Source organism: Podarcis cretensis, assembly GCF_951804945.1.
Source record: "Podarcis cretensis genome assembly, chromosome: 3".
Lineage (NCBI taxonomy): Eukaryota > Metazoa > Chordata > Lepidosauria > Squamata > Lacertidae > Podarcis > Podarcis cretensis.
Window position 1 is genome coordinate 105915058 of NC_137172.1, and position 72089 is coordinate 105987146.

Below are 72089 nucleotides of genomic sequence, written 5' to 3' on the forward strand. Positions count from 1 at the left end.
ATATGCTTGCACATATGGAAGGTTTGCAATACAGTCATACCTCTGCTTACAGATGCTTTGGGTTGGGTGATTTCAGGTTGCGCACTGCGCCGAACCCGGAAGTACCAGAACAGGTTACTTCTGGGTTTCGGTGCATGCCCAGAAGCACTAAATCAAGCTATGCACATGCACAGACACGGCACTGCGGGTTGTGAACGTGCCTCCCGCATGGATCATGTTCACAACCCAAGCGTCCACTGTAGTGTGACGGTGATTTTTACCCAGATTAGTTCATCCCAGAATAAAGTTGTTGGTTTTTTTAACATGGAGGGGAAAAACCTGTTTTTAAAATGGCCTCTCAGAGTTAACCTAACACATGCACAAGGATCTGGAATTCAATATTATTGCTTTTGTCTATATGCAAGACACACTTTCCAGAGAATATGAAACCATTTTACTTGGGTCAAACCCCATACTTTATATTTTGTTAAATGTATCCAGTCTTTTCAATCAATCAGACAAACAGATTTCTGCATTGGATGCAGAATGCCCTGAGACTTTTAACATTCATAATGAATTCTCCCTCTGTTATTTTATGCGGAAATGTTTAGGTTGGAAAGACCTTACTATGCATTTCAGCAAAGCAAACATACTCTGAGTCTAGTTCTCTGGAGAAGTAGATGCAGAGGTCAACCTGTTTCATGGCTGCACCTGAGGGCTCACATGATTTAAAGTCCCTGCATATAGAAAGCAAAATGCCCAGGAGAAAAGTTCTAGCTTACCCTCCTTGCTGACAGGCTAGTTTTCTAGGTGCAGGAATACTATTATTATTTTACATCAAGCTTTCACCTGCAGCATTTGGGGACATAGTCATATAAACAGATTTATTTCCTAATAGAATCATAGACTTACAGAGTTGGAAGGGACTGTGAGGGTTCTCTAGTCCAACCCCGCACAATGCAGGAATCTTTTGCCCAATGTGGGGCTCAAACCCACAACCCTCAGATTAAGAGTCACATGCTCTATCAGGAACCAGGTATATGTTGTAAACTAAAGGAACTGCATAACATAGCAATTTAATAAAAGCAATGATTCTACATTAGTACAAATGATGGACCATGTAGTAAGGTAGGGTGTGTGTGTGTGTGTGTGTGTGTGTAAAACATGTACTACCTTACTACATGGTCCATCATTTGTACTAGTGTAGAATAATTGCTTTTATTATTATTATTTATAGAGATATATAGATTATATATTATTGATAGAGATATATAGATATACATATATTATGTGGGACACGGGTGGCACTGTGGGTTAAACCACAGAGCCTAGGACTTGCCGATCAGAAGGCCGGCGGTTCGAATCCCCGTGATGGGGTGAGCTCCCGTTGCTCGGTCCCTGCTCCTGCCAACCTAGCAGTTCGAAAGCATGTCAAAGTTCAAGTAGATAAACAGGTACCGCTCCGGCAGGTTCACCAGAAGCGGCTTAGTCATGCTGGCCACATGACCTGGAAGCTGTATGCTGGCTCCCTCGGCCAATATAGTGAGATGAGTGCCACAACCCCAGAGTCGGTCACGACTGGACCTAATGGTCAGGGGTCCCTTTACCTTTACTATATATATTATATATATATATATACATACACACACACACACATACACACCGCTGTATCATAAAAAATATCACAGCGATTTAAAGCAATATAAAAACACAAAACCAAACAATAACGTCATAAAAAATTAAAAACAAGTTGAAAGCAAGAAGAAATGTTTAAAACACACACACACATAGACCATTGTGGGGGATGTACACTTAATTGCTTGCATAGGCCTGGCAAGCATTGGCAGAGAAGGTGCCTGCCAGCAGTTATCACATGATAACTGAGTGTCTATATTCATAGCACAATTCTTTACATGTCTGCTCAGAAGGAAGCCCGGTTGAGTTCAATGACATCTACCTCCGGATAAATGTGTGTAGCAGAGATGCAGAACCTTCAGTCCACAGCCCAGTTTTGGTCCAGCAACAAGTCCCAATTTGGCCAGTGACACCGTTTCCGACAAATCATGCCCAGTTTCCGTCATACATGGCAGGTAGAGATGCACTACAAAGAATGGTATCCTCAGTCTCTCCAGGTAAACACCATATTTCAAAGATGAAATATATAAATTAAATATAGTGGTACCTCAGGTTACATACGCTTCAGGTTACAGACTCCGCTAAACCAGAAATAGTGCTTCAGGTTAAGAACTTTGCTTCAGGATAAGAACAGAAATCAGGCTCCAGCGGTGTGGCAGCAGTAGGAGGCCCCATTAGCTAAAATGGTGCTTCAGGTTAAGAACAGTTTCAGGTTAAGAACAGTTTCAGGTTAAGAACGGACCTCTGGAACGAATTAAGTACTTAACCTGAGGTACCACTGTATACAGATCCAACAGGTTTGTTCCTGATTACAAATTGGTTATCGGAATCAGCTACATAATACAGTCATACAGTTACAGCTTCAGGTTGCGTTTTTTCAGGTTACGGACCCACCAAAACTCGGAAGTACTGGAACAGGTTACTTCCGGGTTTTGGAGGTCGCGCATGCGCAGAAGCGCTAAATTGTGCTTTGCACATGCGGAGAAGCACTGAATCGCAACCAGCACGTGTGCAGATGCGCCACTGCAGGTTGCGAACGCTGCGGGTTGTGAACGTGCGTCCCGCATGATCACATTCGCAACTTGAGCATCCACTGTGCATTAAAAGCTGGAGATATTCCTGGTGTTTGGTGGGATTCCTAGCTAAAACAGGTACAATGGTACCTCGGGTTCCATACGCTTCAGGTTCCATACGCTTCAGGTTACAGACTCTGCTAACCCAGAAATATTACCTCGAGTTAAGAATTTTGCTTCAGGATGAGAACATAAATTGTGCAGCGGTGGTGCAGCAGCAGCAGGAGGCCCCATTAGCTAAAGTGGTGCTTCAGATTAAGAACAGTTTCAGGTTAAGAACGGACCTCCAGAACGAATTAAGTCCTTAACCCGAGGTACCACTGTATTAGGCTTGAGACAGCATGGGGAGATGACCTATCCTTCCCTAAAAAAATAAAAATAAATTAAAATACATTCATGTATAAGTTACCTGAAATTCAGTGGTTGAGTACATGGTTTGCAGGCAAAAGGTTCCAGTTCAGTTCTTGTTAAGAGATTTCAGATAGTGGGTTATGGAACTATGTTGGAGAGCTGGAGAAAAGTAGACAATTCTGGGCCTAATGGACCAATGGCCTAGTTAAATCAAAACACCTTCACATTATTCATGTGTTTGTTTGTTAGCTGCAATAGTTCATTATCTGGGGGGAGGGGATGTGATAAGAGAACACAAAGTACATTCATTTTTACTTATTGAGAAACTCCCTTGCATTAGTCAAGTGAAAATATGCAGAATGACTCGGGGGGGGGGGTATTCTTTGGGCACAGCACCAGAGTCAATAAACAGTGAAGGCCTCTGTTCTGGTGTACGTTTCTGTGAGCATGTACAAAATGAAATACAAGATGCTTAGGGCATCTACACAGGCAAAGGCAGAATAATCACTATACTCTTTTCAGCACCTGCTAAAAACATTTTTGCTTTGGACAGCCTACCCAGACATGTAAATGTTGATGTATATTTTAATCTGTCTTTCATTAATTGCTGGCTTTTTCTTCTGAATGTTTTAAAGAATTGTCTTTACTTTTTTCTACTGATAATTTTGTTTTATTCTCTTTGTGATCTTTTTTTTACATCCAAGAGGGATATAAATCTTAAGAAATAATAATAATCAATAATATTGTTTATTGTTTGCCTGTGCTTTGAAGGAGGTACATAAACTTCTCTAGGCTCCAATCTAGAGTTGAGCCCAAGTATTCTGCCCAGCAATTTTCATAGGTTTTGGGGCAGAGTCACTGGAATGAGGAGGGGGGGAAAATGCTATTTAAATTTGATTTTGGCAAACCTTTGTGATCTTGAACAAGTTCATTTGGCTGAAGAGTTCTGCTCTGAAACATCTGACAGGCGTCAAGTAGGGGAAGGGTGACTTAAGGAAAAGCCTTTCAAAACAAAAATGGAAGATTATAATAAGAAGTGAATCAAGCATCCTGTATATATAATATTTTTATTAAATTTTCAACAAAAAACACAATAACAAATACAATAACAACCACAAACAAAGAAAACTGTACACAAAAACAATGTCAAATCCATAAAACAGGATTCTCCGAACCTCGTGACTTCCCTCCCCCTGGTTTCTTAAGTTTTCTTTTCAGCTGCATATCATTTCTACTCCAAATAATTATTATTATTATTTTACCTCAGATTTCCTGTACTATTTCTAAAAAGTGTTTTTAAAACCCTGCCAATGTATTCACCTGTTTACAATACTTTTGCAAAAACATAATAAACATTTCCCATTCTTTTCAAAATTTCTCATCATCTTGATTTCTGAGCTTTCCAGTTAGTTTCGCCATTTCAGCATAGTCCATTAACTTGGTTTGCCAATCTTCTTTGATCGGGACTTCTTCTTTCCACCTTTGGGCTACCAGTATCCGGGCGAACGTTGTAGCATACATAAACCATTTTTTTCTGGTCTTTTGGTATCTCCGCTCCTACAATACCTAATGAAAGGCTTCTGTTTTTTTTTTAACAAAGGTTACTCTAAACATTTTTTAAAAAATTCATTATAAATCATTTCTCAGTTTTTTTTAACCTCCCTACATTCCCACCATGTATGATAGAACGTACCCTCTGTTTCTTTACATTTCCAACACTCACTAGATCTTGCTCCACTGAATTGAAATTTCAGCCTTCACGACCTAGGAAAGGGGCCAAGTAAACAACTATTTTTGTGGAGGAGGATCAAGATATTAAATGATATGCATGAAATTTCATATATAGCTATATAATCTCAAGTGTAGTAAGATAAGACCCTTGGAGCAGGCATTAAAAAAAAAGTTTTTTTATGAACCGACCTAGTAGGGCAATAATTGTTCCTTGATAATTTGTCACTCCCCCTCCATGACTCCCCCGCTCCCCCTTTCCTACGCCCCTGAATGTGAGCCCTGAAAGATAATCTACCAAAGCTATTCCAGACAGGCTTTGCTTGAGGAAGGTATTCTGTTTACCTCCACTAAACTTGTTTCCAAAAGAACAGGGGGTGGAATGAACTGCTAGAAGATTTCCTCCTGTTACTAAATAACATCTGTTTCCTTCACTTCCTTGACACCTGCTGTTATCAGCAGATAATCTCTAACCCAAACTTGCAATCTGGGGATTATCTAAATAATAAAAGAGAGTTGGGACTAACAAAGAAAAACAATTGTGACAAGTCTCTCTGTGTGGACACAAACCAAGAGGCTAACTGCATCTTTGCTCCACTGCCACCACCAGGAATGAAGGCATGAGACATTGATAGTTTCCAGATGACTTGATCACTGAGCGTTCATCCTGCTAAACCAACCTAATTTATGCAATTTGAATGTGTTTGAATCCCACCTGAATGCAGCAACAGTCTGGAAGTGGGTGGGATAGTAGGCAATACTGTAGCTTTATTACCTTCAACAAGTAGAAAGTCAGTGCATTAGTCCTAAGAATCATTCAGTTCAAGCCCCTGAACTTCAGTTGTATCCAATATTTACAAATTACAGTCATGCCTTGGTTATCGAACGGCTTAGTTGCTGAACAAATCGGCTCCCAAATGCCACAAACCCAGAAGTAAGTGTTCCGGTTTGCAAACTTTTTCGGAAGCTGAACTTCCAACACGGCTTCTGCTTGAGTGCAAGAAGCTCTGCAATTGGAAACTGCACCTTGGTTTTGGAACTTTTCAGGAGTCAAATGGACTCCCAGAACAGATTAAGTTCGATAACCAAGGTACGACCATACTAATAAGCAATTAATAATTACCCAGAGAGGATAGATATTAATTTTGGATGGTATTCTAAATTGATGTTTTTTATTAAAAAAAAAAAGAAGTCACTTGAAGCCAAATCATACAAATACTGCTTAGTAATACTAAATTAAAGTAATTAAAGGTAAAAGACCCCTGGACCGTTAAGTCCAGTCAAAGGCGACTATAGGGTTGTGGCGCTCATCTTGCCTTCAGGCCGAGGGAGCCGGCGTTTGTCCACAGACACTTTTCTGGGTCATATGGCCAGCATGACTAAACCGCTTCCAGCACAACGAAACACCGTGACGGAAACCAGAGCGCATGGAAACGCCGTTTACCTTCCTGCTGCAGCGGTGCCTATTTCCCTACTTGCACTGGCGTGCTTTCGAACTGCTAGGTTGGCAGGAGCTGGGACTGAGCAACGGGAGCTCACGCCGTCATGATGATTTGAACTACTGACCTTCTGATTGGCAAGCCCAAGAAGCTCAGTGGTTTAGACCACAGTGCCACCCGCACCCCAAATCAAAGTATTACCTAGAAGTCAAACTTTATGAGTTCAGTGATACACACACACACTAGTACAGGGGTCGGCAAACTACAACCACAGGCTGGATACAGTCTGAAGGGGTCGTTAAACCACCCCCCAGCCCTTGCCACCCGCTCGGTCAGTCCCCACACAGAGCTAAACTGGTGGGGGAAGAGCAGCTTTTGGAACCATGGGGGGGGAGGTGTCTGCGGCTTCCTATTGGCTGCAGGAAGCTCCTGCAGCCAATAGGAAGCCGCAGACGCCTCCTCTCCCCCTCCCGCCATGGCTCCGAAAACCAGCAGGGAAAGAGCGGTGGGCAGGTGCGCATGCGCACGGGTGCGCACGCTCCCACAAACGTGCAGGTGATCTGGCCCGCCGGCGGAAAAGTTTGCCTGCCCCTGCACTAGTAGGTGTGTTTAGGGTTGCAGATTTGGGATATGTGCAAAGTTCATTTCCTCCCATCTATTGCATTTCAAGCCACATTTGCACAGTACACATCACAGAGGAGGCGGAGATGTCTTTGCATGGCCTTTGTGGTTTCTTTGCCCCTGCAGCCACCAATACCCCACACCTTTTCATGAAGCTGCCATCTGTGTATGCGCAACCATCTGCACGTGCGTGACAGCTGTCTCAAATGTACACACCATTCTTCAGTACAACATGAACACAGCTTAAGTTTGCTAGTCAGATTGAAGCTGCTTTGAGAAACAATGGATCAATCAGCAGGGTTTGCCAAGACACTGTAGGATCAATACGGATTGTGGCTAACGTCGTATGAATGTGGCTTCAAAAAGCAGAAGTGAAACTGCACTGGATGTGGAGTAAGTGGTAACATGAACAAACACTTAGAGAAGGAAGGGTAAACTGGAGTGGAACAAAGGATTAAAGACACACACACATGCTATCTGCTTGTCTAAAATGAAACCCAGCTCTGAGCTCTAATGTGTGCATTTGCAAGTAGCATGTACAGTCATACCTCAGGTTGAATGTACTTCGGGATGAGTGCGTTCGAGTTGTGCTCCGTGGCAACCCGGAAGTTACGTAGCGTGTTACTTCCGGGTTTCGCCGCTTGTGCATGTGCAGACGTTCAAAATGATGTCACGCGCATGCGTAGAAGCAGCTAAGAGCGACGCGCATGTGCGCAGATGTGCCGTCGCTGGTTACGTTTGCTTCTAGATGCGAACAGGGCTCCGGAATGGATCCCGTTTGCATCTTGAGGTACCACTGTCATTAGCTGCTGAAATTTCTCCCTTTTCTTTGAAAATACAACCACTTGCAAATTAGGTTAGCTGAACACAAAGTTGCCTTTATAAGTCAAGCATTACGATCAAATTTTAAAATAAACAAAGCTTACTGCTCCACAATTGTGGATAGGTTTTTATTAAGACTTCAGGAATGAGTTTGAAAATCTGGTATTGTATTTTAAATGTTCTAAGTATGTGCTGAATTCTTTTAAAAACTGAAACTGTACCAAACAGTACATCAATCTCTCTTCCACACACACATTTTATATTTTGCTTTTTTCATGTTCTCAATGTATAATGGAGCATTCATATAGAGAGGAGAGAGCAGGAAAAAGATTAATAATATGCTCACAAGCTGCTTTTCTTCAAAAATAAGGCTCTGAGCTATCTACAATAAACCAAAGCAAAAATGAAATCACAACAAAGGCCCAACACTGTAGTATATGGTAAACATACAATAAAGCAGAATAAATGTAACTAAAATGACATGAAAACATTCTCATGTAGCAGCATTAAGGTTTTCCCTGTTTTCCAGGGACATCTTTGATTTAAAGAAACTGTCCCAGTTTCTAATTTGTTCCCAGAATGTCCTGCTTTTCCGTAGGCTGTCCCTACTTTCACTGGAGAATTGTTGGAGGGTATGGAGTTATCCGACCCCCGAGCCATCTGAAGGCAATTCTGTATAGGGAATGTTTACAGAAAATGTTTAACATTTTTGTTATGTTTTTATATATGTTGGAAGCTGCTGGGGCAACCCAATAAGATGTGTGGGATCTAAATAGTAAATTTATCATTATGGAATGTGACGTCCCTATTTTCGTTGGAGAAATGTTGGAGGGTATGAACTTCCTTGAATTCTGTTGAGCACTGATTATCTCAATTGCAATTCTAAAGCCTTGGCCCAAACAATCTACACTGGCCTAAGGATACCTACAGCTGTGACTGTTTGTAGACCAGTTAGGGATAGACATGCTTAGCCCTCTAATATTAATCCCAGCCAGTTCAGAGTTTTAGTAGGTGAGGATAATAATAATTTAATAATTATTATATTATTTATATGCCCCCCAGACACTCTGGGTGGCTCCCAACCAAATGTTAAAAACACATTAAAACATCAAACATTAAAAAACGTCCCTATACAGGGCTGCCTTCAGATGTTTCCTAAAAGTCAAGGATCCTAATTCCTCAAATGTAGTTCTCCACTCAGTTGAGTGGGAAAGGCATAGCTGTCAACCTTCCCTTTTTTTGCAGGAAATTCCCTTATTCCAGCGCCGTTTCCCGCTGCTATCCCGGATTGTTAGATATCCCGTAGACTGTCCCTGGGACAGGTGAGGCTGCTGATCCCTTATTTTCAAATCTGAAAGTTGACAGCTATGGGGGAAAGTCCTTTGGGATGCCTAATGCTATCATACTGTCTGGAAAATATACCCAACATTGTATGCAAAAGATACCCAGGTAAACGGGTGCATTTGTAAGATGGCATATGAATGAACCAGGAAGCTCAGGGGACTGTTTTGCCCTTTCATGCCTTTTGCACACTTCTGCTGCCTGAACCAGCCCAGATGAGCCTCCCACAGCTCTTGCGGAGAGGATCCAGGACTCTAACCTTTGGACCTTTTGTAATTTGCTCTGAACTTCTAAACCGTTTGGCTCAGCTGCTTTCCCACGGACTATTTAAAGGCAGGTCCAAGTGGGGACGCTCAGACTCCCTTTTGACGCTGGACTGGGAGAAGAAGGAGAGGAGAGGGCAGAGCAGCCACAGGGTCAACATGGGACCCCCACAGCTCTGGCTGCTTCTGCTGCTCAGCAGTGCTGCCTTGGCACGTAAGTAGCTTCTGCCATTTAGCGTGGAGGTGGAGCGGAAAGGTCTTCCCTTTTGAAGACAGTCCCTAGATATTGCATTTAATAGAGAAGTGGTGAATAGACTGCAATGGCCCGTTGTTCCCATAAGGGATGGTTATCTATTGATGAGACTGTGGATCTATGAAAATCTGATCTAGACATGCTCACTCTGCTGGTACATGCCTGGTTCATTCCACATACCAGGCACTCTGTGTTTTCTGCTTACTTAGCTTTTTACCCCTTTAAGGAGGAGTTTGAGGTTTTGTCAGCTGCGGTGTGACAAGTTAGATGGCATTTGGTGACAGAAATACATGTCTGTTGAAAGGCTCCTTCGTGTCTTCATTAGAGTGCATTCTGCTGTTGTTGTTTTTAAACCAGAGTCTCCAATGTGACTTATGACATTGATCAAAAAAAGTAAATGGAAAGGAATATGTGTTGGACCATAATAAAAAGCCCATAATTAATTGGAAAATACCTTTATTTGAAACAACCAAAATGTCACCAAATAGTGAATGAGCTTTCCAAGTTCTGCAGTTTAAGAATTAAACCCGCAGTGTAACTCACTGTGTAGAGCATTTGATGAAATATGAAGCTACAATCTTGTCCCAAGAACACGCACTGAGGCAACAGTCCTATGCATGCTTTCTGAGAAGAGAATGCCCCCTTTGGACTTTTCAGGACCTGTTCTAGAATTAAGCATGCATGGGACTGAGCCATCAGGCTGTTGCAATCCTAAACGCATTTACCAAGGTGCAAGACCCATTAGGATCAGAATAAACCCAGAAAGACTTGGGCATCAGTCCTAGCAAAGGTATTGCCCAACCATTGCTTTTGGAGAGCTTTCCCCTTGACTGAAACTAACATTGCTACCTTTGCTTTTTAAAGTCCCATTTAAGTCAGTGGCTTCAAACAAATGGAACTGGGTTCAGGATCGCAGGCTGGCATCCTGATCCCTAACACATTTTTTCCAGATGAAACCTCTGTGGATTTCAGTTGACCTCAAAGTAAGGCTACGGTCCTATGACCAATCACCTGGGAATTTTGAACACACATACAATGTACTCAGTGGGGCTTACTTCTGAGTAGGATTGTTCTGTCAGCATGCTTCAGACTGGGATGTAAAGTTGCTTCAGTAGTCCCATTGTTTGGAGAGAAACAGTGATATTATTGCCTCTGATCAGTTTCCCTTTCTGCTTGGTGGACCTGCATTCTTCAGAAAGTGGGACTGCATCTAATACCTTTGCATTCTTCTTCACTCACTAAAGAAAATAGCACTTTAGCAGGATCAGGTTCTCCACTGGGTTTCGATGCTCAGTGTAACTCATTGCTTTCTCTGGATCGACAATGTGGATTCATCAGCTATTTGATATACATGTTACGCTACACAAATGGATCTTTTCAACATTTCAGACAGAGAAGCATATGGCAAATCACATACTCATTCTCATAGCAAAACAGCCTTTGGAAAGGAAGCATATTTTAGCAGCACTTACCCTTTCAAAGCTGACAGTTGTCTAAGCAGCCTGAGGCAGAATGTATATTTTGATGGAGAACAGTTATTGACGAGGACTATTTGCAATAAATTCATTTACCAGCCATGCCGCTCTTGAAGGTCTGTATTTTTCAGACTGAAGCATTATCCCTCACCAACACAATAAATTGTCTACTTGTTAGCAAAGACAAAAATCAGAGTCAACGCAGCTTTATCATTCAATCCACAAACTGCTTGAGCGAACATTTCTGCTCAAGTGGGTCAACAGCAATAAACGGCTTGTTTACAAGGGGACTGTACTGTATTTTGTTCCTCTGGTATATAATTGGAACTGAAGTTGTCCTTTGTTTTAATTTATTTTGCAGAAGATGGGCCTGAAAATTCAAATCCAGGCTGTTCAAGTAAGCAATTTTTATCTGGTCTTTTATGCTCTTCTTCTCTTCCTGGTTTTTCAAAACTTCTGCTCAATGAATTCTGGGGTTTGGGTTTCATATGCTGCAAACAAATATATGTAGCAGAGTTCTGAGTGGCAAGCCAAGAAGACATCATCACGCACTGCTAACTGGCTAGAACTGGCTAGAAAGGGATGATTGCAGGGGCTGCTAACCATTCACCTCCCCGAAGCAGTATATCTAGTTTTAATTGATATTGGGGTTTTGGGGTCAGGAAGTGGGGAGGATGACAAATATAGACAAAATGCATAAATGTGTGTGATGGGCTTCCAAAATTGTAAAGATCGACAGCCTATCCGAAACATGAAATGGGGGTCAATAGAAACGATCGAATCAGGTGATTTTTGGGTGGTGGTTGTTTTTATTTTGATTATGTATTTTGTGGTCTTATAATCTGATTGTATTCTGTGAACCACCCTGAGAGTAGTGGGTATATAAATTCAATAAAATCAATCAGTATTTTTTCTTTGCTGGCTCTTATACCTGCCAAATATGTTGTGAAGCGGGTTTGTGTGCATGGAGGGGGGTTACATGCATGCCTATATGCCTTCCTGATCCCTTCCTCTAAAACAGTGATCACCAGCATGGTGCCTGCAGGCACACATATGATCTCAGAGGCTTTCTGTGACTCTTCAATGCCTCCTTCCGCTGCTGAAGTTAGCTTGAAAGAAGCACTTTTCTGTAGCCTACAGAACAGGTTGTTCTGTATTCTTGGTTGTGGCGAGTGTGTGATATACCTACAACAGTTTCTCTGCTTTGCAAGTGGGCCCATGGGACCCCAAAATGATACCATTATATTATGGGATCCTTACTTGTGCAAAACTCTTTTGCACTTAGAAACTGTAAAGGAGAAGCATAGCTTCCAACATGGTTGTGAAAGGCAGCAGTTTTGGTTCTGACTTTTAATCATGGGTTCCCTTTGTCTTGCCTTGCTTCTTGTCAGCCGACTTTTCATTTCTTTATGGTGTAGTGGGGCTTACAGGCGTGGATCTGAGAAATTATGTCTATATTATCCAATATATACAAATGACTGAACTCTTTGTCTACTTCTTAGCTAGTGTTACCCCAAATATCAGAATGTACCAAAGTGTCTTGGCGAATGTCTGAAATGTGATGTGTTTTTGACATTCATATGCAAATTCCATTAATTTCAGACAACATTTCTGAATGCCTGAAAACTCAGTGAATGTTGGCCGTCAGTAGCCTTCCTCTGACTGTCACTATTGCCTTGCAAATGTCCCAAATCACAGACACTCCTTAAAATGTATATAGTGTTTGCCGGAAAATAAAACATTGGAGTGGGTAGCCTGAAAATGACAGGGTCAAGGGATCAGGAAGTGTTTATGAGCAACCTTTGTAAAGTACTTTGTTTGTCCTGAACTCCTTGGCTAGATACTTGATGTTCATTTTGAGGGTCAAAGTATCTGCTGAGTTGGTGTTTTTCTCTCTGTCCCTTGATAAGCTCTGCTTTCCTAATATGGTGTTTTAGCGCCGTCTGCAGAGACTCATGACTTAGGCTGCAATCATAACCCCACTTACCTGGAAATAGGCCCCATGGAATCCAGTAGGCCCTACCGGGGTGAACTTTGGTAATCTTTCATAATATGGAGTCCTATTCTAGGCCAAAAATTGGGGTCCTCTGGGCTTAGTGCCCTGTGCGGGAGAGCTGTCCGCACTCCCTAAATCTGGTGCCGGGACAAACTTCTGGATAGACCTAGTTAGGATTGCTGCCAAACTTACTTTTTCCAACCCAGCTTAGAGAACTGTTACGCATTTTTCAGCATTTCTCAGTTTTATCTTGTTTTGTATATATACCTTCATAAAAACAAAGTTTTTACAGATGTTGTATCTAAATTTAATAGTACATAGGAATTAGTAAAGTAAATACTAATTCTCTCCTGGATAGCTCAGTGATATAGTGAGCATAGGAAAAAGTTGTCTTGGGTGGCGATCAACTATGTTTTACTCAGAGAAAGCCCACTGACATTAATGGACATGACTAAGTTAGGTCCATTGATTTTAATAGGTTTACTCAGAGTAAAATTTAGCTCAGCTTGTGTAAAAGGTAGGGCTCATTTAGATTTTGTTTTGTGCTGTGCTACCCAGTGTTTTTGAGCTGGTGGGTTTTTTTGTGATCTTGGTTCTTTCCCCCGGGAAAGCTTGCATATTACCACTGAATTGGGGCAAACTCCAGTCTGCAGAAACCTAATTGCCATTTGCTCCAATTCAGTGGTAATATGCAGGTTTTGATGGGTCTGGATGAGCCAGTTGAGCAAGACCTATTGTCATCCTATAGGAGTAAGTGGACTTCTACGGGACTTGGTAAAGGTAAAGGTAAAGGTACCCCTGCCCGTACGGGCCAGTCTTGACAGACTCTGGGGTTGTGCGCCCATCTCACTTAAGAGGCCAGGGGCCAGCGCTGTCCGGAGACACTTCCGGGTCACGTGGCCAGCGTGACATCGCTGCTCTGGCGAGCCAGAGCCGCACACGGAAACGCCGTTTACCTTCCCTCTGGTAAGCGGTCCCTATTTATCTACTTGCACCCGGAGGTGCTTTCGAACTGCTAGGTTGGCAGGCGCTGGGACCGAGCAGCGGGAGCGCACCCCGCCGCAGGGATTTGAACCGCCGACCTTTCGATCGGCAAGTCCTAGGCGCTGAGGCTTTAACCCACAGCGCCACCTGCGTCCCTGCGTCTACGGGACTACGGGACTACGGGACTAGATATGGTTAAATGTCAGTTTGGTGGCTGAAACACTAATAGTTGATTGGTTTCACTTAGTCATCCATATGTACCAAGTGGTTTGTTGGCAGAGGCCTGGAACCAGAGATCCTCTTACTTAACTGCAGTGGGCTGCAAAGTAATTGCAATGAGCAAAAATCTGTGCAGATGAACAAATGGTTGGAGCTGGTAGCACCAATTGCTTGTTGCAGAGAAAGGGACTGTCTGGAATGAGTTTCCCCCAAGAATGCAGCTGCACTTGGACAACTCAGTGTGCTGGCCATCTTTTCAATATTGTGTTCATGCAGCAAAAGTCCAGTGCTCACAAGTCTGGGTGCAGTAGGTATCCTATTTTTGACCCATCCCTCGGGATCCAGACCTCAGGACCCCTGTTCATGTGAGAGCACATTCAGGATCCCAGTTAACATGCAGGCGTTTGTGTCTCTCTTGCTTGAAAATACTGGTTCTGTTTTGTATTACGCTAGCATGTTGGCGCTGTGGGTTAAAGCCTCAGCGCCTAGGACTTGCCGATCGAAAGGTTGGCGGTTTGAATCCCTGCGGCGGGGTGCGCTCCCGCTGCTCGGTCCCAGCGCCTGCCAACCTAGCAGTTCGAAAGCACCTCCAGGTGCAAGTAGATAAATAGGGACCGCTTACCAGCGGGAAGGTAAACGGCGTTTCCGTGTGCGGCTCTGGCTCGCCAGAGCAGCGATGTCACACTGGCCACGTGACCCGGAAGTGTCTCCGGACAGCGCTGGCCCCTGGCCTCTTAAGTGAGATGGGCGCACAACCCCAGAGTCTGTCAAGACTTGCCCGTACGGGCAGGGGTACCTTTACCTTTACCTAGCATGTTAACGAATTTAAAAAACACACACTAGCAAACTCCAAATTCACTCTGAAGGGATACCTTCACTTTGCTGTCTTTATCTCTTTATAATCATAGTGAAATGATGTTGAATTTTGTCAGGTTTCCATTTCTCGACTGACAGGGAAAGAAAGGTGCCCTGAAAGTTGTGAAGAGCACACAACAGTGGTTTGAAATCTATTTGTAGATGATGTGGTATATGCTGTCTGTGGTGTTGAGGGCGGACGGATGAGACAGTCCAAAACCAGTCCACACCTTACACAAAGGTTGTTCTGTGCCACCTACTACAGTGGTACCTTGGTTCTCAAATTTAGTCTGTTCCAGAAGTCTGTGCCAAAACCAGGGCATGCTTTCCCAGAGAAAGTAATGCAAAACAGATTAATCTGTTCCAGACTTTAAAAACAACAACCCCTGCAACAGCAATTTAACATGAGTTTTAGTAACTAACAAGGCCATTGATCCATAAAATGAAAGCAATATTCAATGTACTGTACTATAAAGTAAATAAGACAGTATTGTAGATGATAAAAATTTAAATTATTATTTTTTTCTTACCTTCACTGATGACAGCCATTGGGGGGCTTTTATCCATTTTCGCAGTCACACAATCAATCAATCAGTAGCTGAACTGGGTTCCACACAGGCACAAAAACAAATTAACCAAAAAAAGCCTCAAAAACAAAAACGCAAATTAAATAGCAAAAACAAAAGCACCAAACTTAATTCGTTCTGGAAGTTCGTTTGACTTCCAAAATGTTCAAAAACCAAGGCGCAGCTTCTGATTAGTGCAGGTGCCCCAGAAACATCAGCCAATAGCCTCATCAGACGTTCGGCTTCCCAAAAACATTCGAAAACTAGAACACTTACTTCCGGGTTTTCAGCGTTTTGAGAACCAAGGCGTTTGAGAACCAAGATGTTTGAGAACCAAGGTACCACTGTATCTATATAATGCAGTTGTTCAAAAAAATTTTTAAAAAAAATTGGGGATGTGCAACAGATTTCAATCACAGAACATGAATTGGTTGCAGCATTCCAAAGTGTGATTCACTTTATAAACTGGCACAAGCAGCAAAAAGGACTGCATTTATGAAGCTTACTTGTTATCGCTTGCAGTTTCTCTAAGGAGATTGGAGACAATATACATAGATCTTCTTCCATTTTATCACAACAGTCCTGTGAGGTAGTTTAGGTAAAGGGGTGTTCACCGGTCCAAAGTTAGCCAGTGAGTTTCACAGCTGCGTAGCATTTGAACCAGTGTCTCTCCAGTACTAATCCGACATAGCAATCACAACACTACACTTGACTATCTTTTAGTCTAATCCACCTCAGAAGGTTGTTGTGAGATTAAAGGAGACAAGAAAGGTTAAGTAGGTCACACAGTGACAGTTCTATGGAAATTCTTATAATACTAATACTGTTGACACCTTGCTTGTTAAATTTGTCATTTCTCTGCCATATACTCCAGTTTCTGGACAATCCATCAATTAATTAAAACACTTTCACATGACTCCTAAAAGTTGATTGCGTTTTACCATACCGCCCAGAGCCATTTAACTAATTCATAAGAAATACCGAAGTGTGTTACAAATAGATAGATAGTTTCCTGTATCCAGCACTGACAGTTTATTGCCATTTACTCATTCAAGTTTCTGACTGCAGTCAAAGGAACTTTGAGTGTGAAAGAGAATACCGCAGTGTTTTTACACCTACGTAGATGTATGCAAAAATTAATAAAAATCTACTTCCTCATGTATGCCTTGTAGGAGACACAACCAGATTTAAACACTTGAGGCAATATGTCTATAACTATGAAGCGGACACAGCAAGCGGCGTAACAGGAACGGCAGATTCACACACTGGCTCCAAAATTCAGTGTAAGGTAAGAAGGAAGAAGGAACAATGCCAATTAAAAATATTTAAGAAAGACACATGAACAATGACAAGGGTCTCTGTGGCAAAGTACATACAAATAGTACTGTGGTGGGTGGAGAGTTAGTATTTGGAGGTGAAGCCAATTGCTCCCCAAAATCTGCTTGGGAAGATGGCTGGCTGCAGTTATTGACTCTAGGCCTCGACTGCGTTTTTAGAGAAAAACAAGCAGGTTATGTTCTTTGGTAACAAGCTTTATCTATTGGTAGAAGCCTGAGAATAGTTCTGAATCTCTATTACATCAATCTCAATTGTTTATTTTCTTGACCCCAGGCCCTTGAATATATAGCCCCTAACACCAGTGTCTCTCATTTCTACCATCTGGGAACCACAAGGTTGCCCATTTGATTTGGATTCTAATCCATTCCTGCTTATTTGCTAGTTTATTTGCCCCAAGCCACCGGCATCATTTCTGCTGACACTGCATAGCCATCCACCCAAAACTAAGAGAACATTATCACTGGTTAATAAGAATCCCTCAACCTGCAGTTAATTTAATTGGTTGCAGAAAATCTCGTGTCGGCTTATATCACATTCTTTCTGTTTCAGGTTGAGCTGGAAGTCCCACAACTATGCAATTTCATCCTCAGGACAAGCCACTGCTCCCTCCGGGAGGTGTCTGGAATTGACCCTGAGGGAAGGCCTATACTGAAGAAGTCAAGGAACTTGGATAAGTTTGCTGCTGACATGTCCCAGTAAGAACAGCTGTCTTAAATGATATTTAATGAGCCCTAAGATGCGGGTGGCGCTGTGGGTTAAACCACAGAGCCTAGGACTTGCTGATCAGAAAGCTGGCAGTTCGAATCCCCATGATGGGGTGAGCTCCCATTGCTCGGTCCCAGCTCCTACCAACCTAGCAGTTCGAAAGCACGTCAAAGTGCAAGTAGATAAATAGGTACCGCTCTGGAGGGAAGGTAAACGGCATTTCTGTGCGCTGCTCTGGTTTGCCAAAAGCGGCTTAGTCATGCTGGCCACATGACCTGGAAGCTGTATGCTGGCTCCCTCGTCCAATAAAATGAGATGAGCGCCGCAACCCCAGAGTCGGCCATGACTGGACCTAATGGTCAGGGGTCCCTTTACCTTTAAGAACACATAAGTAGAGTCCTGGTGATAATGGCCAAAGGCCTATCTTCTCCAACTTCCTGTTTTCATGGTGGCCAACAAGATGCCTGGAGGATGAAAATAAATATTGCGAATGAAAATAAATTCCCCGTCCGGAATATTGGGTCCAGCAAGCTTCCCAGTTCAGCTCCGTATCCCTGGAAGCTCTGAGCTGGCCTAGCAGAATAATGCAGCAGTCCTGAGTCCATGTGAGAAAGGGATAAATCAAGTCCAAAAGACAGATCGGTTCTTATCTCTAGAAGCGTTTATTTACAAGCCATAAATCAGTCTCTCCATCGGAGTTTTCCTGCATTCTCCGTGCTTCCAAAAGCACACAGACACAGCCTGTCTGTTTAGCTGTGTCTCTCAGCGTCTCTCGGTAGAACTGAAAGTAACTCTCACAGACAAAGCCTGTGACGTAAAGCCCTGCTTCCGGCCCCTCCCAGATGCAGGGCACCACGGAGTTTTAACCCTGTCTGTTCCAAACTCCACAAGCTAGACATGAGCATGACAGCTCTCTATCTACTTGTTAGCCTAACAAGTATTATTCAGAGGCCATAGTTCTTGTAATTTCTGCCATCTGTCGAGAATGATAGCAGCTACACAGAGCAGTGGTGTCTCCAAGATGCAACTAGAGAGTGAATTGTTAATTTTAAAACACAAGATACTGGAGCAAATCTAAATGCTCACCTCATAGTTGTCTCTTTAGGATTTTTGAAATCATATTTTGGACACAAACACAGAGCTGTCAGAAAGGGAGAGGAAATGGAATAGAGTAGAATAGAGTGTCCTAAAGTGCCACCACAATTGAAAAGAATATTGACAAGCTGGAACATCTGCATTTCTTCCCCTAAAAGTTGTTTTTATTTGTTTTGCACAGGTATGCACTGAAATTCAGTGTTCAAGATGGGAAGAATTTCCAGCTGTACCCTGAGGACAATGAGCCTATGCACATACTCAACATCAAGAGAGGAATAATCTCGGCTCTCATGGTGCCCATGGAGACAGACGCCAATTCCCAAACACTCTCTATGGTAAGTTGCATAGTCATCCATCACTTTATTTTCCTTTCATCTATGTAGTGAAACCTAGCTGAATGGCCAAGATGAAAGGACCTTCTCCCAATGGAAAAGCCAACCTTGGATCATCAGGGAAGTCTCTCAGTTAGGCTTCAAATGATGTTGGAGACGCAAACAATATGTATATTTTCCTCTCCTTAGGATACTGTATATGGAAAATGCGATAGCGACATTGAAATAAGAAGCAGGAAAGGCAGCAACGCGGCAGACATTGCAGTCAGAAGAAACCTGAAATCCTGTGAAAACTTCAGCCCCATCAGAAATTATGTCAGCCCACTTGCCCTAGTTAAAGGCTTGGTAAGGAGCATGAAATGAGTATTAGACTAGCTTGTATTTCTGATACTACCAGCTTCCGGATATTATTATCATCACAGGCAAAGCTTGACTTCCAGCTTATCAATATACGGGAAACCAGTCTTTCCTAACCCTAGAGTGATAAAACAATTTTATTATATGACCAAGATTCACAATGCAAGAAGCATGTTTGTAAGTTACCCATAACTCTCCCTCAGGATGGATATTAAATTAAAAAGAAAAGAAGGAAAGTATTTTTATGAGGTTAAATCCACTCTGTAGGTTGCTTCATTCTTAGGTGGGAGAAATGGCCCTCACCCAAATAATGAGGTGAGCCTAAGGCTTATGCAGAAAAACACAGGTTAAACTGAGGCATGATGAGTTGGGGGCAAGGAGGAGAAAAAATAGAGGCCCTCCAAAAGAAAATCCAACCATTAGATGATTCTGCCTCTGGAATAAGATTGTGTATGTGTTCTTGAAACCTGGACATTTGTAAAGTGTTAACTTATTACATTGTACATTTAACTGCTTGGTTAGCATGATCCTGCCATGCAATGGGGAGCATTTTTACCTGATCAGTGACGCACCTGATCAGAAATACAGGGAAGTAGATAAGTGGCCAGCCTCCCTTGCCACACTTAGCAGGCCAATATAGGTGACAGTACAGCTGGTGGAGGGGAATGGCTACAGTGCAATTTGTTTTGTTAGGGCAAACAGTAAGTTAACTCTGCCACCCTTGTGTTTTGCAGAATACGCCAATGTCCACCCTGATAAGCAGCAAACAGCACTGTGAGTACACCATCGATGCAGCGAAGAAGCACGTAGCTGAGGCAACCTGCACGGAAGAGCACTTGTTCCTACCTTCATCATATAAGTAGGTTCCATGTCATGTCTCTCTTAACCCCTTCCCTATTAGGGTTATAGGCTGTGGTTGAAATATGTGTATTGTATACAACTTTGCATTTAAAAATGTTTCTTTTCCCCCTTATTGCCCACTAGACAACAGTATGGCATGATGTCCAAAGTCAAACAGTTTCTGAAACTTGAAAACACCGTACAAACCAACAACAGAGACATAGATGGTAAGGCTTTAAGAAATTGCTCTCAGACTGATCTGTTTCCTATGGGTCGTATGTAATGCAAGGGATTTTAAGTGTTCAAACTCACAAATGTAGAGAAAGGCTAAGCACTGGCTACATGCAATTTCCCAATATATAAAGAAAAAAGGAGAAACCTATGCTATGTTTGTGGTGTGTACAGCTGGATGTGACGAAGACATGTTCCTGGATCCACCTGTGTTTAAAATCCCAACCTATCAGGCAAAGGGGTTTCACATACCAGTGATAATATGAACAAACTGAGACCGTACCCATCAGATGAGCACCACACAATGTAGGGCTTCTGAAAAGACAATCAGGGAACTTCATGCTAACTCAAAGTTTCCATGTAAGGTTGTTTTGAAGGGCTCAGAAGGCCATAAATTATTTGACATTTTGTCACAATGAGGCTATTTTTTACTGGGGAGCATGAAGGTTTTGCTGTTTCACAACCTGATAATTTGAACTCTTTGAAAATCGTAGTTATATCGACTGATCGACTTCCATTTATCTCGATTTCGGAAATTATTATCTTGTTTATCTATCTGCTGTGTCTATTCCTTAATAAAACTTTTTACGTAGTAAGCGTTATCTCATGCCTACTGTGATTTCTATAAGTACATATGTGTTTCTGATCAACAATTTAATTTAATTTAGTCGATCAATGTCATCAAAGTTGTATGTATTTCATGTTTTGTTTGTTTGTTTTTTTCTCTTTTTCTGTTTTTTCTTTTTCATTTTGTCTTTTGTATGTTTGTGAAATATATTTATGTCAAAATTTAATAAAAAATTAATAATAATAAAAAAAGAAAATCGTAGTTATATAAAAAATAACCCCCATGACCAATACGAGTTGGTTTTATCACAGAAACACTGAGAATACATGGATGAGTTTTTTATGCAAAAATAAACATAGAATCACAGAACTGTAGAGTTGGAAAGGGATCATGAGGGTCATCTAGTCCAGCCCCCAGCAATGCAGGAATCTTTTGCCCAACATGGGGCTTGAACCCACAGTCCTGAGATTAACAGTCTCATGTTCTATTGACTGAGCTATCCCAGGGGTGTATGTAAGATCAAGATGAAAGGTTGTATCCAATGGTGACTTTTCTCCAGTAGAAAGCAATGCCACTGGCACAAGACAAAGCACACAATTTTTGCCAATGGTCTCTACCCTCCATGCCATTACCTATAGTGATTGAGAGGGTCCCTCAACTCTGAAAAGCAGAGCCCAGGGATCTCTGAAGAGCCCAAGGATCTGCAGTAGGTATGGTAGGTCAACAAAAACAGATTATCCCATGCCAGTGTTTTCCATTGACACTAAGTCACTGTGGGATACAGCCTAGAGCAGCATGTTTATATTTTGCAAGGCATTATTTGGGGGGGGGTGTAGAGGGTGTCCCAGCAATGCAAACATACAGCATCCTTCTGATAATATGCATTTCTTGGGATATGATTTACAATGAATTGAAAAAACTGTTCAAATATACTTTCCCAAAAAACCAGAAGCTTTTTTGCTGGGGTTGATAGGAGATGAAATAAGAAAAGCAGATCAGAGATTATTCATGTACGCTACAACTGCTGCCAGAATCTTAGTAGCCCCAAAATGGGAAACTCAGGAAATACCAACATTAATGGAGTGGCAGACAAAAAATGGTTGAATATGTGGAATTAACAAAACTGACCCACAGAATCCGTAACCAAGAGGAAACACAGTTCAGAAGTGAATGGAGTAAATTTGTGGAATATATACGTAATAATTGCAGAAGTTTAAAGACTGTAGTAGGATTAAAATAAATCTTATGACATGGACAGGAGGATGTTAAGAATTTGTGAAAAAAGGGAAGATTAATATGAAAACCTCTGAAGGGAGGGAGGGAAGTCCGTGCTCGATAGAGAGTTGAAAAAAAAGTGTACATAAGATTGTAGAACATTAGTGTATTTATTTTGTTTTGTTTGTGTTAAAGAAAACTCAATAAAAAGCATTTTTTTAAAAAGATAACATGCATTTCTTTACAGTCAATGGCTTGGTAAAGAGGGGCTTGTCCTCAGAGAGTGTGGAGGCCAAATCCCACAGGCATGGTGATGCTGTTCTGAGAGTCCTTCAAGAACTGCAGAAACTGTCCGTCTCCCAGCAGAACCAGAAAAGAGCCAGTCTCTTCTACAGATTTGTGACCGGACTGAGAGGCTTACACAATGCTACTCTGGGTCCTCTGGTGCCAAAGATGATGGAAACTTCCAGGTAGTTTATCAACAGGAACTGAGTAAATATGGAAGCAGTCACAGTGAAAGCAGCTCACTGGTTGTTTGGTCAAAAGCTTTGTTGCAATAGTCCACTGTTCAGGTGTTGCAATGGGAAGACAGAAGTCGAGAGTATGCACCGTGCAAAAGTGTGGGAGAAAGAATATTGGCCAACATGGGGTTTTATTTGCAGAGGTCCCAAGGACAACAATTAAACATTTACCTTCCATCAGATAGTCTAATACACCCATGATCCAGAACGAAACCTTTCTTCTCGGTATCAAAATTCAAGAGGCCACTGAGTTCATGACAGAGGTGAAAATAAAATTAGGGACTTCCTGATTTGGGTCAGATACCACTTATAAAGCATCTTTAATATATTCTCCTAAATCAAACAGCAAGCCAAAAAAAATTACCATTCTATTCCACATTCCAAATTCCCAAGCCAAGAATTTAATATTATGTCCAATATCTGATGCCCAGTGTATAATAGCAGCCTTAGCCAGCTCATCTTTAGTTTCCCATTCTAACAAGATTTTATATAATTTAGATATTATTTTTTTGTTATTCCCCAATATGGTCTTTCCCCTCCAAATTCTGATCCGCCCCCCCCCCCTTGATACATCCTCTCTCTTTGTCCTTCCCAAAAATCTCATTCACTTGAAAACACTGAAACTGATCTGTAACTATTCTTCCTCTTTTAAAAGTCTTATAATTAAATTAAAAGTCTTCGAATTCAAGGAGATCTTTGGGTGTTCCCCATTTCCCCCCCCCCCATGTTTAATTTTTTTAACTGCCTCCATTGGGGATAGCCAACATGGCGGTCTTCCTTTTTCAAAGTTCTTTATATCTTGTCCAAACATTATAGAGGCTCTTCCTGATCACATGATTAAAGACTCCCTTGTGCACTTTAGTCTTATCATAGTACAGGTAGCTATGCCATCCAAAAGCTCGGCTGTATCTTTCTAAGTACAAAATTCCTGCATCTTTCAATTCTACCCACTCCTTCATCCATCCCAAACACGCTGCCTCCACCAAACCCCATTTCCATTAGGCTGGGGAGGGTTGGTTGGAGGCAAAGTGTCACACAACACTGGCGCAGCATTCCCCATTCCACCCACCAAATGTATTGGCGGGCATCTGCTGTGTTATGATAATTTAGTGTGTGTACACACATGGTCATTGTTTTTCATTTATTAGCACATTTCTATAGAATGGTGGGTACGTATAAAAGTTAACAGGAGCAGAAGTACCAGAAATAACAATAAATGGCTGTGTATGGATGACATAATGATGGTGCCATGATGGTGTCAAATCCTTTATGTCAGGTTTGAAATTTGTTGGTTTGTTTCCTTTCAGTTCGATCACAATACAGGCTCTGACTCAGTGCGGTACCCCAGAGTGCTTTGGTGCGATCCTCCAAGTCCTGAGGACAGGCAACGTTGATTCACTTGTACTGGATGCCGTCACATACAGCCTGGCGCTGCTGCCTTCACCCTGCACGAAAAGGATACGGGAAATCCTCAACGCGGCCCAGTATCGCCCAAGCCGAGCTTCTTTTTATGCTTTGAGTCACACCGTTAACAGGTATGTGGCAACTGGGTGTGTTTTTGACCTGAAATTGATTTTTTAAGGAATATAATGTGGTTACAGTATTGTCTAAAAGACCTTTAGCCAACTAGCTGGTTGACAGCAGTGCTATTGTCAGGGACTGTGCTGAGGAAGGCTGCACTGAGGAGGAATGGTGGGAGCCTCCCCCTCCCCCTGCTCCTGATCCAGATCCTGAATCTTCCCAGGAGCATGAGGACAGTATAGATTCGGATCAGTGGTTTGCAGAGGGGCATAGTTCAGAAGGCAGAAGCTGGGAAATACTGGATGGGAAACAGCTAGGAGAAGAAGCACTGGGAGAGAGAGGGTTAACAGATTCACTGTCTCTGGAAAGCATTCATCTGCTCTCTCCAAAATCAAAAAGAGCTGAGAAAGTGGCAGAACAGAAAGCACAGAGGGTACAAACTCAGGTTACAAGATGTAGGAGTGACGTGGGTGACTAGGGACGTAAGGGGGTGTGATCCTTAATTGGGAGCACCGCCATTCCTAGGAAATGGCTTCTTTGTTCTCTCGCTGTGATCATTAAAGTTTCTAACTGGTAAGAAGACTCATTTTCCTTTGTTCTGCTTATCTACTGCCAAGGTGGGGGGCGGGGGGCAGGAGGAAGCTGATTCCCTGAAGCCTGACAACTATGGTTGCCCTGAGGAAATTCCATGGCAGAGTTACCACCCTTTCTAAGCCCTACCAGCTTGGTGCAATGGCTTTCCCTTGCTATCTCTTTTTTTTGGGGGGGGGGTATTTATCCCTCTCCCCTTGCAGTCAGTGGAATGGAATACACCAGCACCACATTTACGCACCGAGTAAACATAAAGAATATGTGCTTTCCCCATGAAAGCTATTGTTCATATGCAAGTTTCAGTGTATAGGTTGGATTGATTAATTTTACTGAACTACTGATAAGCTGTCAGCCATATAAATACTGTTTGTATTTAAGAAATATTTAACCAGATACGGCAGAAGAAAAATAATCGTGATCTACAAAATCAGGGAGAAATCTGAGGCTTCCTCAGTGTTATGTCTCCAGAAGTTGTTAGATACACCTCCTGTCATTCCTGGTCACAATGGAGTCAAATGGCATCAACAGGCTCTTTGTTTAAGTAGGCAAAATGCAAGTCTATTATAGAAAAAGATATCTAAATATGGGAAGTTTCTTTTTTCTTCTAGGAGAAAAATGCATTTTGTTAAGGCTTGCAATTAACATCTTAGCACCTAAGTTTTCCATGCAGCTTTAAAAATCTTTGATACGATTTCCCTTTCTTCCAGATTCTATGATAGCAACAGGATAGTGACAGAAGAAATAAATGATGTTGCTAATTTTATGGTGTCACAGATCAGCAACGAATGCTCTGGAGATGAGGAACTCACCTACCTGACCCTGAGGGTATGTTTTTGTATTTTAGTTTAAAAATGCATTTGCCCTTGTTTGCATGCTAATATTCCCTGGCTGGGAGAGGGAAGCCCCTATATTCACCTTTTTTTTAATGTGATCCACAGGCCATTGGCAATATGGGAAAAGTGATAGAAGATGCCAATCCCAATGTGAAACAGTCTCTGAAAATGTGTATTAGAAGTAATGTAGCATCACCTGCAGTCCAGAAAGCAGCCATTCAGGCACTGAGAAAAATGAGCATCACTGCTGAGGTAAACAGAATGTATTGCATGTTCCCCTCCCTTCCATAAAATTATGCTTTAAGCAAACAAACAAATCACATTTTGTTTCTTCGTAACTGTGCAGACCTTGTGTAAATTAGAACTAGTGGAATCTAATTATATATTAAATGTAGCAATGTCAGAGAATATTGTTGTTTTGTTGTTGTTATTATTGTTGTTATTATTACAGTGGCACCTCTGGTTACGAACTTAATTTGTTCCGGAGGTCCGTTCTTAACCTGAAACTGTTCTTAACCTGAGACCGTTCTTAACCTGAGGTACCACTTTAGCTAATGGGGCCTCATGCTGCTGCCGTGTGATTTCTGTTCTCATCCTGAGGTAAAGTTCTTAACCCGAGGTACATTCCTACTTAAAAGCAAGAGGCTCATTGAATCACACTGGTGATTGCAGATAACCTTTACAGCTATGATCGACCTCAAACAGCATCACTCATTATTAAAATAAATGTTGTGTGTGGAAACGAGGAGAACTGAAAATTCAATTGTTTCCTAAACCAGAAGTCAAGCCATTTCTAGTTGCCATTTTTTGTTCTTTAACTTTACTTTGTTCATCTTGTTGCAGGACCAAGGGGTTCTAGCCAAGGTCTTTCAGGAGGCTTCTTCACCAGTTGAGAAACGTCTGGCAGCTTATCTCATGCTGATGAGAAACCCTTCCTCATCTGACATTTCCAAAGTCATTAAAAGTCTTCAGAAGGACAAGAATGAACAAGTGAAAAGTTTTGTAGCCTCCCACATTGCCAACATCTTAGATTCGACAGACCCTTACACTGAATTGTAAGTAATTGTTTTAAAATCTGTTGATATAGCTTCAAATTTTTACCTATGATTGATTAATGGAATAATCGTATTAAATCAAGAGTCCATAAGGTAGATATTTACATAGGCTAGTAAGAGCCAGCTTCTTTATCTTGGGGGACCAGGCTATCCCTGACTAAGGTGCAGGGCTTTTTTCCAGCTAGAGCTCACTGGAGCTCAGCTCTGGCACCTCTCAGGTGGGCGCCATTGCCATGACCCATGAAATTAAGAGACTCATGCTCTACCAACTGAGCTATAGGTTTATAAGAGAACAATGGAGGAGTTCATGGTGAGTTCCGGCACTTCTTTTCCTAGAAAAATAGTACTTCTAAGGTGTGTATGAGAGCTAGAATGCCCCCTCTCCAGCCATGTTGTAATCAAAGGGATAATGGCACAAATTGCTACACATTTTTTGTGGTCTGTGGTGCTGCTGAATTAGAAGGGAATCAGCTACATTGGAAGACGGAAGACTCTCACTAAATTTCAGGTAAGGGGACCAGATTGGGATAGTGGGCTGCCATTTTTGCCTTTTTTGAACCATTGCCGGAATTGCAATATAATTTGGCTCCCAGCACCAAAACCCCATTTTATATGTGGCAACATGTGAGGGTGCTTTATATTTTCGTCCCGTGAAGCTGACATTTCAAGGTCTTTGTGAGATTCCTGTTACTCCCATTGGTAAGGCACCAGAACTCTAAGCCATTAAGTATAACGTTCCCTAAAGAGATGTGAATAAAAAAATATTAAATGGAGTTTTTATGCCAGAAACCTACCATAGCTGAATTCTACCTGAATATTGTACAAAAGATTGTATTAATAATTTTGCTACTCTATTTTAATGTCATCAGGCTCAGAGGAAAAATTAATGAGGCTCTTAAAGGAGCTCAGGTTCCACCAGCCAAAGACTTCCGAAGATTTTCACAAAATTATCAGGCTTCCAAGACGCTGTCTCTGCCATGGACCAATGGCCCAATTTCAGGAAAACTGGAAGGAGACCTGCTGTTTGATTCAAGCAGCTATGTACCTAAGGAATCCATGCTAAGAACTACACTGCAGTTGACTGGACTGAATCCCATAGATGTGTTTGAGGTATACAACAGCTTTTTTAGCATTTACTTCAGTCTGCTTGCTATTATTGACTTCAGCATATAAATGTATCTGTACAGTGGTACCTTGGTTTTCTAACAGAATGCATTCCGGGAGTCCATTCGACTCCTGGAACTGTTCAGAAACCAAAGCGTGGCTTCTGATTGACTGCAGGAGTGTCCTGCAGCCAACTGAAAGCCATGGAAGCCGCGCTGGATGTTCAGTTTCCAAAAATCGTTCAAAAACCAGAACGCTCACTTCCAGGTTTCAATTGTTCGGGAGCCAATTTGATTGGGAGCCAAGGCATTCGGCTCCCGAGGTACGACTGTATTATATTATGTGCTACTATTTTCTATACGATGCTTTTTCAGCCTTAAAGCAGTGTACAAAGGTTAAAAATTCAAAATAACAGCAACTTGGTGAAATTGGAAATCATGTGCACACTCGCAAGATCTCAGCTATCAAAAGGTGCAAGAAATGGCAGGGTGCCAGTTGTCAATTGGAGCAAGAATAAAAATGAAAAAATATGGCCAATATGCATGATGGCCTGTATGTTTACTTGCAGTATGAAAGGCAGTATATCTCTGAATACAAATCACTGGCGGAAAACAGTGAAGGAGGACTATCACCCTCACAACCGCCTTTTGAGCTTCTCACATGCAGCAGATTGGTCAAGTAGAAGGCAAGATGCTGAATTAGATAGACTTTTGCTCTGACCCTTGAAAGGGAGCTGGTGGCGCTGTGGTCTAAACCACTAAGCCTCTTGGGCTTGCCGATTGGAAGGTCGGCAGTTCGAATCCCCGCGACAGGGTGAGCTCCCATTGCTCTGTCCTAGCTCCTGCCAACCTAGCAGTTCCAAAGCATGCCAGTGCAAGTAGATAAATAGGTACTGCTGCGGCGGGAAGGTAAACGGGATTTCTGTGTGCTCTGGCGTCTGTCACAGTCCTCCATGCTCCAGTAGCGGCTTAGTCATGCTAGCCACATGACCCAGAAAGCTGTCTGTGGACAAACGCTGGCTCCCTCAGCCTGAAAGTGAGATGAGCTCTGCACCCCATTGTCGCCTTTGCCTGGACTTAACCGTCCAGGGGTCCTTTACCTTTTTAACCTTTACCTTGGTTTGACCCAGCAAGGCTCTTCTTATGTCTTGCTAACATCTTGATACCAGAAGACAAGGCTCATGAATGCAATGACCTAGCATAACAGCAGCACACGATTAGTGTTACGTCGGAAAACACACAACTGAGGGGAAGTCAAGTTAAGTGACAGCATTACCTGCAAGCTAGACCCTTGCTTGCTCATTCAACTCTCTATTTTATGCATTTGCGGCTTGCCTGTAGAATTTCCCCCTTCCAATTAACTTGGAGTTCTCAGGTGAAAAAAAAAATACTCTTCTATTACTCACTCTGCTTTGTTTTATTTTTTCTCATTTCCATCAGATCGGCTTGGATGGGAAAAGCTTTGAGCCGACACTAGAAGCCATGTTTGGACCGAATGGGTTTTTCCCTGACAGTGCCACAAAAGCTTTGTATTGGGTAGATGGCAAGGTGCCAGATGAAGTTTCTCAAGTGCTTTTCAAATATTTTGGGTACGCCAAGGATGGAACACAAGATCAGGTATACCACAGTTTTCTAGGTGAAACGGTGCTGTTGGCTTTTAAAAACAAACCCTTCAAGCCTGTAGCAATGTTTGAATAAGTTTTGTGGAGTGTAGTGGTTGAAAACCACATTTTATCATAAGGCTGTACAGCGGACCCTCTGGATATGAATTTAATTCATTCCAGGGGTCCATGTGCACCCTGAAAAATCCGTATCCAGAGGCACCGCTTCTGCGCACGGCATGATAGAGCGCTTCTGCGCATGCGCACGGCGCACAGAGCGCTTCTGCGCATGCACGAGTGGTGAAACCCGGAAAATTACTTCTGGGTTTGCTGCTTTCGCAGTCCAAAGTTTATATTACTCAAGAGTAACATAATCCGAGGGTATACTGTACATGGAGCTGCTCTCAAAAATGAAAATGACAAGAAGCACCAAAAGTATACAGAAAACACCAAAAAAGGGAAATTTGTTTCCTGCTCAGAGTAAGAAATGTTGCCATCATATTGACGGCCATTTTGGGCAGAGATTCCTCTTTAAGATGAGATCCTACATTCCACAGGGGCTTTGCTAGCCATCAGTACCTCGTGTGATCCTAGAGGGTTATGACAGTGGTTGATGTTTTACTTGTTGCCTTCTTTAAAACATTTTTCAGGATCCCATGAAAGGAATCATGCTTAATTTTGAAAAAATGGTCAGAGAAATCACCTCCAAAGAAACACCTGAAGCCAGAGCCTACCTGAGAATGTTTGGGGAAGAGCTTGGCTACTTGAAACTCAGTGACTTCAAGCTGCTTGGAAATCTAATTCGGAAAAGCCTCCTCACGCTTCAGACAGTGCCCGAGAAGGTATATTTTCAAAATGCTGAAAACCACCTTGTACATGTTTCTGTCTCCTTCATTTAAAAGAGAATTTAACTCTTGGCCTCTCCTACTGAGGTCCTGATGCAAAGTGGGGGGCCTGGCCTGCTATTTTCATTGGGACAGAGACTACCATTGAATGGGAGCATTTCTTCCAAAGCATTGCGCCCTCTAATGTATTCATACAAATTGTGCTCCCCAACACACATTTTATTTTATTTTATTTTATTTTATTTTATTTTATTCTTTTATTTTATTCTTTTAAAAACGACATTCATACAAGACCGCTCACCCTTCTTGGTGGGTGCCATTGTGGACTGGCATTTCCTTGTTTTCCATAATCCGACAGGGGGAGCCCCTTGGGCAGTTTCTCAGGAAACAAAGGAGGTCCCTGGGCTGAGCTTGCTGCTGGAGAAGTAGATCCCACCTGCCCACTCAACTAGGGGATCAATTGTGAGTGGGCATGGGGAAGGGCCATTCCTAGGGGGTGGGTTCAGGTATATAATGAAGGCCTGTGGCTTGCACTGCAGCCACTTCTTCATTAAATCAGATGCTTGAAATAATTTCCCATACATCTTTGATGCAGCATTATTATTATTATTATTATTATTATTATTATTATTATTTATTATTATTATTAAAAGGCTGTAGCAAAGTGTCACTTGCATGAATATCACAGGACACAGAGAGAATGATGATGGTCATCTTTCCCCCCTATAATTTTTATTACATTTTCTGTTTTACATTTTAGAATATTCATTTAAAGAACCTTAAAATATCAATGACTTCCCTTCGTCTCTTTCCATGGTTCATTTTGCATAACACAAACCCCTGCATGTTTTATATAAACTAAACCATTCAGTATTCAATTACTACATCCATCAAAACTTATTTACACTGTTGAATTTATCTTAATCCTGCCCATGTTTTCAAATGTACACAATTCTCCCCCCTCATATATTCAATAAACATTTTCCAATATTCTTTAAACGTCTGTTCTTTGAAGAACGAAAAAGATTACCATCATCTTTATCATCACCATCCTCCGAATTACTTTGGGAAAGTATGTGATAATCATTTAACAAACGCTTTCATCTTTTTGCCCATAGATCGCCCAAGCCATCTCAGGGGGGATTGACAACGATCTCTTTGTTCACTACATCTTCATGGACAATGAATTTGAGCTGCCGACAGGTGCCGGATTGCCATTAAAGGTTGCTTTCTCTGGAGTAGCCACTCCCGGAGCCAAGGCTAAAGTGCAAATTTTACCGAGGACTGTGAGTCTTACCTTGCTTACAACTTATTGTAGAAGCTGGCAAGTAACGCACGTGGTGTTCTGAGGCTGCTAAGCAGTGCACCACTTTACAGGTGGTGCAATTTCCTGACTTTTTCCCATTGCCCCCTTAACTAAGGTTTTGGGAAGGGTGTGAGGGTGTAGTGCAGGAGTCAGCAAACTTTTTCACCAGGGGGCCAGTCCACTGTCCCTCAGACCTTGGGGGGGGGGGGGCTGGACTAATTTTGAAAAGAAATATGAATTCCTATGGCCCACAAATAACCCAAAGATGCATTTTAAATAAAAGGACACATTCTACTCATGTAAAAACACACAGATTCTTGGACTGTCCGCGGGCCAGATTTTGAAGGCGATTGGGCCAGATCTGGCCCCCGGGCCTTAGTTTGCCTACCCATGGTGTAGTGATTTAGATAAAACTGGGGGAGGGAGGTCAGGGCTTGCAGATTTTATCAGATATGCTCATCTCCCCACTGCCCTGCCAAGAATTCCATGCCTGTTACAAAGTTATAAAACATTATTTTAGACTGGAATGACAATAAGGATGCAGCCAGGCATTCAGACTTAAATTTATGCCAGAGTTGAGCCTCAAGCTAAATTCTTTTTGTGTGTGTGGTTACCTTAGTTGCAGTTCCACATATGAGGATGCACAGCTGCAAGTCAAACTGCAGAACACAGTTTGTGAGACAAGCCACACACACACACCCCGCCTGAGACTCAGGAGTTGCCCATCAGGGTAGATAAATACTGGGCTGGAGAAGCCAATGATCTGGTTCCGTTTAAGGCTCCCTTGGCTGCAGGGATGACCACCAACTTGGATTGCTTTGAAAGAGGATTTTATGGAAGATATGGCTATCAATGCCTACTAACCATGATGATTCTGCTCTGTCTCCACATGCTTCTGAATACCAGTTGCAGAAAACCACAGGGTGGGAGAGTGCAATTGGAGTTCTATTGTGTACACAGCGCTCTAGTTCCCTCAAAGACTTTATTGGAATGGACCACACAGCATCCTTTTGCATCTTGCAGACCTAGTAGAGCAGTGGTTCTCAACCTTGGGTCCCCAGATGTTTTTGGCCTACATCTCCCATGATCCCTAGTTCACAGGACCAGTGGTCAGGGATGATGGGAGTTGTAGGCCAGAAACATCTGGGGACCCAAGGTTGAGAAAGGCTGTAGTAGAGAATGATACACAGGGGTGTGTGTATGTGTCACATGGGTGCAGCAAAGCATCTTGGCCTCATGTTGGCTCTGGTTCTTGAAATGAGTCATCAAAAAGCTGTGTTCCAAACATGTTGATGAACAGATCATATCCACACATCCTCTGGGCGTGTGGTTCCACGTCCTACCAAGACAACTGGCTGAAAAGCCATTCATCTGTGGGGAAGCCTATGTACAGAAGTAGCATGGCATGGCAAAATCAATCTGACGGCCAGTCCCCATCCTCCAGTGCATTGCAGGTTTGGCATTGCACCCGAGGAGCCAAAGTTTATTTTCTAACAGACCAGTTAGGAGAATGCACTGCCAATCTGCCCATCACCAGGAATAGAAAGGGATTGTTCTGCTATTTACCATATCAAAAAGAAAACTTCTGTGATAGGAATAAATATTTTTTGTATTTTGTGTCCACCCTCTAGATCCAAGCAGAACTGGTTGCAAAACCATCCGTGGCAGTTGAATTTGTGACTCACATAGGAGTGAACATCCCTGTGTTTGCTAGAAACGGCGTGCAGATGAACACCAACATATACCATGAGTCCGGAATCGAAGCCCACATCGGACTGAAAGCTGGGCAGCTGAAGGTCACCATTCCTGCACCAAAGACTCCAACCAAGCTCCTCAGTATCAGGTACTGTTGGAAGGATTTGAGTTCTGTGAGCATTTCTGCTATTGCCCTTGAACTGTAAAACCTGTGCTGCCTTTTCCATGCTCATGAGAAAGGTCATTGGTGGGTAGGCTAGTTTTGTAAATGCCCAGCAACCAGTTGGCAAGGCTCTTTTTCAAGCTGCAGCCTTCACAAAACCAGCTCCTGGCTGTAAGCATTATCCATTGGTTCAGACATTGTCTTTCTCTGCATGGGAGTATTCCCAAGGCGAAATGCATTACATGAATTAGTTTAAATATTAGGGTAGGTAAAGGTAAAGGGACCCTTGACAATTAGGTCCAGTCGTGGCCGACTCTGGGGTTTCGGCGCTCATCTCACTTTATTGGCCGAGGGAGCCGGCATACAGCTTCCGGGTCATGTGGCCAGCAGGACTAAGCCGCTTCTGGCAAACCAGAGCAGCGCACGGAAACACTGTTTACCTTCCTGCCGGAGCAGTACCTATTTATCTACTTGCACCTTGACGTGCTTTCGAACTGCTAGGTTGGGAGGAGCAGGGACCAAGCAATGGGAGCTCACCCCGTCATGGGGATTCGAACCGCCGACCTTCTGATCGGCAAGCCCTAGGCTCTATGGTTTAACCTACAGCGCCACCCGCATCCCAATAAATATTAGGGTATCTGCCATGTAATGAACATTTCTAGTAGTTTTAAATTTGTCTGGTGCTAAAGCTAAATAGTTGGGGTGGTTTGCAGTTTAGGGATGAGATGAGAAGGTGTTTTGAGATGCCATAATAAGCCTGCAATCCTATGCCTACTTAAGGTGGGAGTAAGCCCTACTGAAATCCCTTTCCCCTGCATAGAAACATACAGGTTTGCAGTGTGAAAGTTATTATTTTTTTCTTGTAAATAATAATAATAATAATTTGCTTATCAGGTGCACTGCTACAGATTTCTGGTTAAATCTAAATGAGCAATATTCACAGGCTCTTCTTTTCACCCACTGCCTAATCCTAGACCATGAAATAAACATTCCATTTTCTTTTGAAGCAACGTCTTGACCTTGGTCACCCCAACCCGAACAGAAGTGATTCCTCCACTGATTGAGAACAGAGAGTCCCGGACAACTTGCGCGTCTTTCTTTGCTGGTCTTAGTTACTGTACCCGAGTTGAATACTCCAATGCCAGCTCAACAGAGACAGCACCTTACTATCCTCTCACTGGGGAAACCAGGTAGGTTGGTTCTCTGTACATATGCAACACATATGCCTTCTCTGCTGCCTCGGTCTCAGCCGGATCCTGCACCAACAGTAGTCAGATTCTGTGACTGTATAAAGCATGCAAATGTTCATGTATCTGTTTCTTTCACATCGTTTATTCTGCTTCCAGGAGTCGTGGAAAGCTCTGTCTTTTGGCCAGCACCTCCCTTGTGACTGTGCAGGTTTCAGGCATCAAACACACACACACACACACACACACACACACACACTGAGGTTCCTCTTTACCTTCCCGAGGCCTAGAAAGAAAGAAAATGGATATTCTTAGCATATTAAGTTCCTTGTCCAACTCTACATCTTATATTTGCATGGTGAATTTTTAGAATACAGTGTCCTGACTACAGCTATGTTTATAGGTGTGTGTGTGTCATCTTCTTTATTTCTGATTTTTTTCCCAGAGAAAAGTATAATATATATATGCAACTAACTAGTCCAGGCTTCCTCATACTCGGCCCTCCAGATGTTTTTGGCCTACAACTCCCATGATCCCTAGCTAGCAGGACCAGTGGTCAGGGATGATGGGAACTGTAGTCTCAAAACATCTGGAAGGCCAAGTTTGAGGAAGCCTGAACTAGTCTCTATGCTTCTATGGCTACAATTTTGCTGACTCCTAGGATATTTTTCTAACATGGTCAGAGCCAATGCTAAGGAGTTTGCATGTGAGGAGGTGATTCCATGGTGTATTTTTGTGTTGAGTTGATGTCAGTGTCAAATACATCTTAATATTTTTTTTTTGGGGGGGGGAACAAAACAAAACTCCTAGAGCTGAACTATTTGGCCCCAATACTTAATTAGTGAAGCGCTTTCCTCTAGTGAACTATGATTGTTTTTCATTATTTACAATGACAGATGATATTTCCATTTTGACATCATTAGGTATGAAATTGAACTACAGCCAACAGGGGAAGTAAAGGAATATATAGCAAGTGCTAATTATGAAGTAAACAAAGAGGAGGAGGACTTGGTTGACACCTTGAAATTCATGGCTCAAGCCGCAGGTAAGAGGCTGTGCAATTAGTGATGCATGTGGAAGTTGCAAAGATTTGCAAAAGCGTCCAAGTCTCTTTACTGTCAAAATAAATAAAATAAAATAAAATAAAATAATCTCTGTCCTAGTTCCCATGCCAATAAATCACCTTGAAAGATCAGGAGATGAATCTTCACCTGTTTTGATGAAATAAATACGTATGAAACAAGGTGAACTTGAGCTAGAAGGCTCTTTCTAGGGTGAATCTCTCCAAGTGATGGTAGATTTAACACCTCAGATAGAACTTTGATATAAGCCACGTTCAGGACTTTAAAGTTTGTGTCAGTTTACGTTGCCAGCTGTCAGTCATCAAGGATAGAGAGACTGAGTGTTGTACATGCTCGAGTGATTTAGCCCAGCGATTGGTTGGAAGGTAAGGGTTGTTTTATAATTAAAAACCACAATCCAGAGAACCACTCAGTTGCTTAGTTGTTTTGGGAGGCCTAATATTTTCAGTTATCACAACTGCTTCACTAATAATAATAATAATAATAATAATAATAATAATAATAATAATAAATGATTTATTCCCTGCCCATCTGGCTGGGTTTCCCCAGACACTCTGGGTGGCTTTCAACTGAATATTAAAAACAATACAGCATCAGACATTAAAAACTTCCCTAAACAGAGCCGCCTTCAGTTGTCTTTTAATAGTAAAATAGTTGTTTATTGCCTTGACATCTGCTGGGAGGGCGCTCCACAGGGCACGCGCCACTACTGAGAAGGCCCTCTGCCTGGTTCCCTGTAACCTCACTTCTCACAGCGAGGGAACCGCCAGAAGGCCCTTGGCACTGGACCTCAGTGTCCAGGCTGGATGATGGGGGTGGAAACGCTCCTTCACCGGGACATTCCCAGGGGAACTGAAGGAGGCAGTGGTGCGCCCGCTTTTAAAGAAAACATCATTAGATCCCTTAGATCTATCCAATTACCGCCCGGTTTCGAATCTTCCATCTTCCTGGGTAAGGTGATTGAGAGAGCGGTTGCTGAACAGCTTGGTAGGTTTCTGGATGAAACATCGGCTCTGGATCCATTCCAGTCCGGCTTCCGCGCTGGTCATGGGACCGAGACGGCTCTGGTCACCCTAACAGATGATCTCCGCAGGCAGCTGGATCGAGGCGGGTCGGGGCTGCTGATTCTTCTAGACCTGTCAGCAGCCTTCGACATGGTCGATCATGAACTCCTGGACCACCGCCTTGCCGACGTGGGGATCCAGGGCACAGTCCTTCAATGGCTGCACTTGTTTCTCTCTGGTCAGGGACAGAGGGTAGCGCTTGGGGGGGGAATTGTCATCCCGCCACTCCTTGGTGTGTGGTGTGCCCCAGGGTGCGATACTCTCCCTGATGCTTTTTAACATCTTTATGCGCCCCCTCGCCCAGCTTGTCTGGAGTTTTGGGCTGGGCTGCCATCAGTATGCTGATGACACCCAACTCTATCTGTTGATGGACGGCCACCCTGACTCGGCCCCAGACACACTGATCAGATGCTTGGAGGCTGTGGCTGGATGGTTACGTGGGAGCCGGTTGAAGTTAAATCCTTCGAAGGCAGAGGTCCTCTGGCTGGGACGGGACGACATGGGACTGAGGGGGCAACTCCCATCTCTTGCGGGGGTGCAATTAGTGCCAGCACCGTCCGTTAAGAGTTTGGGTGTAATCTTCGATACCTCCCTCTCCATGGAGGCGCAGATTGCAGCTATAACAAAGGCGGCATTTTTTCATCTCCGCCAAGCTAAGCAGTTGGCTCCTTACCTCTCTCGCCCTGACCTAGCCACTGTGATCCACGCGATGGTCACCTCCAGACTGGATTATTGTAACTCGCTCTACGTGGGGCTGCCCTTGAGACTGACCCAGAGACTCCAGCGGGTGCAGAATGCCGCAGCAAGACTCCTTACGGGGTCTTCGCTTAGAGATCACATTCATCCGGTGCTATACCAGCTGCACTGGCTCCCGGTGGAGTACAGGATTAGGTTTAAGGTGCTGGTTTTAACCTTCAAAGCCCTATACGGCCTAGGGCCCTCGTACCTACGGGACCGCCTCTCCTGGTATGCCCCACAGAGGAACTTACGGTCTTCAAATAAAAACACCTTGAAGGTCCCAGGCCACAGAGAGGTTAGGCTGGCCTTAACTAGAGCCAGGGTTTTTCGGCTGCGGCTCCAACCTGGTGGAACGCTCTGTCACAAGAGACAAGGGCCCTGCAGGACTTGACATCTTTCCGCAGGGCCTGCAAGACAGAGCTGTTCCACCTGGCCTTTGGTCAGGGCGCAGCCTGACTCCCTCCTTTGGCAATCTTTACAAAACTTTAGTTTATGGTTGCCATCAATTTTGATTTTAATTAATTTTTATAATGTTTTTATAATGTTGTACTGTTTTAGTGTTGTTAGCCGCCCTGAGCCCGGCTTCGGCTGGAGAGGGCGGGATATAAATGAAATTTATTATTATTATTATTATTATTATTATTATTATTATTATTCAGGTATACAGGACCGAGGCCATTTAGGGCTTTGAAGGTCAGCACCAACACTTTGAACTGTGCTCAGAAATGTACCGGTACATAGCAATCTATGTTAATTCTGTTTGCAAACTATTTTTTGTCGCTGCTTGTTTCAGGTGCAAAACAATGTGAAGCCACACTGATCTTCAGGTACAATCGAGGCAAAAAGATTTTTACCAGTGACCTCCAGGTTCCCAGTTTCAGCGTTGATTTGGGTACCAACTTCAGACTTACTGACTATTCCACTCAGGAAAGGAGCGCTTATAGCTTTATCTTAGACATCAACAACAAGAAAATCCCCGAAGTTACTCTTACGGGACGCATAGGGTAAGCCACAAGCTTTTCTCATTTTTGCAGATATTGTGGTGTTAGTTGGAGATAGTTCGGCTTCTGCCCCTCTGGAATTTCTAAGGGTAGATTTTTGCTAAGCCAGGAGTCTTTCCGTTGTGTGTTTTTCCAGATATAGCGCTGGGACAGAGTCAGCAGTGGAAGCTTCCATCTCCATTCCTCGCCTGAGGACACAAGCAAAAACAGATGTATTACTGCAACAGTCGCAGAATGGGCTGACATTCCAGATTGACAGTTCAGCTACAAGTCACGGCTCCTCAATTTCGGAGAGAATTGTCTTGGGATACGGTAGGATCATGTGTCAATGTGAAACACCTTTTCTGCCACCAATATGTGGTGAAGGATCAGAATTCGACTTATCACACTCCAAACCTTGGGACCCTTCAGTATCCACCCACACAGGGCCAGCCTTATGCAGAGTGAGACAGCTGCCTCAGGCGGCAGATGTTGAGGGGGAGGGGAAGTAGCCAGAGGTATGAGTGACATGTGTCCTGCCCTGTACCCACTACACAAGCCTGCTGCCCTCAGGTGCAATGGAAGACACTGTCCTTTCACAAGAGTAAGATTCAACTACCAGTCCAATTGGCCTCTGTATGTGCCTTGGCAGAAAGGGCCATCTTGTCTGTTGCCTCGGGCAGCAAAATGATTTGAGCCAGCCCTGAATCAACAAGGCTACACAATTGCATAGCCATCTATGTGAATTCTCTTTGGAAGAGCCCAAACCATGCAGGCCTGAATTGCACATCCTGTATGCCATAAAATTGCTTTGCTCAGCGGTAGAGCAGCTGCTTTCCTTGCAAAAAGCACCACTTCCTGGCATGTCCAACTAGGGCTTAGAAACATGGGACCCTGGGCAGTTGCTTCCTGCCAATGTGGACAATGTTGAATTAGATGAACCAATGATCAGTCTCACTATAAGGCAGTTTGGGTCTTTATGGTTTGGGTTCCGTGCAAGTTCCTCCACCACATGTCAATGGAGGGTTTTGGTGTTGGTTTTTTCCAACTTTGCAAACTGGATTCCATGGGAAATAATAAGGTGACATTTGTCATTCTGCCTTAGATAATGAGAAGATTGAAGTGCAATGGAAATCAGGCCAGAGTGCCGCCCTGAAGAAAATGTCAGCCATGCTACCCGTAGACTTTGCAGATTATTCGAAAACTTTGCAGAAGCATGCCAACAATCTCTTGGACCACCGAGTAGCCAATACAGATATGACAGTCCGGCATATTTTTTCAAATTTTATAGTAGTAAGTGGAGTTTTTTTTTTTGTCATAGAGCATACTTTTCATGTGGCTCTGAATCAGGCTGATGAGAGATGTAGGTGATTCCAGTAAGAACTACCAGGCCTTAGTTTGCCGACCCATGGGCTAGAATGTGACTGCTTGCATTGTGTTTCAGCACTAGGGGTACTAGGCAGGTGGGTTAGGGTGGGTTACGGTACCTATGGGACCACCTCTCCTGGTATGCCCCGCGGAGGACCTTAAGGTCCACAAATGACAACATTTTGGAGGTCCCAAGTTGCAAGGTGGTTAGAATGGTCTCAACTAGGGCCAGGGATTTTTCAGTACTAGCCCCGACTTGGTGGAACGCTCTGTCACAAGAGACTAGGGCCCTGCGGGACTTGACATCTTTCCGCAGGGCCTGCAAGACAGAGCTGTTCCGCCTGGCCTTTGGTTTGGACTCAGTCTGACCCTTATGTTTCCCTCCCCTTATGGTTTTGATCTATGGGCTACTTTTAAAATGAGGCTGCATTTTAACTTGTATTTTAACTTGAGGTCCCCCCCCCCTATTATGTTTTTACTGTAATTTTGCTGGTGTTAGCCGCCCTGAGCCCGTCTCTGGCCGGGGAGGGCGGGGTATAAATAAAAATTATGATGATGATGATGATGATGATGATGATGAATTGCTCATTTCAACTTTTCTGATCACAAGGCTCTTTGTCGCTTGATATTTTATTCTGATCTTGCAGGCAACCAATACCTGGTTACAACAGGCTTCCAAGAACGTTCCTTATGCGAAAAATCTACAGGATAAGTTAAGTGGACTCCAGGAGCTCAATTTTCAGAACATGGAACTTTTTGCCATCCCGGAGGAGCTTTTCTTAAAAAGGTAAAGTGAAAGATGACATGTCTTATTTGGTGCTGACAAGGACCCTTTGTGGCCTTGAAGCCGAGCCTCATTACTAAGGGCAAATTGTTCTGATACAAGATACACTGATGCAACATCCAGTTTATGACAAATGCCTGGATCAGAACCATGTTTCTAGAAAAAATAGCCACCCATTGTCTTGCACTTTGATAGCTCTTGTCAGCTTTCTGCTAAAATTAGCACATTTTGTATAAGGGGAGTATACAAGGGGAGTGTAGTCTGGAATTTGGGAAGGGACGATAGCTCAGTGTAGATAACATGCTTTTTATCTCACATTCAAGCCCTAGCATCTCCAGTTACAATGATCCCAGATAGCACATTATAGGAAAGACTCTCTGAGAGAGATCCCAGAGAGTATTGGTTATTTATTTATTTATTTATTTATTTATTCACTTACTTACTTACTTACTTATTTAATTTTTTTTAAAATCAGTTTTACACTACATATTTAAATTCAAACATTAAACATAATCATTAACATTTAGGATTCCCTGAATCCTTGGACTTCCCTCCATCCTTCCGTGGTTTCCATTTTCAATGTTTTTCAACTGCATCGAATGTTTTCTCTCTTTTTCTTAAAATAATCCATTTTTACCGAAGTTTATAGTACATTACAAACGTTACTCAAATCCTGCCAAAGTTTTCAGATTGTTTACAGTGTTCTCTTAGGTAATTTGTCAGTTTCTCCCATTCCTTATTAAAGCTCCTCTCTTCCTGCTTTCTGATTTTCCCGGTCATTTTTGCCATTTCAGCGTAATCCATCATCTTTACCAGCCATTCAACTGTGGTTGGGACTTTATCTCCTTTCCAGTACCAGGCCACTAGTATCCGTGCTGCTGTCACTGCATACATGAATAATCGTTTCTGCTTCTTTGATATCTCTGCACCTAAAATTCCTAGTAAAAAAAGCTTCTGGTTATATTTATGTACCACCTTTCATCCGAAGATTTCAGGACAGTTTACAGGATACAAAAATACAGGGGATACAGGGGTGGATGAAGAAAAAATCCAACTTAGAATAGGGCAGCTTCCTAGGCAAAGCGCAACCATTTGTTATTTTGTGGACTTTGTGGGATCTTAATTCTGGGTAACTTTTTATTGCAGCGATGGCCAGGTCAAATACATTTGGAACAAGGAGAGTACTGTCATTACCATTCCGCTGCCGTTTGGTGGCAGGTCATCCTACGACATGAGAGTGCCTAAGATTCTGGAAATGTCTCAAATGGCAATGCAGTCAATGGGAGGAAACATGGCTTCTCAGGAGTACAGGCTTCCTCATTTCACCATCCCAGAGTCATACACGCTTCGGGTGCCTTTGCTGGGCACTTTCGAGATCTCTTCCAATATGTACAGCAATTACTACAACTGGTCAGGTTCCTACTCTTTGGCGAACACCACAAAGGATGTCTACAGCCTAAGAACAAACTACTTTGTGAGAGCTGACTCTGTTCTGGAACTACTTTCATATAATGTACAAGGTAAGAATCTGTTCCAGAGTGGTGGTGGTGGTGGAGATTATGAGCATATTACGTAATTAATCGTGTGTTGTGTTTTCTCATCGGTTCAATACTTCTTACTAGAAATATGTCACAGGCTCATTTCTCTGTGCATCAAGAGTCAATATGAGAAAATTAATAACTCATATTTGGCCAAGCCTCCTCTTGAGTTTGATAAAGCTCATGCTCACAAGGCTCCTTGTGAATGTATGATACCAGGGACTTACTCAATATTGTGACTGTTCATGCAAGGAATTATGGCAGCCTGATCATATTCTCCCATGTACATTAATCTACCTAATTGGTTATACTAAACATGCAACACTATGAAGAAAAAATCCTATGCAATAGTCACATAGCAGTTTTGTTTTGCAAAGTTTTCCGCAGTCTTCTTTGTGTTTGCCTTTAGAACAATGTTGAGAGAAACTGTCACTGTTATTCAGCTGGGGAACTGAGGCTGAGAGATAATGTCATACCCAAGGCTACTTAGTGGCTGAGTTCTGATGCTAAACCACAGCTTAATATTTCATAGATGAGTTTCGGTCTCAGGAGCTTCTGTCCAGCTGCAAAAAGATCAGAAACTTTTGCTTCTGTTTTCAACTGACTGTGATTTGTTATGTAGAAACCTAGAACTATGGTTTAGGGATGTAGGTGGCGCTGTGGGTTATTATACCACTGAACTTAGGGCTTGCTGATCAGAAGGTCAGTGGTTCGAATCCCCGCGACGGGCTAAGCTCCCGTTGCTCGGTCCCTGCTCCTGCCAACCTAGCAGTTTGAAAGCATGTTAAAGTGCAAGTAGATAAATAGGTACCACTCTGGTGGGAAGGTAAACGGCGTTTCCGTGCGCTGCTCTGGTTTCATCAGAAGCGGCTTAGACATGCTGGCCACATGACCCGGAAGCTGTACGCCAGCTCCCTCGACCAATAAAGCGAGATGAGCGCCGCAACCCCAGAGTCGGCCATGACTGGACCTAATTGTCAGGGTTCCCTTTACCTAGAACTATGGTTTAAGGCAGTAATCCCAAACTTGGGTCTCCAGCTGTTGGGGTTTTTTTGACTACAATTCCCATCATCCCTGACCACTGGTGTTGCTAGCTAGGGCTGGTGGGAGTTGTAGTTCAAAAAGAGCTGGAGACACAAGTTTGGAAAACACTGGTTTAAGGCCACAAGCTGTGATAAGAAACCACCGTCTGAACTTGGTTTATTTTCCTAAACTAATCAGTTTGCATACAACATAAAGTGTAATTAGGTGAAAATATTTCTTGAATTTGGCTTGCAGGACCTATGAATGTAGAAGGGTGTGCAGTATATTCCAGCAAGGCACAGTAGCTCAAGTTATTTAGTTGTTGTTGTTGTTGTTAAAAAAGTTGATTGTACTTTTCTCTTCTCTCTCCACCCACAGGTCAGGGAGAAGCAAGTTTTGATGGGAACAACATGGCTTGTAATTATGAAAGTTCACTGCAACACAAACTCCTCAATTCAAATTTTAAATTTAGCGAAACAGGCAATTTTGAACCCACTCCTGTGGTCAGGAGGACCCTCACACTGGTAACATCCAGCCCGCTGGGTACTCGGTTTTCCCTGTCTTATGCTGAAGATGCCGAATTGAGCAACAACTTGCTTCTTCAAAACATAAATGTGGAAGGGCAACTGAATGTCGCTTCAGCCTTTGCTAAAACCACAGGCACACTGTCAAGCACCTTTGATGTGAACCAACTCGTTTGGGCAGGAGAATCCAATCTGAAGTTTGACTCTTCCTTGCTTCAGGCTACTAACCAGATGACTGCCAGGTTTACAAATGGCCCATGGACAGTCAAGTCCATCTCGAATGTACAGAATGGTCTTCTGACTAACACGGCTTCCTTGAAGTATGAAAACAGCCAGCTGAAGTTTTCCTCTGAGACCGCTGGAAACCACAGAAGCTTTGCAGTTGCCAACAAGTTTGACTTCTCTGTGGACAGAAAGGGAGCTGCGCTTCGCTCCGAGTACCAAGCCAATTACGCAGAAAACCAATGCTATGCCCTGATTTCGAGCTCTGTTAACGGCCAAGGTGTCGAGCTGATTAGCCACATGTCTGGGAAAGGTGAAAGACTCAAAGCTGAGCACAAGTCTACATTAGGTGTTAACCTCGATGGCCTGGCAAGCACTGCAACAACAACACTTCAGTTTAATCCTTTGAAACTGGAGAACGAAATGAATGCCCGGATTGGCATCGCTGGGGCTTCCGTGAAGATCAATACAGGAGGACACTTTGGGAAACACAATGCAAAATTTGATTTGGATGGAAGAGTGGCTCCCACAGAAATCGTGCTTACAAGTGTATATCAAGGCAGCATTTTGGATGCAGACAGCAAGAACACCTTAACCTTCAGAGTGAACAAAGGCGGACTGAGGTTTGCAAACAGCTTGATCGGGTCATACAAAGGAATGAAGCTGGAAAACACTCATGACCTGAACATCGTGGGCTTGTCTTTGACTTACGCTTCCAATTTAGACCACACCATCAGTCCGGGCAAGTCCCACAAACACCACCTGGACTTCCAGCTGCAACCCTATTCTCTCACAGCCAGCGTGAACAACGACTTGAAATTCGGCAGTGCTGATCTAAACAACAACGCACGGTTACAACTTGAGCCCCTGAAGGTTAATCTGGATGGCAATGTGAAAGGTGCCTACAGCAGCGATGAAGTGAAGCATGCCTATACATTTACCTATGCAGATCTGGTGGCGCATGTTAAGACCGACACAGTAGCGAGTATTCGAGGTGCAGCTCTCACCCACAGAGTAAACTTGGATGTTGCAGGTCTCTCTTCGTCGGTCGTCATCAACACAAACTGTGACTCAAAATCCCTAACCTTTTCCAATGCAATACGATCTGTTGCAGCCCCATTTACTGTCACTGTTGACATGCATACAAATGGGGATGGAAGACTCTCAATCTTGGGAGAGCAGTCAGGACAGCTGTACAGCAAATTCCTGCTAAAAGTCGAACCCCTTGCTTTCTCACTTTCTCATGATTATCGGGGATCCACTGGCCACATCTTCAATTCTGAGAAAAGATACAAGACATTACTGGAGAACAAGGTCACTGCTCTTTTTACGCCATCTGAGCAAAGAAGTACATGGAAGATGAAGAGCCAGCTGAACAATAATGTGTACACTCAAGATTTTAGTGCTTTTAATGATGCAGAAACTATTGGGGTGGAGCTGGATGGAAAAACCTTAGCAGACCTTTCTGTACTGGACTTTCCTATAACTATACCATTCACAAACCGGGGGAGAATCAATTTAATTGAAGTTTTAGATTTAAGGGAAAATGTAGCCCAGACTCAAGAGTTTGGTCTTGCTCTTTCCGTGAAGTATGATAAGAATGAAAACATGCATGTCATCAATCTGCCCTTCTTGGAAAAGCTACCAGCTTGCTATGAGCAAATGAGGCAGTCCATCTTAGCTGTACTCAAATCTATTCAGAAGAACCTAAAGGGTGTAAATATAGATCAGGTTGTGAGAAAATACAGGGCAGCATTAGATAAAATCCCCCAGCAGGTTAATAACTATGTGAAGACATTCGATCTGGAAAGCAAAGTGAACAACCTGAAAGAGAAACTGGATGCATTTGCAAAGGATTACAGCATAACTGTCAATGACCTTGAACTTGCTTTGGAAAATGCCAAAACTAATCTCCAGGCAGCTTTGTCTAAACTGCAGGTTTTCCTGGTTGAAACTGAAAGGTATATAAGGAGCAATTATGATTTAAAGGCAGCTGTTCTGCAACTTATTGAGCAGATTATTGAAAAAATGAAAGTTATAGACAGGCAATATGAAATCAGTAAAAAAATGATTGACACTATTCATCAACTGCAATCTGCCATCTCTCAGTATGATTTTAACCAGATAGGAAGCAGTGCTGCTGCTTGGGTTCAAAATATGGATGCTGAGTACAAAATCAAAGCTCGAGTGCAAGAAAAACTAGATCAACTGAAGAAACAGATAGAGAATATAGATGCCCAACACATTGCAGAGTGTTTGAAGCAGCAAGTGGAGGCAATTGATATTAGAACACTTATAGAGAAGCTGAACATGTCCTTTCCCATTCAAAAACTTAATCAAATTCTGGAGCAAATTAAAGATCTTCTTCTAAATTATATGGAGGACTACAAAGTGACTGAGAAGATCAATATACTTCGGAACAAAATGCATGAACTTATTGTGAACTATAGAGTTGATCAGCAGGTCAAAGTTCTAATGGACAAAATAGTTGAGTTGTATAACCAACAGAAAATTGGAGAAACAATCCAGAAATTAACCCTCTCTCTGAAAAAAATTGACATAAAAACATTCTTCAACCAAGTACTGAAATTCATTGATGATGCTGTTAGGCAGCTCCAATCATTTGATTACACAAATCTGGTGGATGAAGTCAACAACTTTCTTGATTTTGTTATCAAGAAGCTGAAGTCATTTGATTACAACAAATTTGTAGATGAAACAAACAATAAAATCCGGGAAACAACACAGAAAATCAATGATGAAATCAAAGCTTTGGAGCTACCTCAGAAAATAGAAGCTACAAAACAATACATCAAAGATGTCGCTGCTGTGGTTGCTCAGAACATACAGAAACTAAAAGACACTAGACTTGCCATCATCGTTAACTGGCTTAGTGATCTCTTAAGCTCAACAGCATTAAGTGAACTGAAAAGTAAAGCTTGTGAGTACCTGGAAGATGCACGTGAGAGAATTTATCAAATGGATATCCCATTAGAAATCCGGGGATACCTTGAGAAGGTCAGCCAGCTCTACAGCACCATAATCACCTTCCTAGATGAACAATGGAAAACTGCCTCAAAAAAGATTACCCTTTTAGCTGAGCAATACAATGTAAAAACTATGGCTGACAGTTTCAACCACTTTGTTGAAACTGGTTTCAGAGTTCCTGAGATCAGAGCAGGCATAATCAACATACCAGCTTTTGAAGTCAGTCTCCGGGTCTTGCGGGAAGCCACCTTTCAAACTCCAGATTTCCTTATTCCACTAACTGACCTGCGTGTCCCATCTTATCAGGTAAACCTCAAGAAATTGAAAGAAATCAGAATTCCAGTCAGATTTACTACTCCTGAGTTCACCATTCTAAATACATTCAAAGTGCCATCTTATACAATTGATTTGAATGACATCAAGCTGAAGATTGTGAAGACGATTGACCAGATCATGTCGAGTGACTTTCAGCTGCCAACTGCTGATGTGTATTTCCAAGATATAAAGATGAAAGATATGTATTTTTCTGACTATTCTTTCCCAGAAATGAATTTCCCTGAACTCCAAATACCTGAATTACTGATCCCAAAACTAAATTTGAATGAATTCCAGTTCCCAGAGATCCAAATTCCAGAATTCCAGCTGCCCCGCATTCCACACTCTGTGACGGTCCCTACATTTGGAACATTGTCTGGTGCTTTCAAAGTAACCTCTCCCTTCTTCACGTTGACTACTAATGGTGCTTTTAAGAACACAACAGCTTTTGCCCACAGCCCACAATTTTTGGGGTCTATTTCAGCAGTAGCAACTTCCAAAATCAACTGCCTTGCTTTTGAAATGACTGCAGATACAAGTCTCTCAGCTCCCGAGATGCAGCAGTTAATCCTAAGAGACAACCTGAAGTTCTCCCACATGTACATTGATGCTATTCATGCAGGTGAAATAACATTTTTGGGGACTTCTGTTCGGGGAAATGCAGAAACTACAGCAAGATTCCATACTGAGCGTAACTCTGTAGATCTGTACAACCAATTAACAGGCAGCCTCCAGAAGAAGATTTCCATAGAGAGCAGGACAACCTACAGACACAGGCTATATATTCCAAATTTCAGCAGCCAAGCAGAATTAAGTAATGAAATAAAAACAGCGCTAGAAGCAGGACGCATATCAGCTACTTCCATTGGCAGAGGAGACTGGAAATGGACAGCCTTTGATTACTCTGGTGAAGGAACCCATGAATCAAGTGTCAGCTTCGGTTTAGGGGGATCTGTAGCTTCATTCGTAGCACAAAACAAGATCAATGATAAGTACTTGAGAGTCGACCAAAGACTGGCATATGAATATAATCTACCAAGTTCTGCAAGGCTTGAAGTTCAATCTGTAGTAGAATCTCCACAGCTGGGACGTAGTGACTTAAATGTGCAAGCCACAGGGAATCTTGCAGAGCTCAAAACAGAACTGAGGGGCACACACAATGCTAAGTTGAATGGACGCATATCTGGGACTATAAATAATGATGTGAACTTCTTGGTGCAGCCCTTTGAACTGAGCACATCAACAAATAATAACATGAATGTAAAAGTTAGCTTCCCAATGAAAATAGTCGGCAAAATTGAGCTTGTGAATAATTATATACTGGCACTGAGTCCCTCCACTCAACAAGTTAGCTGGGCAGCTGAGGGCAGATTTAATCAATACAGATACGTCCATAACATGTCTGCTGGTAACAACGAAGAAAGTATAGAGGCTTCTGTGTCCATGAATGGTGATGCTAACTTGGAGTTCCTAAAAAATCCCCTCTCGTTTCCTGAACAATCTATTATGGGCATCAAGACACCCCACGTGCAAGGATACTCTCTGTGGGAGGACTCAGGGCTGAAGAATTTACTGAAGACTACAAAGCAATCATTTGATTTAAACCTGAAAGCTCAGTACAAGAAGAACAAAAATATGCACTCGTTTCAAATTCCTTTGGATGGAGTGCATCAAGCCCTGAATCAGTACATTGCAACCTTCAACAGGCACTTTGAGAAAGGGAGAGACAACACCTTAGCATTCCTGACCGAGTCCTATAACCAAGCCAAGACCAAGTTTGACAAGTACAAAATAGATACTTCAGTTAACAAAGTCCCACAGACATTCAGGATTCCAGGGTACACTGTTCCAGTGGTCAACATTGAGGTATCTCCTTTTACTGCTGAGCTCCCAGCTTTTGGCTATGTGATCCCTAAAGAAATGAGCACTCCAAGTTTCACTGTCCCACTTGTGGGGTTTTCAGTGCCATCCTATACATTGGTCCTTCCATCATTGGAGTTACCAGTCCTTCATGTTCCCCAAGGTCTGCAGACTCTTAAGCTTCCCAGCTATCGAGCACACTCGCCTTTAAACAGAATCTACATTCCAGCCATGGGAAATATTACCTATGAATTTTCATTCAAATCTAGTGTGATTACCCTGAACACAAATGCTGGCCTTTTTAACCAATCTGATATCATTGCTCGCTTGAGTTCATCCTCCACTTCTGTGATTGATGCCCTGCAATATAAATTGGATGGAACAACCAGCCTCACAAGGAAAAGAGGGTTGAAGCTAGCGACTGCATTATCCCTGAACAACAAATTCATAGTGGGAAACCACGACAGCACCATCAGTCTCACCAGGAGGAATATAGAAGCTTCAGTGATTACCACAGCAAAAAGCAGCATGCCAGGCTTGAACATGAATTTTAGGCAGGAGCTTAAGGGAAATGCTAAATCAAAGCCAGTCATTTCCTCAGCTATTAATCTAAACTACGCTCTTGACACTCGTGGTGCCACTGCTGAAGGAGCAATTGTCCACAAGGCCACCTTGGAAAGCATTGTATCTTATATATCTGTAGATACTTCAACCAATGCTTTCATCAACGGAGTGCTTCACAAGAGAAAACCATTTTCTGGAAAGTTGGTTCATGAAGCAGATGCCTACCTAAATGCTAAAGGTGCTCGTTCCTCAGTCAAATTTGAGACCAGCTCTGACATCGATGGAATTTGGAAGTTTGACACAAAAGAAAATGTTGCCATTGAAGCATCCACTCGTCGTCTTTATGCATTATGGGACCACAATGGAGAAAATAATCTGAAATATTATCGAATTGTCAGAACTGAAGGACATCAGAACTGCAAAGTGACTTTAGAAGTAGAGCCTGGAAGTATGTCCATGCGTCTTCAGATACAAGCTAGCCAACCAAATAATTTCTTCGGTGAGACTTCAGTTAATCAAGACTTTTCCGTTGCCACCAACAGTGAGAATCAGAAGATTGAGTGGAAGATCGAAGGCCAAACCCTCTCCCTCTTCCTTGGACATCGCTTGCAGTTATCGAATGACAACACAGAAGCTCATTTTGACCTGTCCGGTTCTTTGGGAGGTCATGTAGATTTCCTCAGAGGCCTTGTGCTGCCAGTTTATGACAAGAGCTTATGGCAGATCTTGAAATTAGATGACACCACTAGTCCTGGAGAAAGGCAATACTTAAATGTGTCAACATCCTTCGTATACACAAAAAATGAAGATGAGTACTTTATCCCCATAAATGTCAACCAGCTGACGGATGGATTTACATTCACAATTCCTGAAATTAACTTACGGGATATCAAAATCCCCCAAAGACTGACCACCAAGCCATTTCACATTGGATTTCCATCACTCCCAAAAATTCAGTTTCCTCAGTACGATGTAGTGACCAGCTTGAAAGAATATAAAATTCCCTACTTTGAGGTGACTATACCTGAGAAGCTATTAACTGTATCTGAATATACTCTTCCAAAGACCCTTTCTCTGGGCAAAATCTTTGTGGACTTCAGCGCTGCAGCCAAGAAGATAGCTGACTTTGAGTTGCCTACAATTACTATTCCTGAACAGCAGATTGAAATCCCAGCCATTAAAATCTCCTTCCCTGCTGGAATCTACATCCCCACTTTTGGAGCTTTAGGTGTTTCTTTCAAAGCTGCTTCACCATTGTACAGTACCACCTGGAAAATAGATTTCAAGAACCATAAAGACTCTTTCAACCATTCCATTGATTTTACTGCATATTCACCACTGCAGTTCCTGGCCTATGATCTAAAAGGTAAGATATATATATATATATATATATATATATATATATATATATATATAAAGTTTTAGGTGTCTTGGATCCTGAGGGAAGTTCTTTGCAAGGGAAGTGTGTCCCATCCTCTCCAGCCACCTGCATTCTCTCAAAACAACAACAACAACCTGTGAATGGAAGATGCCTTCACTAAAATTTGGGTGATTCCACCCCCTCTCCCAGCACCCCTCACCCCTCCTTCCATACTGTTCAGAAGTTGCTGCCCGAACCTTTGAGGAAGCTTTTCGGGGTACACAGGCAGCTTTTAGTAGTCAGGCCACTTTCCTTCCATAAACTTCTTCCCATTTACTTATCTTCATATCAAAACCACTGTACCTCAGTCAAAAGGTACATACTATACCAAAAGAATGAAATAAAAAAGCTACATTGTGGAAGGAAAATGAAAGAGTGTGCTAGGAATCTGATACTTCAGGTAGTATCTGAAGTAATAGGAATTATACTTCAATTTTTAAAAGAGTTTCACCAATATTTTCAGTAATATTTTCAGCTGTCCCATAAGGCAGACTAACATTATTATGTAATCACATATTGCTGTTGGAGGTGGCCAGGGACCAAATATGAAAGGTCAACTAGGTAGTTTAAGGCTAGAGGAAGATTTTGACTCATAGAGGGACATTTGAACCAGGAATATCCATTGTTCTCCTCCGAGTCACTGCCTTTTGCACTTTCCCCTTCCTCAAAACACATTTTCTTATGCCCTCTCCTTTTTGGAGTATATCTGGTATGGAGATACTCCAAAAAGGATCCTCCGTGGAGAGGAAAAAGTGTGGGAATGCCATGATTTTGAGGAGCACCTCATATGGACAAAGATGGAGGTACAGGAAGCTTTCTATCCCCATTAAGCAACACCTATAGATGAGCCCCTAGTTTACGGATGAGTCTGTGCAGTAGACCAGCTCTCTATAATAGCTGCAGCAGATCCTGTAAAATGTAGAAACCAATAACAAAAACTTCTGCATTCAGTGCAGCAGTTTATTATTTAATGGAAAAGTGAGATGTTGAGCACACATTATCTCAGCCCTAGACTTTCAATGCAGGCTCCATTTACGTTAGCTATAATTTCACCTGTGTGGAACCTTTTCTTCATAGGTGTGTGGATCTACAAAGGTAACAACATCGAAGGAAACAGCCATTTTGTGCATCGTGACCTGAGTGCAGAATATAAAGAGCGTCTCACTGTACTAGAAAATGGGTAAGGACTTGTTTTCGTCAACCTAAACGGCACACTCTATAGGGAATCCCAATTCAATGAGCTATGGCCATTATAAAATGTGTGCTAAATGTTGTCCTTTCACTTAGTGTGCTCCTAACAACCCTCTCTCCCCCCAAAATGGGAGAAGGGAGGGAATGACACCCAGGGAACATGTCTGAAGGTGCCATCTGCTCTACTTTGAGATTTGAAAACAGGAGGTGATAGTCAACTAAGTCATATTCAGTGGGTTTACTCTGTGTTTGACAAAATTGCCTATCACGCAAGGTCTTTTTGTGGATTCCATCACCAGATATGAGACTTTATTCCAAAGTGGGGCAGAATCACTTCACTGGTTTCCTGACAGCTGGGTCTCCTGCTGCTTGCTGGGAGGGAGAGTGGGGTGTTGGCAACCACACCAGCAGCAAAGCCAATATGGTGCTTCTAACTGTGCATTTGAGTTTTTGTGAAGGGCAGGGGACAAATATTTATAATAAACAAATGAATGCCTGGATAGCTCAGTTGGTAAGAACATGGCCCAGATCATGACAAGGTTGCAGGTTCAATCCCTGTATGGGACAGCTGCATATTCCTGCATAGCAGGGAGTTGGATTAGATGATCCCAGTGCAATTTTTCTAGAAAAGAGGTGCTAGAGCTCACCATGAACTTGACAATGACACCCACCTGAGAGGTGCCAGAGCTGAGCTCCAGTTGTTGTTTTTTAAAAAGCTCTGGATGGGATCCTCAGCTTCCCTTCCCACTCTACAATTCTATCATTCTAAGTCTTCTGAGATAGACATTCATTTAAAATCAACTGTATTTTTAAATTAATAATAATTAATAATTACCTTTTCTCTGATTGATTCTGCCTGTTTTAGAACCAGTGACTATGCGATACATCTGGATGTCACCAGCCCAACCTTCACTGATGTTCAAGTGCGTTTCCATGAACAGACCGCAAGAGTTGCTACCTCAATATCTTCATCTTCAGCTGGAATCCTTGGCTCTCTCATCAGTCTGGATACGGATACTTTCAAGGGCGAGGTTTTCTACCAAACTCTGGTAAGCATGGCCAGAATTAGGCCGTGTGCTTTTGCTTAAAGGATCATGAACTTACTACTGGCACAGTGCCCATCTTTATGATAGATGGGTTTGAAGGCAGAAGACGGGGAAGTCAAGTTTTATTGTGACAGTCCTGTATTGTGAGGTCTCTGTTAACTGAGTTAGACTGTTTCTCACCAGGAACAGAGGTGTGGTAAGAGCAGGCTGCTCTGTGACAAAGGGATATGCCACTTCTGGGGCCTATCTTTCCATTTGCCACAGCATAGTTGCTCTGCTTCTCTCTTTCATCTCCTCAGCGTAAACTGAGTTTTTCAGAATTTGAATATGTCGCCAGACTTCTAGCAGTACCATGAGGGGAAGACTAAGATGTGTTTTTCTAAGGCCACTTTTAACTTATTTGTAGATGTTAGCCGAATGCAGGCTTCTCCTACCTGTTGCCCCTCCCCCAAGTTGTTGGACTACAACTCCCATCATCCCTGATAATTGGCCATTGGATTTTTAAATTATAAATGATTACTGCAAAAAGAAGCTATATCTCTACACCGGGTCATATTCTGCCAATTTTTTATTTCATGTTACTTTTTATTTCCCATATTTTAGTGTCCTTGGGTTGACTGAAATTATTTAATAATTTAGATAGGCTTAGGATTTAAGTGTGTTAGGAAACAATTTAAGATGTTTAAAGACAAATCTGAAAGAATGAAAGATGTCAAGTGACTAAGTTAAATTTTCTGAGAAAATTGAGTTTGGAAAACTGTTAAAATGATATATAACAAAATTCAACCAAGGGGATTTGAGGAAGTCACTAAATAATGTTACCAAGATTTAAATAGGATGTATGTTTGTGTGTTTTGGAAAATTAATTAAAAAAATTGAATTTTTAAAAAAAATAATTTAGGAAGGGCACAGCAAACAGGCATAAGCCATAACCACAGATATGATAAACATTGGTGCAAAATAAGTCTATTAGTGGAAGACTTGTCTTGGGCTTTTCTTGGCAAAGTAGTGGGTGAGTGACAGTTCCTAAAAATGTGTTTTGCATTTGCAGTCTAACCCTCAGGAAGTCGTCGATGTCTTCAAAAGCGAGATATCATTCCGAAATCCTGAACTGATTCAAGTCAGAGCCAACTGGAAAGAGGATGCTGCCACAGACCTACTTGAAGGCTTAAAAGAGAAGCTGCCTAAAATAGCCGGTGCTTTGTACAACTGTGTTAACAAGTACCACCATGAGCATATGGGTATTGAGATCAACGCTGCCACCTTGAAGCTGAAGGACAACCTGAAACATAATGCTGACATGTCTTACAGAGCTACTTTAAGCACTATCAACGAACTGGAACAGGGGCTGCATGGCATAACTAACCAGGTCACTGGGGAATATGAAATCTTGAGGAAGAAAGCCAAGAAGATGTACCACCAAGCTGCAGATCAAGCCAACCAGATGGACTATGACCAAATCAGAGCCCAGTTTTTTGAAGCCACCATGAATATAATTGCAGAATACCATAAAAGGGTGAAGCATCTTATTGATTCTGCCATAGAATTCTTGAAGGTAACAAAATTCCAGGTGCCAGGAGTAGATGGAGAGCACACTGGTGAAGAACTTTATGTGATGGCCACTGAGAAGTTAGCAAACACCATAGAGCTCTGCATCACAAAAATGCAGGAATATTTTGATGACCTGAATGCATATGCGAATGAACTAGAGGTTAAAATTCCAATTTCCGGCCAGACCCTCAAAGTTCGTGACATACTTGATGAAATTAAGGTCTTTCTAACACATGTTAGAAATAGAGTCAGTAACCTATTTCTTGCCCTTGAAAAGATTGACTTCACACAATATCTAAGAGAGCTCAAGGAAGTCGCTCAGCAAGTTTTCAAAACAGCAGAAGATCTGATTGCAAATTTGAAAGCCCAAAACTATGAACATTTAAAAGCCCAGGCAAGACAACTCTCGGTCAAGATCCGGCAAGGACTCAATGAGTTAGCAAGCAATATAGGATACTTCGCTCAGCAGTTTGGAAAGTTTATCCAACAGACTTTGCAGGTTAGTTCCGTGGAGATAGAGCGTTTGCTGCAAAGCATCAAAGCCCTACGCGAGGAATATTTTGACCCAAGCGTTGTTGGGTGGTCTGTCAAATATTACGAAGTGGAAGAGAAGGTGTTGGCTTGGCTGAAGGGTGTGATCAATGATGTGGTAGAATGGCATGCCAAATGGATCAGTGGGGCTTCTGACATGGTTGCACACCTGACAGATCAAGTGAAAGATTTTTTGGAGAACTATGAAACTGAATTCTCCAAGTCGGCTCATGACAAGATTCTATATTGGTCGGAAGCTGCTAAGAAGAGTGCTGCAGAACAAAACCAAAAAGTCAAGGCAAAGGTAAATGAGGCATACGAGCACCTGTCTGATTCTTATGCAAGGCTTATCGCTAACACTAAGACCCTGATAGACCTGACAATAGAAAACTATACTGCATTCCTCCGGTACCTCCAACAGCTTCTGGATCAGTTTGAACAAGCGACAGCTGACACACTGAGGCCCTATATCGTTGTCCGCCAAGGAGAGCTCAGGATAGACATCCCAAAACCATTTGACTTGCCAACCATTTATCAGATGAGCCAGCTCAGTGAGGAAGATATGAGAAAGAAACTGGAAATAACGCAGGAACTGATTCAGCAAGGTGTCGAGCAAAGCTCCAGGAAATGGGAGAATCTGCAATATTTCATTGATCAGCAGATCAGCGCTGGGCAACTGACCATGCAACAGATCAAGGAAAATGTACAGAAGCGCTTGCAATCTTGAACGGACAAAGAGAAAGAAAGCTAGTGCAAGCTTTTACCACACCATATTTAAAGCCAGCGGCAATCATTGCTCTTGGAACATCAGAAAGCTATTTGTTTGAATTTGGCATTTGTAAATGAAAACGGAATAATTTGTGGGTTAGTCTAATGCTTTTCAAAAGCCAATAAATTAATTCTTTGTGACATTTTAGCGTCCTTTCATTGAAACCAGTTTTCTTTTAGGTCATAGGTCATAATCCAGTATTTTTTAATGGAAGCCTTTACAGAGGCTTCAGATGGAACAGGGCCAGCCCCACATTGAGCAAAATGTTTTGAAAATTGCTTCAATGGAAGATGAGAACCCAATGGAACAAGAAGTAGCATGTGATGAAAAAGTCAGCCTAAGAACCCAGCTAAAGAATGTGAATTATAAATAAATTTTAATTAGGCAAGTAACAGGAGGAAAGTAGGCAGAAGTGTACATGTTGGGTTGGAATGTGCATTCTCCATAAAACAAAACAAAGGCATCATCAGTGAGTAAAATTGATCTGTCTACAAAGTTAAACATTAAGTTTCTTTTGTGCCCTAAATAGTCCTCTAACCAGTCAAGGGTCAAGCACTGTACTTGTCAACATAGTTTCCCTTTTTCTCGTCAACCATGTTTGTATTTTCTGGTTTGTACAACCATTATTTTTATATTTCTATTTTAATTGTTGAATATTTTATTTTTGGTTCAATCCAAGGCCCACCATTGTTTCAGGCAATCTTCAGCTTAAACTGAGGTTGTCAGATCCTTGTTCTGAAGCAGGCTGGTGTCCCACTGTTTTTACTCTGCCAGTACTACTTAAATAGGCAAAGTTCATTAGAGGCAGTATTTCAAGAATGAGCACTCTCTTGCTGCTCAGCTGTTGAAAGTGCAGGAGCCTTCTCTGGGCAACCTCGCAGGAAGGCCTCATGCGAATATTCCTAAGTTTGAAAATTCTGAAATTTGTGAAAGCAAAATATTTGGGCCTAATAATTTATTTGGTTTTATATTTAGCCATTAGAACACACTGTACATATCAGAGACCAGACTAATAGGATTCCCACCCTTTCCCGTTCCCTTCTTTCTTTTCTCAGAACAAACTTGTTTTGCAATGTCAGTAGAAAAGTTGTGTATATGTATCCTTTAATTAAACAGTTCACTCTGCTAGCTTCTGTATTTTTTTTCCCTTACCTTGTTAATTTATGAAAGGAGGTTTCTTCTGTTTCGTTTTCTTTGAATCATATTCTTTTCATTCTCTTTTCCTGGGACATTTTTTGGGCTCGTTACAAAGGGATTTTGCAAGTGTGTTCTAAGTCTGTCAGAGATGACTCCCATCTTCGGAAAACGATTCTCGTTATTGGAAGCTAAACCTTTGGCAGTGGAGCCAAACAATTTCAAGAACAGCCCTATCAACTCCATCCCATCACGGTTTCTCCATTTTGTTTATGGGGTTCTGCTCACAGGATTCTCTGGCTAGGGTCAGTGAAGAGTCTGTGACTCTGTTGGGTAGGAGGCAGCCCGTCCTTTTCACCCGCTTGAAATGGTTTACATACACAGACACCAATTGTGAGGCCTACACTTTGATGAGCAGCTCAATAGTCATGGGCTTACACTGCTTCCAGAAGGTCTGGGTCTGGGCAAGTCTAAAAAAGAAGAGAATCAAGAGAGGCCTCTCTGCAGCCTTGGGGTTCTGACTTAGCACACAGATAGTAAGCTGAAGAGAGCATTCCTCATTAATCTTAAAAGGTTGAGGTGGGGCTAGAGGCTGTTGGTCATCATCAGCACTGAGTTAAGCCTGGAAGAAAGTGGTGCAGATACCAGTGTCCCAATGCCATGTGATTCTGGCAACCCTTTAGGTGGGCCACACTGCAGTTTGCGTTACCTGAAGCTTACAAACTGTGATCCTTGACAATGCCAGTGATGTGGCATGTCCTACACAGCTTTTCCAAATGTTCTGCTATTTCTCCTCGATGGGAACGAAAGTTCTCAGGTGAAATGCTTCCAGGCAGTCAGATGGTGGCACTATGCACAAAGTTCCACCGGGGGCCGTTCTGAGCTCATTAAAATGTGTGTTATGCTGCTCATTGTCTCGTTCTCATTCTCTGCTCTGATTTCCCCTTGGTTACCTAGTTGGAAACTGTACCCCTGATAATTCATACACACACACACGGACAACCTCTAACAAATGTTGCTAAGTGAGGAACTGCCACCTGTTAAGAATCTATGGTTTGGGGATTCACTGAAGTGTGCGGTTTTCCCACACTAGTATTTTAAAAGGTTATAGATCATGTGTGCATAATAGGCAGAACATTAGGTCACTTGTCTCACTTACAACAATAATCCATTTTGATATGGGTCAGGTTGACACAAAGAATCTACCCATACCAGGTCTATTGATGAAACTGATCCCCTTTCCCCCCAAACTAATGAAATTTTCAACTAATGGGTACTTAAGTTAATAAAGTGTGCCACACATCTGTTAGGAGCCATTTGTAAAAGAAACCATTGGGAGTTCAGCTCTGAGATCACTGATATAACGTTTGAATGGCATCCCACTGGGAAACAGCATGGTATCAAATTAAGGAAAGTAACACAATAAATGTGTGAGAAATAACATTAGTGCATAAACAGTAAGGAAGAGAAGGGAGCTTGAGGGGGGATGACTGCCACTGGGTGTCCACAAAACTACTACTAATAAATTATCAGGGAAAATCCTTATCCCCTACTGGTGGCTTTGGCATTGACTTAAATGAATCATTTTCAGAACAAAAACCACATCAAAATATTAATGATGAATCAATAAATTATTTTATTATGATAATAATAATTTACACACACCTACAAAAAATACACTACACACAGCATATCCATCATAATTCTTTGTACATAATTATTTTACTAAACTCTAGCACAAGAATATTATTCTCCAGCTTCTTGCTGCATTAATACTTAGTGATTGACAACCTCAGAATTTTGTTCTTCTTATCATCATCAAATTTAACTTATCCCTCTTACACTCCACCAGTTTAATAATTTCTCTCCACATATTGGCAGCATTTTCACGCCACATTTCACACATCATTGTGCAGCACATAGAAATAATGCCAAGAAAAAAATCTATAATAATGTGTGTGTGTGTTTTAAAGCCTATTCATTACTACTTAGAGATCAATCATATTCAAAACATAGATAGATGGATGATGATAGATGATAGATAGATGATAGATAGATAGATGATAGATAGATAGATGGATAGATGATAGATAGATAGATAGATAGATAGATAGATAGATAGATGATAGAGATATAGATAGATAGATGATAGAGATGATAGATAGATAGATAGATAGATAGATAGATAGATAGATAGAGATGATAGATGATAGATATAGATAGATAGATAGATAGATAGATAGATAGATAGATAGATAGATAGATGATAGATAATAGATAGTTGCATGCCCCCCATCTCCCAAGTGGTGCAAGATTTCAAGAGTTCCGGGCCACAATACCACAATATCATGGTAACAATGGCACTGCCCCAAATGAAAATGATTCGCATACATTTGAGCTGACCAGGTTAGAATTATAAATACAAATTTAGTTTTTGTTCCTTGCCACAATGCAGCCAAGAAGTGCCTCAAGACATCAGGTATTAAAATAGGGAATTCAATATACAAAGATTGGCTCATCAGAGCACTCTAGTTTCTAGTAGGACTTATTTTGAAAAGAGTTATTAAGTGCTATAACAAGGAGTCGAACTGAACCTGAGCCAAAATCCCTCCCAAACCAGAACAGAACTCGAACCATTCCTTCAGTGCCTTCAAATACTGCATAAACTTTGCATGACTTTTTACTCTTGCCCCATCTCTCTGCTCTCATATCCTACCCATGACTTTTGCCACTCCAGACCCAGCACCTTCATCTGCCCAAAAGGTGTTCTACAACAACAATAACAACAACAATAATAATAATACTTTATTATTTATACCCCGCCCATCTGGCTGGGTTTCCCCAGCCACTCTGGGCGGCTTTCAACAAAACACTAAAATACAATAAGCTATTAAACATTAAAAGCTTCCCTAAACAGGGCTGCCTTTAGATGTCTTCTAAAAGTTTGGTAGTTATTTTTCTCTGTGACATCTGGTGGGAGGGCGTTCCACAGGGCAGGTGCCACTACCGAGAAGGCCCTCTGCCTGGTTCCCTGTAACTTGGCTTCTTGCAGCGAGGGAACCGCCAGAAGGCCCTCGGCACTGGACCTCAGTGTCCAGGCAGAATGATGGAGGTGGAGACGCTCCTTCAGGTATACTGGACCGAGGCCGTTTAGGGCTTTAAAGGTCAGCTCTAACACTTTGAATTGTGCTCGGAAACGAACTGGGAGCCAGTGTAGGTCTTTCAAGACCGGTGTTATATGATCTCGGCGGCCGCTCCCAGTCACCAGTCTAGCTGCCGCATTTTGGATTAGTTGTAGTTTCCGGGTCACCTTCAAAGGTAGCCCCACATAGAGTGCATTGTAGTAGTCCAAGTGAGAGATAACCAGAGCATGTACCACTCTGGTGGGACAGGTTGTGGGCAGGTAGGGTTTCAGCCTGCATACCAGGTGGAGCTGACAAACAGCTGCCCTGGACACAGAACTTGGTCCGTTCTTCTCTTGCTACTTGGGACCTGCCTTCCAATCCACCTGCATGATGCTTTCACCTCTTCAAATTGGTCCTCAAAGAAGATGTCATTGACATCATTGATGTAATAAGAAGTTGGCTTGACAATTCATTTGTGGGTTTCCCAGAAGCCCCTAGTGACTTTGCCACTGCAACCCAGTCTGTAACTAAGCTTCATTCCGGGTCTACAAGATGCTGGTTTCAACTGTAGCATCTATCACAAGTCACTTGTGTACAGAGGCATGTCAGAGTGTAACCATGGTGATCTTGTGAGATTTTGACCAGCTTCGGCCCATCTGAAGCTGATACAGGCTCGTCTTATCTTGAGCCCAAGCAGAGCGTCGTCACACAGCAGAAGGATAAGCAGTATGTGCTACATTCTTAACTTTATTTACACTCTATGCTGAGAGAATACAAACATGCATCTTGCCTCTGTGAGAGCAGAGAAGCAACCGTCTCTCTAACAAAGAAACTGAGGGAACAGTGAAAAACAGGAAACCAGTGAACGTCACATCCAGTCTCCCATTCCCGTGGGAATCCAACAGTAACTCTGACTGTGGAATGCAAAACAATGTCTTTTGACTGCAGTTGCTGCTCAGTGAGGGAAATAGAAACCAACAGATCTAAGTCCAAAGTCTTTTGTATAAAGTTCTAGATCAGCTGCCATGGGGCATTGCAGGGTTTGCCTGCACCCAGGGTGCGTGCACACACATGGCGGCAGGAGCAGGGGGGGCATGGAGGGTGAAAAAAACCCTTTTGTGCCAGCCCAGCCCTCACCATCAATGCCACTGGGCGGGCACAGGGCAAGGAAGGTTCATGGGGCCACACTATGTTGCCTGTCCATCTCTGCATGGGAACCCAAACAGCCAGCTGGGCAGATATTCAGCAAGGGTGCCAAGGACATGGCAGCAAGGACAGAAGAGATTCTGGGGTCCTGAGATGGTGGCAGGCAGGGCAGGGCAGGGCAGGGATCCCTGCATGGGGGTGCCTGGTTTGCACCCCCTGAAAATCATGTGCCCGGGGCTATAGCCCTCCTCCCTCCCCATGCTATGTCCCTGTACCTGCCCTCTTTTTGTTGAAAGAGGTGGGGGAAGCAGAAATATGAAACAAACAAGCAAAACCTTTAAACAAAAACATGCATTTTAAAAAACTGAAAGAAAAACATGGAATTTTTAGTTGCAGTTCAGCTCACTTAAGCCCCACTGATTTCATAGGGGTCAATGATTTCAACAAAACCACAAACAAAAAGAGAAAACTACCCCCAACCCCTTCCCTGGTTCACAAAGCAACAGAAACACAGGCATCACAATTTTACATCTCTGACGAGTTAAGTGGTCAGTAAATGGAAAGTAAGTGGCTAGAGAAGTAAAAATGCATTATCTCAGAGATCAACACAGCAATACTGCTTTTTAAGAAAGTATTAGTCCTTATTTCTTTCTTTCTTTCTTTCTCTCTCTCTCTCTCTCTCTCTCTCTCTCTCTTTCTCTCTTTCTCTCTTTCTCTCTTTTTTGGTGCATAAGATGGCAAAGAGCAGCAAAAAACCAGTTAGTCTATCCAAAGGCAAGCCTGTGCTGACAGTGGAAATAATCATGTTCTACTGCATTAGAAAAGTTAATAAACAGAAATCAAACTGATTCAAAAGCGTCCTTTTACTGCCCTCACTTTTTGCGATAATTTTTCCAAAAGAGCAGCCTGCCGCACTGTCAGATACCACAGATCTACAGTGGTACCTCGGGTTACATACACTTCAGGTTACATACGCTTCAGGTTACAGACTCCACTAACCCAGAAATAGTACCTCGGGTTAAGAACTTTGCTTCAGGATGAGAACAGAAATCGTGTGGTGGCAGTGGGAGGCCCCATTAGTTAAAGTGGTGCTTCAGGTTAAGAACAGTTTCAGGTTAAGAACAGACCTCCGGAATGAATTAAGTACGTAACCAGAGGTACCACTGTAATGCCGTTCCATGAAAACCTTCCAGTTGTGAGGCATGATTGTCCCTACTTCTGCCAATAAGTGACCCAGAAATTACTTATGTTTCAGTTAAACTATCTATATCTATCTATCATTTATCTATCTATCATCTATCTATCTACAGTGGTACCTCGGGTTAAGAACTTAATTCGTTCTGGAGGTCCATTCTTAACCTGAAACTGTTCTTACCACTTTAACTAATGGGGCCTCCCGCTGCCGCTGTGCCGCTGCCACACGATTTCTGTTCTCATCCTGAAGCAAAGTTCTTAACCTGAAGCACTATTTCTGGGTTAGCGAAGTCTGTAACCTGAATCGTATGTAACCCGAGGTACCACTGTATAAGAATATGCAGGAATTGGGGTTAAATTAAAGGAGCTTTGGAAGGGGGAGGAGGGAAGTCATTGAATGTACAGTGGTACCTTGGGTTAAGAACTTAATTCGTTCTGGAGGTAACCTGAAACTGTTCTTAACCTGAGGTACCACTTTAGCTAATGGGGCCTCCCGCTGCCGCGGTGCCGCTGCCACACGATTTCTGTTCTCATCCTGAAGCAAAGTTCTTAACCTGAAGCACTATTTCTGGGTTATCGAAGTCTGTAACCTGAAGCGTATGTAACCTGAAGCGTATGTAACCCGAGGTACCATTGTATATCTATCTATCATCTATCTGTCTATATCTATCTATCTCTATCTATCTATCGGTTTCACAGTGCTAACTGAGAGGAGGGTTGGACCCATTGCTCAGTGGTACAAACCTGCAACCAATTCTTGGGGGAGGAATGCGTCTGTTGATGTTTCATGATTCTGTTAATACTCAGTCTTCAAATTCTTGTTCGTGAAGGAATCTGTGTTTTTGTCTCCATGATTCATAAAGGCAATGTATCATTTAATAACACCCTGAAAAAACTGTATTCTTGCCATAACCTAAAAACAGCAGTTGACCACTTGACGAGTTCTGCTTAAATTATTGAGTGATCTTATTTCCTAATTCCCAAGTGAATTTGTGTTCATGTAGCATAAGTATTCTCACATCTGGCATCTTGATGGCAAAATCTCAGGAGCAGAGCTGAAGGCTAGAAATATAGGCCCATTCTCTCGCCCACCCCCTCCTGAGAATTCATATCTATTCAACCTGTGAGAGCTGTACCAGAGGCTGCAAAACATTTATTTATTGAATTTCTATCGCTCCCTTCCTCCCAAAAGAGTCCAGGGCAGCAAACAACCAATAAACCTATATAAACATCTTCAAAACAATTCCAATACAGATGCAGACTGGGAAAGATCTCTATTTGTTGGAAGCGTAGGTGCCAGAAACACAACAGAGGATAATAATAATAATAATAATAATAATAATAATAATAATTATTTATATACTGCCCTTCATCTGAAGATCACAGTGTGGTTTACAGCATAAATATACAAAATGAAAACTTAAAATACATCTCCTAGTAAGAACAAAAATAACCCCAATAACCCCTCCCACAAACACGTTTAAAAGGCCAAAGATTGCTTAAAAAGCCAAAGGCCTGGTTAGCAAAAGTACATGCCAAAGGGCAGGTGACAGGATTGTCTTGTCCATTGAATGGAAGGGGTTTGACTAGATGACCCTCGTAGTCCCTTCTATCTCTACAAGCCTGTGATCCTTACCAATAACAGTGGGTGTTTACCCGGAAATAACTCTCTGTCTTCAGTAGGACATACTCCCAAATGAGGGCCCAAAATATTAAGTTTCCTTTGATTGTGTGGCAGCTTTGTGAGATACAGAACACTTTCCATGTCAGCCGAATTTCTCTCTACATAATGACCCTCAGTTGTCTCACCTTGCTGACAAAAGTCCATATAGTTAAAGCTATGGTTTTTCCAGTACTGATATATGGAAGTGAGAGCTGGACCATAAAGAAGGCTGATCGCTGAAGAATCGATGCTTTTGAATTATGGTGCTGGAAGAGACTCTTGAGAGTCCCATAGACTGCAAGAAGATCAAACCTCTCCATCCTTAAGGAAATCATCCCTGAGTGCTCACTGGAAGGACAGATCATGAAGCTGAGGCTCCAATACTTTGGCCACCTCATGAGAAGAGAAGACTCCCTGGAAAAGACCCTGATGTTGGGAAAGATTGCGGGCACAAGGAGAAGAGGACGACAGCGAACGAGATGGTTGGACAGTGTTATTGAAGCTACTAACATGAATTTGACCAAACTGCGGGATGCAGTGGAAGACAGGAGTGCCTGGCGTGCTCTGGTCCATGGGGTCACGAAGAGTTGGACACGACTAAACAACTAAACAACAACAACAACAAATGACCCTCAGTTATCACAGCTTTGTTCTGCTTAACATTTATTTGACCATTCACACATCAAGGTTGCTGATGCACACCATATTTCACAGTAAGAATAGCTATGGGTCCAGAAGCCTCTTTATTTTTTACATTTATGTATTTATACAGGTATAGTTGCCTTTATTTTGTGGGGGAAATGTAGGTCAGCTCTCTACTACAGTGGTACCTCAGGTTAAGTACTTAATTCTTTCTAGAGGTCCGTTCTTAACCTGAAACTGTTCTTAACCTGAAGCACTACTTTAGCTAATGGGGCCTCCTGCTGCTGCCACGCCACCAGAGCCCGATTTCTGTTCTTATCCTGAAGCAAAGTTCTTAACCTGAAGCACTATTTCTGGGTTAGCGGAGTGTGTAACCTGAAGTGTATGTGACCTGAAGCGTATGTAACCCGAGGTACCACTGTATTCAGAAATATTTATAAATTTATAGCCAAGAGCCAATTAAATAAAACCAGTAAAAGAAAAAAGCTTTAATAATGCTAATAACCTGCACCAGATGAAACAACATGAGAGATGATAAAAAATATATAACAGCTGTTCCCTCAAGGAAATAGGGTGCTAACACCTTTATCTCCAGACTTCCTTCCCAGCCTTTCCCAGTCACTTCTGATCATCTTGCCAAACAGAGTGTGCCTGGCGATTATTTGCTGGCATACCGCCACTGTATGCAATCAACAAATATGCATGCGCAGATTTACGTTCACATGCTTGGCCCTAATGCAATTCCACATTCTTGGTGTGCCACTGCTGGATAGGAAGCTCAAAGGAATGTCTGCACTTTGAAGAATGTTGCTGTGTTGTAAGACCACAAAAGGGCATGAGCTGGATCCAGCAGAGAAGCACTGAAGGAAAAAAACCTCTGGCCTCACATTTGCCTGCTTTGTGTGATTATGGGCGTTGAGGGAGCCTGAGAACTCTCGGAAGGGAGGTCTGGAGAGAAGCAAGACCGCCTGCTGTAAGTCAACTCTTCTCTCTATTTTAAAATTAGAGATGGCCCATTTTGGGTGGAGGGGCTGCTCAAACATCAGGAAACAGCTCCTTCCTTGATAAGCTGCAAACCAACCATAGCTGTCAACGTTTCCCTTTTTTTAAGGGAAATTCCCTTTTTCCAAATAGGATTCTTCGCAAGAAAAAGGGAAAAGTTGACAGCTATAAAACCAACAATTGGCCCTTTTTCTCCCATTCTGCCATTCACATGTTGGGAAAGCATCGTTATGTAGAAATAATGTACTAAAGCTATGTACTAAATCCCCTGCAGAGACATTTTTGGAGGATTTTCAGGGTATATGAAATGGATATGTCCACCATTTTCGTTCCCCTGAACTCCCCTTGGAGAAACAATACTATATAGTGCAGGATTTTGCAGCTCAAAATTGTGTGTGTGTGTGTGTGTGTAAGGAAATTGAAGTATACTAGGAGTCGAGAGTGGATTTCATGCTCTTTATTCAGCTCATAGTGGTGAGGAGGAATGGAAGTTCCCCTAGAATGTCTGCTTTATATACATTATTTACACAATGGGCTGCACGTGATTGGCTAATTCCGGGGTTCTCCTGTAGGCCAATCAGGTTGCAGATTCACTTCCACCTGCAGCTGGATTGGGTGGCTCCTGTGGACCAATCAGACTGCTGCATTCTGGATCCTATTGTTCTAGGACCAATCTGACTGCAGCATTTTGGATCCAATTCAACTCAGTACATAACAGAAATGCTGGCTCCAACTAGTGGCCAGTTACCATTTTTCTTCTTCAGGAAACCCTCAACGTTTTGACATGATGTCATGTCGCTCAGTGGATGGGAAATGGCGACCACCGATGAAGGCCACCATTTCCCTCAGCAGAACACCATTTCCCTCAGAGAAATGCTGAGTGTGTGGCCTCAGAGTTGTTAACCCTGAATGTTCACTATTTGTGCATTCGAAGATCCTTACAGGAGTTTTCCTGCTACTTCAGGTCAGCAGACAAAGCGAAAGATGAAGAATGTGGTGTTCCAAAGATGACGAGGCAAGGAGAACATACACAACATTAACTGGCATATGGAACAAAGGTTTCCATTGCCAGTCAACACAAATGATGTGTCTCAGCTGCTGCAGGCAGCTGAATAGTAAATGAAAGGGTTTTTTCACCCTTTTCTCGGGCAAATGAAGGGAATAATAATAATAATAATAATAATAATAATAATAATAATAATAATAATTTATTTGTACCCCGCCCATCTGGCTAGGTTTCCCCAGCCACTCTGGGCGGCTTCCAACAAAGATTAAAAATACATTAAATGTATTAAATGTATTTTTAAATGTAAGGTGGGCAGGTTTTGCAAGAAGATTTTCTTGTGATGCATGTCCATCAGGTGTTCTGTGCTCTGAATGGTTTCCTGAGCACATCTACCCTGCGGTCCACGTTCATCCAAAACCATTTCGTTCCCAGTTCTCACACATGGTCTGTCTCCTAAAGGGAGTGAAAAGAGATAAAGCTGTATTGGAAAACAGCTACATTATCACTTTTGTAAAAGGAAGGGATTTTGTAATAAACAGGGAATATTAAGGACAAATGAGAAATAGAAAAGTAAAGACCTCCCCTGCCGTGTCACTCCTTAAGTGATTAATGAGACTTAAGGAATTCACCAATAGATTCTCCAAGCAACTGAGCGTTGCTACAGTGGAATGCGGTCAAGGTTGCATTGTATTCTCAAATCCCAGCTGTTTGGGAGCACCCAATATTTGTGGCAACAGACCTGGGGGAGAAATTACACATCATTTGTTAAAATGGGTGGAAGAACAACAGTCACACTTTCCAGAATCAACTTTGATAGCGACTTGGATGCATCTTTCGATTCTCTGTCCTCTTCCTTACAACATATTTGCGCGGGTGTGTGTGGGTGTGTGGGTGTGTTTTATAGTAGAATTAAATCCCGGAAATTGTCCAGAAATAAATCCCTTTGAACTTACGCACTGCTTTCTTGATCTGCATGGATTCAGTTATGTGTAACTTTATAATACATTTTCTAAAACAAAAGCAAAAAAATAAAACCTTTTAGAACTGTCAGTGAAGCTTTGTCATGGGTGGAAATGTCTCCTTAGAAAGTATCTCATGGAGGAAAATTAGCACATAAAACAGGAGGCAAACATGCCCCAGAAAACCAGGATGAAAGCGCCTAGGATCCCAGCCAAGAGAAACCCCTCTCCCTCTTGCTTGTTGAAACATAATTTGGTTCTTCCAATATTTGTCATCTGAAGATGGGGATCCATACATCCACTCTCTTTATCATGTGAGTTTGGGGACCTTTTCTACGGTACTGAACACTGGCAGCTGTGTAGAATTGTGTTGACAAAATAGTGCATAGCTCTATAGTTCAGGACTTGGGCTAGGAACACCCTAGCTTTCTGTTTGTTAATAAGTTTATTTGTTGAAAAGAGGAGAAGTGTACAAAGCAAAGAGACAAAGATGAACTAATAATAATAATAATAATAATAATAATAATAATAATACAATAATTTATATTTATGCCCCACCCATCTGGCTGGGTATCCCCTGAGAAGATTTCACCCCTCCCATATCCAAGAATCTGCTGATGTTCCCTGCTGATTCTCCAGAGAGAAGGGGGCGGTTTCTGCTCTCTACTTATTCTGCTCCAGCCTCACATCAAAGTGTCAGAGAGAGAGAGAGACTGAGTGTTAGAGAGAGATCGTGTGTATAGATAAGGTTGCTGCTAAGAGCAGCTGCAGACACTCAGTGCAGTTCAGCTTCTCCATTTAGCTCTGTATATAGTTTGTATGATGATGATGATAATAATAATAATAATAATAATAATAATAATAATAATAATAATAATAATTTATTATTTATACCCCGCCCATCTGGCTGGGCCTCCCCAGCCACTCTGGGCGGCTTCCAAAAGAATATTAAAATACTATGATACATCAAACATTAAAAGCATCCCTAAACAGGGCTGCCTTCAGATGTCTTCTAAAAGTCTGGTAGTTGTTGTTCTCTTTGACATCTGGTGGGAGGGCATTCCACAGGGAGGGCGCCACTACCAAGAAGGCCCTCTGCCTGGTTCCCTGTAACTTGGCTTCTCGCAGTGAGGGAACCGCCAGAAGGCCCTCGGTGCTGGACCTCAGTGTCCGGGTAGAACGATGGGGGTGGAGACGCTCCTTCAAGAATACTGGACCAAGGCCGTTTAGTTGTAGATAGAATAAAAGTAGTTATTCTACAGAGCTGTTCTCCGAGTGGTTTATGCTCTGCTGTACTCTGCTGTGCAACGACTGTCTTTGGGAGTGAATCTGGTGCTCACAACTCTGAGTTGTGAGTCCACAACACTTTGACCTGTTCCTGTGCAGAAGGTGGTCTCTGGAAGTGCTACCCAGCTCGCCTGGCCCAGTCGGGGCTGAAGTGGATGAGTCCAGTCGGTGGCACTGGCTCAAGGGCGATTCTGACATCCCCAGCCACTCTGGGTAGCTCCCAACAGGATACTAAAAACACAATAAAACATCAAACTTTGAAAACTTCCCTAAACAGGGACTAGAGTGGTGTTTCATTTCTGAAACTGATGATAGACTTGTGATGATAATGACCGCTCCCCACTTAAAACGGGGGGGGGGGGGGGCGCCCTTTGCAGGGACGCGTGCAGCCCCTAGATCTGGAGCGGCCCCAACAGCATAGGCTTGGCTTTGCCTTCCCCCAGGTGGGATACCTGGAGGTCTCCGCCTACCTCAGTCAGTTGTCCAATCCCACCTGGGGGAAGTGTTGCCAAGGAGACCAGGCCAGGTAGGGGAGGGATTACCTGCCCACACAATAGAGGGAGGATCTTACCTGGGAATCCTCACTTGGCTCCAGAGCTTCTCCCACCCTACCCACCCTCAGTTAATGTCTTATTTTGCAGGTTAACTTTTGTTCACAGGTTTTGCAGGTTAACTTTTCCTCACAGGTATGCGGGCGCTGCTACATTAAGGTCGCTGTTAAAGGGCCGGAAAGGAATTTCCCTACATTGGCAGGTTTCGCCTTTCCCGTAGCAAAACGTAACAACTTTGGCGGTATCAGGCCTTGGGCGGAATCCTTTAGTCCATCTTCCTCTTTGCGGCGGCGATACCAGGGTTCCCCATTAAAGGGGTTTTTGAAGGGAGGCTTTGACCATACGCCAAAAGGTCGTCATTGCTCTTCCCTGTGGCGGCGGCGTAACGGGGGCGGCTATCTCTGCTTGAACATATGTTCTCCAGAGCCAGCCCATCCCCCCCCCCCCCACACACACTGGATAACCCTGATGCTCCCTAGGTCCCTGGCTGGGGACTGGGGAGGGAGAACGCCCAATGCCTGAGCCAAGGTCTACCCACATTTGAAATTTAATAAAGTTGTGGCCAATTTAATCCCATAGCACGTTGTCTTGAGTTGTTATTCCACATGACGGGGGGGGGACCGCGCGGGATCTGGGGACTCCGCCTGTCCACGCAATAACAACAGCAGCAGCAACAACAAAAACAACAAAAACAACAACACAATAAAACAGCAAACCTTAAAAACTTCCCTAAACAGGGCTGCCTTCAGATGTCTTCTAAAAGTCAGATAGTTGTTTATTTCCTTGATATCTGATGGGAGTGCATTACACAGGGTGGGCGCCACTACCGAGAAGGCCCTCTGCCTGGTTCCCTGTAACTTGGCTTCTCGCAATGAGGGAACTGCCAGAAGGCCCTCGGCGCTGGACCTCAGTGTCCGCGCTGAATGATGGGGGTGGAGACACTCCTTCAGGTATACTGGTATACAGGTATACATATCTGGGGGAGGGGGGTAAAAATGGGTTCTGCGTTGCAGGATCATATTAAAGCTAGATTTTGTGTCCAGAAAAGAAGTGGATTTCTACTATAGACCCTTCCAGATAAATGGGTTTTCTTTCTTAAATCTGGAGCAACTGCTTCCATCTAGTTCAGTTCTGACAGGAATTCCTTGGAGCCTTCAGGATAATTAGATGATTACTCCCTTCATAATATAGCAATGGAACAGTATTATATTCTTCTACCCTGCAGAGCAAATCCATGAAAGGCTTAGCAGAAGAGAGATAGCGCAATTAAGCTGAATCGGGATTTTAAGTGGAGAATTCCTAGGTACTCAAAGTCTTAATTCAAACTGTCTTAAACGACAGTTACTGTAGTCAAATGGAATTATAATTTCAGCAAGAGTCCTTAAACCAAACCTGAACCCCCGCCCCAGGACACTATCTATATATTTCTATCCTATCTATCTATCTATCATCTGTCTGTCTGTCTGTCTGTCTATCTATCTATCTATCTATCTATCTATCTATCTATCTATCTATCATCTATCTATCTATCTATCATCATCTATCTATCTATCTATCTATCTATCTATCTATCTATCTATCATCATCATCTATCAATCTATCTATCATATATCTATCTATCTATCATCTATCTATCATCTATCTATCTATCTATCTATCTATCTATCTATCTGTCTATCTATCTATCTATCATCTATCTATCTATCATCTATCTATCTATCTATCTATCATCTATCATCTATCTATCATCATCTATCATCTATCTATCTATCTATCTATCTATCTATCTATCATCATCTATCTATCTATCTATCTATCTATCTATCTATCTATCTATCATCATCATCATCTATCAATCTATCATCAATCTATCTATCTATCATCTATGTTTGCTTTAAAAAAAATCTATGTTTAAGCACTTAATCCATGTATATCGTTTATCTATTTGAATCTTTCCCCTCACCCGTAGCCCAAAGAGGCAGATAATTTCCATAGAACTGGCATGATGGGATGGTAATTTCTTAATAACCTAACAAATAATACAAGAGTCCTAGAAATAGCTTCCTAGCTTAATTTTGCAGGAATCCACGTTTTATTAATATTTCTCAGGTGGCCTACAA

The 72089-nt window shown here is 42.5% G+C and overlaps 1 protein-coding gene across 1 annotated transcript; it reads left to right on the plus strand.

Annotated features, from left to right (window-relative positions):
- The first annotated feature begins 9331 nt into the window (after positions 1–9331).
- On the plus strand, positions 9332–57388 carry APOB (apolipoprotein B). The gene is made up of 29 exons (XM_079969601.1): positions 9332–9466; positions 11342–11377; positions 16773–16888; positions 17488–17633; positions 18920–19073; positions 19260–19415; positions 20162–20286; positions 20412–20494; positions 22529–22751; positions 24110–24337; positions 25622–25739; positions 25853–25999; positions 26591–26802; positions 27672–27912; positions 29346–29522; positions 30157–30348; positions 31470–31637; positions 33289–33500; positions 34523–34705; positions 35626–35747; positions 38380–38590; positions 38724–38899; positions 39672–39859; positions 40582–40721; positions 41865–42238; positions 43658–51118; positions 52250–52352; positions 53229–53412; positions 54461–57388. The coding sequence occupies exons 1-29, from the start codon at positions 9412–9414 to the stop codon at positions 56216–56218; spliced, it is 13689 nt and encodes a 4562-aa protein (XP_079825727.1). The 5' UTR covers positions 9332–9411; the 3' UTR covers positions 56219–57388.
- The last annotated feature ends 14701 nt before the right edge of the window (positions 57389–72089 follow it).

Bases quoted from the DNA above. Each gene is read 5' to 3' on its own strand.
- APOB (XM_079969601.1), top strand. From the start codon at position 9,412: ATGGGACCCCCACAGCTCTGGCTGCTTCTGCTGCTCAGCAGTGCTGCC. The intron at 24,338-25,621 runs GTATGTGGCAAC...CCTTTCTTCCAG, and splicing joins TTGAGTCACACCGTTAACAG to ATTCTATGATAGCAACAGGA. The intron at 42,239-43,657 runs GTAAGAATCTGT...CTCCACCCACAG, and splicing joins ACTTTCATATAATGTACAAG to GTCAGGGAGAAGCAAGTTTT.